Below are 60,659 nucleotides of genomic sequence, written 5' to 3' on the forward strand. Positions count from 1 at the left end.
AAGCCATTAGATGGGTGAGAAGAGTGCCTCCACGTAGAGGAGCTGTACATGGGTGTCAGAGCCTGAACTAGGTGATGAAGGCACTCATGTAAGGACAAGTCCAGCACCATCAGAACCGGAGAGAGGTGGGGAGGGCGTCCTCATGAGATGGGAGATAAGTGATACACAAGGAGTGATCTACAAAAAAATGCATCAAGGGTAGTGAGGCAGGTTTCTCATCAAAGACAAGAGTTGCAGATAGTGAAAGGAAAAACTAAAAAGGAACGCTGTGGTGTTGGATAGGATTCAGAAGTTTTATGTAAACTCACACTTGTCCATATAAACAGATTTATAAATAAATGTAGATGTAAATGTCTGCCAGCTGCAAGGGCCTGGGAGCAGTGACATGCCCACATCAACAGGCATCCCTACACTAGACTCTAGCTTATAAACATGATGCTTTACCAAAAAAGACCTGGGATCCTTGAAGAAACGGCTGATTCTAGGGCTTGGGCAGGAAAAGTACAAACTGAACCTGGAACATTTTGTGCCAAAAAGAAAGGAAGTGCTCAGAGAAGGACAGGAACGTGTTGAAAGGACAGTGAAGCCAGCTTGAAGGGAGTCCTGCTGGCCAAATCAGGGATATAAAAATTTATTTCGAGCATCAAAGTAAGTAATGTAATAAATGGATTATAACTCATTGGATAAAATAGGAAAATTTAAGTACATACAAATATAAATAAGTGAATTAATGGAAAGTTTGAAGGAGAGCAGGACAGGTACATAGTTTCAAAGTATCTCCCCTCACAAAGACCTATTAATTTACAAAGGGTAAAAGAGATGTTTCACAGGGGAGAACGCTGGCAGACACCACCTTAATCAAGAATCAAAGTTAATATCATTGGTATGGGCAAACGGAAATGACATCACACACTGCCAGGTAGGATGCAGGTGAGAATACGGTGTTCTTCTGTGAGTGTAGGGCTTAAGATGCACAACCTGAATTACATTATGAGGAAACGTCAAGTTGAGGGATGATCTATGAAATAAGTGGCGTGTAATTTCAAAAGCATGAAAGTCAAGAGAAGACTAAAAGAGACTAAAGAGATATGACAACATACAAGGGGCAAAAGTTGAACAGGATCTGAGGATTAGATATTAGTAACACGTTGATAGGATTCGGCTATGTGTCTCCACCCGAATCTTACATATTGTGATCCCCATTGTTGGAGGTGGAGCCTGGTGGAAGGTGATTGGATCATATGGGTGGTTTCTAATGTTTAGCACCATCCCCATAGTGCTGTCTTGTGATAGAGTTCTCAAGAGACCTGGTGGTTTAAAAGTGTGTAGCGCGGCCGGGCACGGTGGCTTACGCCTGTAATCCCAGCACTTTCGGAGGCCAAGGTGGCTGGATCACCAGGTCAGAGATCCAGACCATCGTGGCTAACACGGTGAAACCTCGTCTCTACTAAAAGTACAAAAAAATTAGCCGGGCATGGTGGCACGCGCCTGTAGTCCCAGCTACTCGGGAGGCTGAGGCAGGACAATGGCGTGAACCCAGGAGGGGAGGCGGAGCTTGCAGTGAGCGGAGATCGCACCACTGAGCGGAGATCGCGCCACTGGACTCCATCCTGGAGGACAGAGCGAGACTCCGTCTCAAAAAAAAAAAAAAAAAAAAAAAAAAGTGTGTAGCTCTTCCCCCCTCACTCTCTTCCTCCGGCTCCGACCATGTGAAGACCATGCCTGCTTCCCTTCGCCTTCCGCCATGATAAGTTTCGTGAGGCCTCCCCAGCCACACCTCCTGTACAGCCTGTGGAACTGTGAGTCAATTAAACCTCTTTTCTCATAAATTACCCAGTCTCAGGTAGTTCTTTATAGCACTGTGAGAACAGACTAATACACACATCAATCCTAATTTCCTGATTTTGATGGTTGTAATGTAGTTATGCAGGAAAATGTCCTTGTCTGTGGGAAATACACACTAAAGCATTTGGGAGTAACAGGGCATCAGATCAACAACATTCTCAAATAATTTAGGGGGAAAAGTTCTATGTACTTGCAACTTTTCTAAGTTACGATTATGTCACAATAAAAGACACTGCAAAAAAAAAGGAAAAGTCAACAATTAAGAGTCAGACAGGGAAGGCGAGCAAATAAGAACTCTGCTATTTCAGGGACACTATTCACATTCACAAGAATACTAACTATGAGGCCAGGCTACTTGGATTCAAATCTCAGCCCCATCATTTATCAGCTGTGTGACTTGGGGAAAGTTACTCAACCTCTCTGTGCCTCAGTTTCCAAATCAATAAAGTGAAGATCATAATAGTATCTATTTCCTAGGGTTATGAGAATTCCATGGGTTTATATTTGCCAAGTGCTTTTAAAAGTGCCTGGAACACAGTAAGCATCATTTAAGTGTAAATAAAACGAATGACCCATGGAGTTATTCAAAATGGAATAACCTCACACATATGCTCACTGCAGGGAAAGAAGAATGGATGGAAAATTTTTTTTAAAAATGTTTTGTTTTGTTAGGACAGGGTCTCACTATGTTGCCTAGGCTTGTCTCAAATTTCTGGGCTCAAGCAACCCTCCCTCCTCAGCCTCCCCAAATGTTGGGATTACAGGGATAAGCCATTACGTCCAGCCACATTTTTAACTTAAAAGATACAAACCTGCAATTATAGGCAGTAGGAAAGGCAAGTTACCAATGGTGCTGGAAAGTAAAGCAGCTCATAAATGTGGGGCATTGTCTGTTGACTGCAAAAACTTTTCCATGGTGACCTCCTGGATACAAAGTCAACACAACTCACTTCCCTGTTAAACAGACGTTTGCTTTGACCAACAGTGACACCTACAGGTCAACACTGTAAAGACAATTCGATTATATCTGAATGTGGGCCAGATTTCTATAACCCTGGAATTGCCAGGCTGTAAGGATTCTCAACAAGCAAATAGCAGACATTGAGTAGTTGTTGGATCTATATTTCTATTTTCAAACCTAATCTACCTTAGGAAGTAACTGGTCTCTGCAGTAATTTATGCATAAGATGGGGAATCCCATTCACCGTAACAACTGAGCCGGGCACGGTGGCTCACACCTGTAATCCCAGCACTTTGGGAGGCCAAGGCAGGTGGATCACTTGAGGCCAGGAGTTCGAAACCAGCCTGGCCAACATGGCAAAACACCGTCTCTACTAAAAATACAAAAATTAGCCAGGCATGGTGGTGCGCACCTGTAATCCCAGCTACTCGAGAAGCTGAGGTATGAGAATCACTTGAACCCGGGAGGCAGAGGTTGCAGTCAGCTGAGATAGCACCAATGCACTCCAGACTGGGCAACAGAGACTTAAAAAAAAAAAAAAATCCGAGATCATAAAATACATAGGAATAAACGTAAAAGTTGTTAAGACATTGCATGAATTAAACTGCAGAATTTTGCTAGGAACCATAGAAATTTGATCAAAATACGTATCATTGATCTTTTTAAGATCTGAGTATTATATATTAGTTCTTCCTAACTTATAAATTTGAGTCCAATAAAAATCCCAAAGAAATTTCTTTTTTAAAAACCTGGAAAATGTTTCTAAATTTTATTTAGGAAAATAATTAAAATATTAAAAGCTGAAAACGAATGTGGAAAACATCTTAGTAACAGTACCCAACATTTATTGAGCCCTTATCATGAACTTACCAGGCACTGTTAACTTTTATAATTTTACTCTTTAATCCTAATAATTGTATGGGACAGATATTATTAGCATCCTCATAGAGTGGAAATAGATTATTTAAGCTTAGCAGCATCTGTGTTTCTTACCTAGGATAACAACTCTCATTTCTTTTAGGGGAATTATCTGTCCTTGATTTCAGCATTAGGACTATTAATCCAGGTGTTTTGCTCTCCCCTTGCCAAGGGGCAGGTAAATTACCTTAAAGGTAAATGATCCATGCTAGGCGAATTGCTTGGTCCTTTCCTGCAGTTTTAATTTTGAGAAACAAAAAGCCTAAAAACAGTTGAAGTTCACTCATTCTAGCAGTGGCATTTCTACAAGACTGTTGATTTTTACCTGTTACCTAGCTAGGTCCCTAGAGGTAAGGAGACAAACTCAGAAAATAGCAACAGAATTCCATCTCCACTTGCAGACTAAAGAATAAAAAAAAGGAGTCATGTTAGTAGAATCTGCAGAGCCACAGCAGAGGGGCCATCTAACAGGAGATGTAGACACAGAAAAAGGAATAAGCTTTCCAGCGAGATGTCTCTAGAGAAGGATCTCCTTCATGCCTCTCCAGAAGAGAAAACATAAGAAGCTCCTGGTGACAAACCAATTCCTTCTTCATGGATGTGAAATGACCAGGATGCTATCAAGTCACCATGCTCTTTCGCCATGCCCAAAGTTGTGTGTGTTGGCTGTTCCACTGTCCTATCAGCCTACAGAAGGACAAGCAAAGCTTACAGAAGAATGTTCCTTAGGAGGAAGCAGCAACCGTGAATCAGGATGAATGAGAAATCATTCCAATAAACACGCTTTGTGTACATTTTCCTTAAAAAAAAAAAAAAAAGACAGTGACTACCACAGACTGGCAGGGAAGGAGTGGAAAAATTAATACTCTGACATTTTTTTTTCTGCTCTGATTTTCTACCACTGGCCAAACGCAATCAGAAGCCAGAGGATAAAGCAAGCCCAGATGAAGCGGACCGTAGAGATCAGTCCCTAAGGACACACTGCAGGAGAATGTCAGAGAGTGGTTCTGGAGAGGCAAATTGGATCTGGGCTTTCGAAAACAGACCATGTTTGCTAAAGCCATAATTGGTTTCCACAGCTTGCCACAAAGAAACCAAACTGATACAACCCACGTTACAGACAAGAAAATGAAGTTCAAAGACATTAGGTTACTTTTTGCAGGTCACATGGCTAATATATGTAGAACTCTAAAATAATTTAAGTAGAAGAAATTTAAAAGATCATAGAATTAAATGTTATTTTCCCTGGAGTTAGTAACTGCCCTTTTTATTGCTTAATTTGCTTTGTATGTTTTTTTCTCTTATTGTAAAATACAACATAAAACTCACCATTTTAACCATTTTAAAATGAGCAATTGAGTAGCACTTAGTATATTTGTAGAGTTGTGCAATGACCACCACTATCTAACAGAATCCTATAGAGCCACAGCAGAGGGGACACCTGACAGGAGATGTAGTCGCAGAAAAAGGAATAAGCTCGCCCTTCAGTCTGCACATGGAAATGGCATTCTATTTATCTATATACACACACACATATACCAATTACTAAATCAATCAGGATACACAACTAAAAACAGATCCTGTTATATGTAAGAATGCAGTGTACTATAAAAGAGGTATCAGTGTGAAAAGGACAACCCAATTGTCTAACTGGAGTTGAGGAATTATTTTTATTTTTAAAAGGGAAATTAACGTAGACAAATCATAACATGTATTCCAAATCCAAATGGATTAAAGACAAAAATGTCAACAAAACATTTGTGGACCTTTCCAATAGAAAAAAAAAAAAGAGCAAACTAACAGCCTACAACATTTTAAATCTAGAATCCTATATTCAATCAATATGGGGATAAAGTTCTTCCCCTTGGATAGGAGAGGTTTGGTTTGGTTTTCTTTTAATTTCCTCCAAAACAATCATTGGCAGGAAGCTTCTGCAGGATAAGCTCCAGGTGTAAAAAAAAAAAAAAAAAAGTTTGTTGGAGACCATAGGAATTTCATAAAAATATTGAAACTGAAAACACTTAAAAAACATTCCAAATCAGCTTTCCAATCTGCAACCTTTGTTAGAATGAAGGCAACAAGAAAATGGTCTGAAAGTGCCAGGGAAGAGAGGAGGAAGGACACAGAGCCCTCTTGGTCCCTTCAGCATTTTCAGGAGACAGAATGCCAGAGAATTTTCCACAGAGCTGGGCATGGTGGCGCACTCCCGTAATCCCAACAACTCAAGAGGCTGAGGCGGGAGGATCGCTTGAGGCCACAAGTTCAAGACGAGCATGAGCAATGTAGTATGACCCAATCTTTACAAAAAAAAATAATAATAATTAGCTGGGCACAGTGGCATGCACCTGTAGTCCCAGCTACTGGGGAGCATGAGGTGGAAGGATAGACTGAGCCCAGGAGTTGGAGGCTGCAGTGAGCCACTATTGCACCACTGCACTCCAGTGTGGGCAAAACTGAGACACCAAAAAAAAAGAAGTGTTCTGTGGTTGCAGAGCAAGAGAGAGAGGAGGCTTAACAGATTCCCACCCTGAAAGAGAAAGTAGGAAGCAGAGTACATAATAGCACTCAATTTCCTTTGAGAAAACTGCCTTCCCTCCATTGTGAGAAGTCTTCACCTGGAGGGCCTGCCTCCTCACTGCTGCAGCCAGGAGCCAGGTCTTCACCCACTTCCCAGGGAGTCACAAGAGCCTGGCTGCTAGGCTCAGCGAATGGATGCTCTCTCCAAGTACAGCAAGATCCTAAGCAAGTTAGGCTTTAGTGCCGTGGCAGAAGTAAGCATGCTAAACACAATTCCCCACATCCACAATGGAGGCTGGGCATTGCCAGCAGTAGCGGTTGGAACACAGGATTTAGGAGGAGGTAGCAGTTATGAAATGCTCAAGATAACCAGTAATGAGCAGCACAAGACCCCTCGCACCTTCAAATATAAGACCAGTAATAACACTTACAAATGTACATTTTAACTTGGATAGTTAAAAATACTAACAAGTGATTTATATCTGCTAAATCAGCAAAAAAGAACAAAGAGGAACAAATTGAAGGCATATGTTTTAATGAACATTATAACCAAAAAAATTGAGCCCTTGTGCTAGAAGCATGTAGAAGAAAAATTATAAATTTGTTTCAAAGAAAGCTTTCAGAATCAGTTTTACCTAAAATCTATAGCTAAGATTAGCACTCCCACCTACCCTCACCCATGATTTCTTCCTGCCAACCTTCTCTCAATGACTATATCAGTATTTGGCTTGATTCATGTTCAATATTGACAACAGCATGTCTAGTTAAATACTGCTCGCAGCTGGCCATGGGACAGATTATGAATACTTTTGCTTCCCAGATACATTTATAATTGTTTAGTTTTTCATTTGCTTACTTCTCTGGGCCATAATTCAACCCCAAATTATTTGCCCTTTGTCCAAATCTCTCCACATCCTGATGGATCAGGTTGTCTACAAATGTCATGTTGTACAAAGGCCTCTGCTCCAGTCCAACCTGGCAGGAGTAGAGGGGTGCCATGCAGAAGGGGAGCAGAGAGTGCCAGGAAGGCAGAACAGGGGCCTCTGGGCTGAACCAGCCCAAAGGCTCCTGTGCAGCTTCCCAGTGAGAAAAGGTGAGACTATCAGCAAAGAGAAAGTGAACTTTGCCCAGTTCTCTACGACCACATGCTGCCATACACACTGAGGATTGAGAACAGATCCAAGGGCAACCGCAGACGCCTAAAGCTAAAGAAAATGGTCTAAGGTTGTATAAAAAAATCCAGATGCACTTTTTTTTTTTTTTTTTTGGAGACAGGATCTCACTGTTGCCCAGGCAGTGGCACAATCTAGGCTCACTGCAACCTCTGCCTCCTGGGTTCACACAATTCTCCTGCCTCAGCCTCCCTAATAGCTGGGATTACAGGCGCCTGCCATCACACTGGGCTAATTTCTGTATTTTTTGGTAAAGATGGGGTTTCACCATATCAGCCAGGCTGGTCTCAAACTCCTAGCCTCTACTGATCCACCCGCCTCAGCCTCTCAAAGTGCTGGGATTATAGGCGTAAGCCACCTTGCCCAGCCTCCAGATGCATTTTCTATACAACTCTGCACAGGCAATTTTGGCCTCAGAGTCCTCCAGCAGGTGGCAGACTCCAGCACAGTAACAAAATCTGTCTACCCCAGAAATCTCTTCCAAGTTGACACAGCCTTCATAAGCAAGAGCCATAACTGTGATGAATGCCTGTTGTCATTTTAAGCACTGCAAGTTATTCCACATGAATACTGAACTGTGGTCCAAGCATACAGGGGAATGCATCCCCCTTTCAATCACACGACATCCAACACATGCCATAGGTGGGTAATGTCAAGCAATATTCACCCCCCTGCCCCTGAATCCTTCACTTGGTCAGGAGACACCCTGTATCTACTGCAAAGACTTCTGTTTTCTCCTCGGTTCTGTATTTTCCCAAATTCCTACCCTGGTACGTACTATTTTTTTCTAATTACAAAATAATCATTAACTTTTAAAAAGCCATGTACAACTAGTTGACATAATAAAAATCCACCTAACCCATCTTTTAGTAACTATGGCTATGTTGTAACAATTTTATTTTGATTTTTAAAAAAGGAGTCTCTTGATTTAATCAGGGCTTTGGGGTCATAGGGGGATTAGTCACTGTCACAGTCATAATAATGCATTTATTCAGGGAAAACTTTAATTTTCTTTGTCTTCTCCAAAAACAGCTGCCGGAACACCTCAAATTAAGGGATGTTCATCTAAAACACCTTTACTGAAACTTGATTCCTTGGGCCAGAGGAAGGTCTTTACTGTAGTTGATAGTACTAGTGGGAAAAAATAACAGAATTAATGACAGTACATACATAACAGAAGATTTTCATGCCCACTTTTAAAATGTAGCAGATCTGTATATATTAACAAGGCGAGATCTCCAAGTTACAACTTTTTAAGACAAACCTTTAAGATAAAAGACAATGTTAGTATGGATCCCGTTTTATTTAAAAGAAAAAAGACAGAAACATAAAAATCTGGAAAGACATACCGTACATGTTTTTTTTGTTGTTGTTGGTTTTTGTTTGTTTGTTTTGTTTTGAGACAGGGTCTCACTCTGTCACCCAGACTGGAGTGCAACGGCACAATCTCGGCTCACTGCAACCTCTGCCTCCCAGGCTCAAGCGATTCTCCTGCCTCAGCCTCCTGATTAGCTGTGCACCACCACGCCTGGCTAATTTTTGTATTTTTAGTAGAGACGGGGTTTCACCATGTTGGCCAGACTGGTCTTGAACTCCTGACCTCAAATGATCCACCTGCCTCAGCCTCCTGAACTGCTTGGATTACAGGCATGAGCCACTGTAGGCGTGGATCACCTGAGGTCAGGAGTTCAAGACCAGCCTGGCCAACATGGTGAAACCTGGTCTCTACTAAAAATGCAAAAATTAGCCGGGCATGGTGGCGCAGGCCTGTAATCACAGCTACTTGGGAGGCTGAGGCAGGAGAATCGCTGGAATCTGGGAGGCGGAGGCTGAGGCTGCAGTGAGCTGAGATCAGGCCACTGCACTCCAACCTGGGTGACAGAGCAAGACTCCATCTCAAAAAAAAAAAAAGTGTGCCCTCAAAAGTGCAAGAAACAGCCCAGCATGGTGGCTCATGCCTGTAATCCCAGGACTTTGAGAGGCCGAGGCAGGCAGATCACCTGAGGTCAGGAGTTCGACAACAGCCTGGCCAACACGGTGAAACCCCATCTCTACTAAAAATACAAAAATTAGCCGGGTGCTGTGGCTCACGCCTGTAATCTCAGCACTTTGGGAGGCCAAGGCGGGTGGATCACCTCAGGTCGGGAGTTCGAGACCAGCCTGACCAACATGGAGAAACCCCAACTCTACTAAAAATACAGAAACCACGCACGAGACCATTTCATTGTTGGGTGCTGGGCACTAGCTGAAGCTAGAAAAGAAGGCTAGAAAAATAGTACCAAATAGATACTCAGAGGAGACAGCTGTGGAATGCTGGAAAAATCAAATCAAATGACACTGCACAAAGACAGCACAGACAGTAGGAAAGTGTAAAAGCCCATTCCCAAAGGTTTTAAGCCCAAACCTATCTTCCCAAAGCCTTTTCTTACCAAGTAGACCTTCTCATGTACTGTTTCCAGGCATCACTGCCAGACTCCCTGCCACCACCAGTGTGCTTTTCTCCTCCTAGAGAAATAAAAAATAATATCATATCTTCTGAGCAGTTTCCATGTGGGCTCATAGTTGGTATCAATGAAAAGAAGATACCAAAAGGACACCAGAACAACCTGATTATTTACTTTACATTTAGCCCACAATATCTCCCCTGCAAACAAATCAAAGACAGAGACCAAGAGACCAAAACAAACAGAAAAAAGGAATTAAGAAGGAAAATAAAATATAAGGAATTAAGAAGAATTGGAAACAGAAAGAAACGGTAAAAAAAAAAAAAAAAAAAATCCCATTAGCTGGGCGTGGTGGTGCATGCCTGTAACCCCACCGTGCCCAGCCCATACATGTTATTCATAGTTTTTCTTTTGAGCAGGGCACAAGAATATGGGAGCTGTAACTGTCTTCTTTATCTCTCTCAATAACTTGTATTAAATTATCAGGGAAAACACAGATATTCCCATTTGATAGAAATACATTAAGAAAATATAACAATTTTGAAATAAAAGCTTCTCTATTAACTACTCACCTGGTCTTTCTCATGAGAGGGAAAGAATCTCCATTAAATGGGTTCCAGAAAAATCACAGCTGAATGTTTGCCTTTCTAGCTCTCAAATGCACAAGCAAAGTAAAAAGAGACATAACTGACTTCAAAGAATGGGAAGCCAGCAAAAAGCCTGCACACGTTTGAAATAAAACAAACCACAGCTAACAGTGCCTCTGAAATTCCTGGCAGGAACGGAGTCGCAGAGGCTCTAAGGAACCAAGGCTGAGCACCTGCCTGAAGTTCCGGAGCCAGTGACAGCAGTAAATGGGACTGGCATGGTGTCTCTTGGTTCCTCACCCAGTGCTCATTCTACAAGATAACACCCCATGGGTCTTCCCCAACAAACTCTTTTATTGAACTTGAATAAAAGCTATTTCTACCCAAGGTGGGCAGGGAGGGAGTAGGGAGAGAGTGAATAAAAGCAGAAGAAACAAGTGCTAGTCAAAATCTCCCAAGAGACTCCCTATCCAGCTACGCACATGCTGGGTGAATGAACTAATCCACTTTCAAGGACCATGCTCACTATTCTGAGAGCTGGTACCCCACGCCCTCCGCTTGCTAGCCAGGCCTGCAGGGCCCTCCCTGCCTCTGTTTTCTACTGCTTCTTCAGTCTGCAAGGGTACTGGGTGCATCCAAGAAGAAAATGAAAAGAACAGCTTCTTCTACTTTCTCCTACTAGTTGACTCCCATGTGTCCTGCTCCTGGACAGAAACCTCTATCATAATAGAGGGTCAATACATAATGTCTAAAGCTTTCAAGGAGACAGCAGTGAAAGCACACTAGTTAGAAAAACTGACATCAATTCAAAGGTAAATTTGCTTTTTTCTTTTAGTAAAAAGAATCTCGGCCGGGTACGGTGGCTCACACCTGTATTCCCAGCACCTTGGGAGGCCAAGGCAGGTGGATCACAAGGTCAGGAGTTCAAGACCAGCCTGGCCAACGTGGTGAAACCCCATCTCTACTAAAAAAATACAAAAATTAGCCGGGCATGGTGGCGTGCACCTGTAATCCCAGCTACTCAGGAGGCTGAGGCGGGAGAATTTCTTGAACTGGGGAGGTGGATGTTGCGGCGAGCCAAGATTGCACCACTGCACTCCAGCATAGGCAACAGAGCAAGATTCCGTCTCAAAAAAAAAAAAAAAAAGAACCTCAATGTAGCCTCTGGGAAAGGAGGAGGAGAAGAAACGTATGAGCAAAACTACTTTTTCCATTATAAGACTTTTCTAAAACTTTTATTTATTTAGAGACAGGGTCACACTCACTCTGTCACCCAGGCTGAAGTGCAGTGGTGGGATCATGGCTTACTGCAGCCTCAAACTCTTGGGCTTAAGCGAGCCTTGCACCTCAGACTCACGAGTAGCTGGGAATACAAGTGTGTGACACCACAACTGGCTAGTTTTTTTTAATTTTTGTAGAGACAGGGTCCTACCATGTTGCCCAGGTTCATCTCAAACTCCTGGGCTTAAGCAATTACAGGCATGAGCCACCACGCCCAGCCCAAAACTTTTTTTTTTTTTTTGCGGGGGAAGACAGGGTCTCACTCTGTCCCCAGACTTGAGTGCAGTGGCACAGTCTTGGCTCACTGCAACCTCTGCCTCCCAGACTCAAGAGATCCTCCCACCTCAGCCTCCCAAGTAGCTGGGACTACAGGCACACACCATCATGCCTAGCTAATTTTTGTAATTTTTGTGGAGATGAGTTTTTGCCATGTTGCCCAGGCTGGTCTTGAATGCCTGAGCTCAAGCGATCGGCCCACCTCTGCCTCCCAAAGTGCCAGGATTCCAGGCGTAAGCTACTGTGCCTGGGCACCAAAACTTTAAAAATTAATTATAAAAGCTTAAATGAAGAATAGTCAATTGACTGGGTGCAGTGGCTCATGCCTGTAATCCCAACACTCTGGGAAGCCAAGGCAGGTTGGATGGCTTGAGCCCAGGAATTTGAGACCAGCCTGGGCAACATAGTGAGGGCCTGTTTCTAAAAAAAACAAAACAAAACAAAACAAAATTTAATTAGCTGGGTGTCGAGGCACATGCCTGTAATCTCAGCTATTCATGAGGCTAAGGCGAGAGGAATGCTTGAGCCTGGGAGGTGGTGGCTGCAGTGAGCTGTAATCACCACTGCACTCCAGCCTGGGCAACATAGCAAGCCCCCAACTCAAAAAAAAAAACAAAAACAAAACAAAAAAAGGAATAGTCAATTGGAGAGAGCAGGCATGGGTTGGAAACAGGGATTAAATTAGTACAAAAGGAGAAGATAGACACTCATGCATTCAGGCAACCGCACAGTGGAGTGCAGGGGTAAGGGGTGAACTGAAAACAGCAAAGTCCGTGCATCAAATAGTAATTGTAGTATCTGCTCTAAAAATATGAAAGAATGCTACTAATGATATAAACTTTTACAAGTATTAATGCATGTTTGTTTTGCTTCTATATTTAAAAAAACAAGCAATCTGTTTTATTTTACTTTGGACCATTTTTAATAAATAATACTTAATATACAATGGTTAGGGAGAGATTTTTAGGAAAAACTACTACCAAGTTTCAGCATTAATAATGTATGGCTTATTAAGAGGAAACAGGAGCAGGGCCCAGTGAAAAGAAACAACTTTGTATTCCATCTAGTGAAAAAGAGTATGTTGAACATTTATATGCCTACTTTGCAAATAAAAACCAGAATATTTCATATAAAATTTTCTGGCTTTGAAGCAGGGATTCTTAATCTTTTTTGGGTCTGGAAACTTCTCCCCAGAAAACAAATGCCACCATTTCAGGGGTTCACACATTTCAAGTTAAGGGCCTCTGCTCTAACCTGATGCTGCCTCTGAGGAGATGACACAGGACTCTGCGATAACTTTGAATACAGAATGTAAGCTTTTTCAGGCATGTTAGATCACATAAGGTTATTTCAGAATATAAGGAGTGTTTCAGTCTCTTGGTCAGCCTTTTCTAAAAGCTACTACTGGTTTTTCTTTGCTGCCCAACATGGAAAAGGAGAAATGATTCTCTACGTACCAAAGGCACCTCCAATCTCAGCCCCACTTGTTGGAATGTTGACATTTACAATGCCACAGTCTGATCCTTTAGGTCTGTGTAAAAAGGGAGGCATGGTGAGAGAAATGAACAGGAAATTAAAAACAAACAAAAATAAATAAAAAATCTAAACCAAAGCTCAAAGGCTTTCAATACTGAAAAATTGATTTTAGACTACAGCAGTTTTCTTAAGTCCACTCACCACATAAATCAGACTTATATAAATTTTCAAAATAGACAAAGTTGTACCCAAGCCAGCGAAAGATTCTGCCCAGATCTTTGGTAAAGATGCTACTTGAAAGTCCCTGTTTTACTTCATTATTCCATGCAAAGACCTCTTCTTCATCCTAAAAGGGGAGACATTGGAAGCTGTAAGATGTTATAGTGTTCAAGTCAAAGTTCACTGACATTAAACTCATTTCCTGAAGTGTACCAGTATAATTTCAGTGTACAAAAGGAAACCAAAGAGTCAAGTTTACTCACTCTGTTTCTCTTATAATTCAGATCATTGATAATAAGTAAAAATTTTGGGATTTTTCCCCTAATTATCAGAAACAAATATTAACACATTCTTCCTTTCATTCAAGCTACTACATATAATAGCTAATATCTATTGAGCTCTTACGTGTGTAACACACCGATCTAAGCACTTAACATGCATTTAGTTATTTAATCCTCATCCTATAACACAGGTTTCCTACTACCTCCCAATTTACAGATTGGGCAACTGAGGCCTACAGAGACTAATTTGCTCAAGAGCTCACACAGCCTCATAATGTACACAAACACATTACAAAACACAAAATTATATTCTCTAGTCCCCATAAGTGAAACAATGATAGGCAATTTAAAGCAAGAAATAAAGAAGCAATGATGAAATTGCAACAAGATGCAATTCTCACTATTCTTTTACTGTTAATAATGGTACATTCAAATATTGATTCAATCTCTGCAGTCTCAAAATTAATCCTAAATATTTACTGGCGAGGCTAGGGCCCGTCCTCAAGCTAGGGAATGAGATCTTCTAATTTATCCACCTGTGTGGGTTTTTTGGGTTTTATTTATTTGTTTGTTTTAGAGACAGAATCTCTTCCCACCTCAGCCTCCCGAGTAGCTAGGACTATAGGTACATACAACACCTGGCTAATTTTTTAATTTTTTTGTACAGACAAGGTCTCACTGTGTTGGCCAGGCTGGTCTTGAGCACCTGGCCTCAAGTGATCCTCCCAAAGCACTGAGATTACAAGCATGAGCCATTGTGCCCAGCTTCTTCACCTATTAAAACCTTCACAGTTTGAGATCAAGATATAAGATCAGGGAAAACAAAACAAAACTCCGCAGCCTGTCCTCTGCTGGAGTTTATAACTATAGGTCTTTTTTTTTTTGAGACAGAGTCTCACTCTGTTGCCCAGGCTGGAGTGCAATGGTGCGATCTCGGCTCACTGCAACCTCAGCCTCCTGGGTTCAAGTGATTCTCCTGCCTCAGCCTCTCGGGTGGCTGGTATTACAGATTACAGGCACCCAACACCACGCCTGGCTAATTTTTTTATTTTTTAGTAGAGATGGGGTTTCACCATGTTGGCCAGGCTGGTCTCGAACACCTGACCTCAGGTGATCTGCCTGCCTCACCCTCCCAAAGTGCTGGGATTACAGGTGTGAGCCACCGTGCCCGGCCAACTATAGGTCTTTGTATTACCCCCACATGTTCTCATTTTGTCTGCTGACATGTTCACAGCACTCAGGCCATCAAACTATCCAGTACCACGGTTCAGGAGAAGGTGACTCTATGGCCTACACAGCCCAGGATTAAGATGACACAGGAAATGATGACCACACGCTCCATAAACCCCAACACTAGTCCACTACCCAATCTGGTTTCCCTGGCAGCTAGCTTGGCATGCTATAGAGTTTTAAAGTGTTTATCTCGTATTTTATCCTGAACCTTCATATAGCTACTATTCAGATTACTTTCTAAAACCCTCTTAAAGGCTCATCAAGTGAAATTTAATCCACCATCATTTTCCTCTTATCATTTATTTCAACATTAGGCTAGCGAACAGAATGCATTTTTACCTTGAATTTAAAGACATAGAGAATCGGAGCAAAAGTCTCTGTGTGTGCAATGGATGCATCGTGGGCAAGACCTGTCACAATTGTCGGTTCTACGTAATTTCCAGGGCGATCCATAACCTAATACAGAGAAATGAAATAAAAAGAATGAAAGCATTTTGTTTTCTAGGACTTGGGGTCAGAGGATGCAATCTTTGCCTACATTTATAAAGAAAAAAATTAGCATCATTTATAGGTGAATTATTTCTCCAAAATAACTTCCAATCATGAAAGAAAATTCTCTCTTCCTGATATTGGTTCTAACTTAGTTGGTCAGAGAAAAATGGAAATAAGGAGTCAGGCAGGGATGGAGAGCCATGCCATGTGACACAACCAAGTTATGTTGAACAAACACTGCTGCAAGCGGTTATTTTCACTCAGCCTGTAGTGCAATGGCTTGATCTCAGCTCACTGCAACCTCCGTCTCCCGGGTTCAAGCCATCCTCCCACCTCAGCCTCCCAAGTAACTGGGACTACAGGCATGCACCACCATGCCCAGCTAAATTTTTTTTGTATTTTTAGTAGAGACCAGGTTTCACCATTTTGGCCAGGCTGGTCTTGAACTTCTGACCTCAAGTGATCCACCTGCCTCAGCCTCCCAGAGTGCTGGGATTACAGGTGTGAGTCAATATGCCCGGCCACAAACAAATCTTTATATGTGGGGGGTTTTTTGTTTTTGATTTTTTTTTTATTATTATTTGGTTTTTTGTTTTTGATTTGGTCTTGCTTTGTTGTCCAAGCTGCAGTGCAGTGACATCATCATGACTCATTGCAGCCTCGAACTTGTGGGCTCAAGCAATCCTCCCACCTCAGCCTCCCAAGTAGCTAGCACTACATGTGCATGCCACCAAACTCGGCTAATTTTTTTTTTGAGACAGGGTCTCACTATGTTGTCCAGGTGGGTCTTGAATTCCTGGCCTCAAGCAATCCTCCCACCACAGCCTCCCAAAGTGCTGAGATTGCAGGTGTGAGCCACTGCACCTGGCAATATGTGTTAATTTCTTTTTTAATGCTTATGATACGTATTTTTTTATTCCTTGCCTTAACTGACTTTTTAAAATAACCAATAAATAGATTATAATTGCTCTGAATACAAAGTCTCCTACTGTACTTGAAAAGGAATTCTCCTTTCCATACAAATATTAAGGACCCAATTCAAAAGCAACCATGACTCAGTTTCTTCTATGTCCTTCCAGAAATGTCCCATGCATTTTCTGCTGTCTTTTTTTAAAATATGGAATGCTTTTTAAAATACGGATATGAATTTGCATATCATCCTTGTGCATAAGCCATGCTAATCTTCTCTGTATCTTTCCAATTTTAGTATATGTGCTGCCAAGGCAAGCATTGTTGTCATTCTTTAAAACGTGTATTTCTGGCCAGGCACGGTGGCTCACGCCTGTAATCCCAGCACTTTGGGAGGCCAAGGACAGTGGATCACGAAGTCAGAAGTTCCAGACCAGCCCGGCCAACATGGTGAAACCCCTTCTCTACTAAAAATACAAAAATTAGCTGGGCATGGTAATGGGTGCCTGTAATCCCAGCTACTCGGGAGGCTGAGACAGGAGAATCGCTTGAACCTGGGAGGCGAGGTTGCAGTGAGCTGAGATCACGCCACTGCACTCCAGCCTGGGCAACAGAGCAAGACTCAGGAGCCTGAGGTGGGAGGATTGCTTTAGTCCAGGAGGAAGAGGTTGCAGTGAGCTGAGATCGCGCACCACTGCACTCCAGCCTAGGTGGCAGAGCAAGACTCTGTCACAAAAACAAACAAACAGAGCCAAGTGTGGTGGCTCATGCCTGTAATCCCAGCACCTTAGGAGGCCAGGGTGGGTGGATCACTTGAGGCCAGGAGTTAGAGACCAGCCTGGCTAACATGGGAAACCCCATCTCTACCAAAAAATACAAAAATTAGCTGGGTGTGGTGACATGCACCTGTAATCCCAGCTACTCAGGAGGCTGAAGCAGGAGAATCACTTGAACCCGGGAGGCGGAGGTTGCCGTGAGCCAAGATTGCGCCACTGCACTCCATCTTGGGCACAGAGTAAGACTCTGTCTCAAAAACAGACAAACAAACAAAAACATGTGTTTCCTTGTTTTATAATAATATATATAAATAAAGACGGGAGAAGAAGGATGTCAAATGGGGTGGCTTTCCCAATATGCCCAGAGCCCTGCTTGTGTCTCAGGGAAAAGAATGTTAAAAAGCTGTCACAATTGATCTCAGAGCATCCCTTACCTTGCCCCCATAGACCACTGTGCCACCTTCTTTCTTTGCTTCTTCCACTGCTCCAAGAAACATGCTCACTGCCTGCTTGGTATGGAGTGGCCCATAAAGAACATTAGCTGGAAAGAGAAAAGGAAGGCTGGCTCATCATTTTGCCCTTGATGGCATCGTTTTATTATTAGAACAGCTTTCTCAATGAACAGACCAATCCCTTCCTATATGCTCTCAATTGAGAACATAAGTCAACATCCTTTTTCCATAAAGAACCAGATGGTAAATATTTTATGCTTTGGAGGACATACGTGATCTCCATCCCAATACTCAACTCCGTAATTGTAGTGCAAAAGCAGCCACAAATGACATGCAAATGAGTGGGTATGTGCCAAGAAACTTTTTTTTACAGAAACAGGCAGAGCCAAGTCTGTTTGCCAATCTCTAGTTTAAAGGAATGGCTATCAATTACTCAAAGCACTGCGCTCAAAATATAGGGTCAGTTTACTCATTACAGTGTGACCATTCTCTAAGGAAACATCACAGTCTCAGTAGTTGGTGTGTAATTCAAGGGGTAAGAGAATGATGCTGTCCTATGTTATGGCTGCTGGGGACTAGAGCACTGACAGTGACCCAGCAACAAAGAAGAAGGAAGATGTAGGTAGGCCTCTATGAGGAGGAGGCATGTTAGCAGAGCCATCCCCACTCTGGGTGAAGAATGTTTCCAGCAGACAGCACAGTAGGATAGAGCCTGGAATGCCTGGAACACTGAAAGGACATTGGAGAAGGTGGAGCTCTGGGAGCAAGAGGGAAAATAGACACAGAAAGGCTGGTGAGAAGGCAAGCGGGGCAGGAGGCAGAGAGCAGACCAGGAAGGATCGGGAGCCTGCAAAAAAGAAGAAATCAAGAGGACTCTCGGTTTTAATCTAAAAGCAGGCCTGGCGCAATGGCTCACACCTGTAATCTTAGCACTTTGGGAGGCCCAGGCAGGCAGACTGCTTGAGGTCAGGTGTTCGAGACCAGCCTGGCCAACGTGGCAAAACCCTGTCTCTACTAAAAATATGAAAATCAGTCAAGCGTGGTGGAATGCACCTGTAATCCCAGCTATTCAAGAGGCTGAGGCAGGAGAATTGCTTGAACCCAGGAGGCGGAGGCTGCAGTGAGCCGAGATCAAGCCACTACACTCCAGCCTGAGCAACAGAGTGAAACTGTGTCTCAAAAAAAAAAAAAAAAAGAAAAGAAAGGAAAAAAATCTAAAAGCAATGAGAAGTTACTGAGGAGTATTTTAAGCAGGAGAGTGAATTATCTGATTGCATTTTAAAAATCATTCTGTAGCAATGGATGCAGAAAGGTCAGTTAGGGGATTCTTGCAGCCTTGCACAAGAGGGATGGTGTCGGCTTGGACAAGGCTAATAGTAACGAGAGAGAAGCACACTAAATCTCATTCCATCTAAACAACCTCTCCCAGTCTCACCCACTAGCACACATCAAGCACCCAGGGTCGAAACCTAGGAGCAGACACGATACACCAAAGCCTAATAACCTGCTTCACGTGCCTTCACGCCTCTCAGGAAAGGGAAAGAAACTCCAAAACTCAGATCAGAAACACTTGTTAACAACAGCTCTCAAAAAGGGATCGCTTTGAAAACAAGGAGATACTCACGGTCCCATGGGTTCCCAACTCGGATCTGTGCATAGGCCTTTTTAAGTCTGTTTACAACCTCATCATGGATGCTTTCATGTACAAACTAAATGAAAAAAGATATTCAAGGGCATAGTATGATAATGTACACATTTCTAAACAATGAATAATTTCCTTGATAGTTACTGAAATACTGTAATCTCTAAAAATATAAGAAAATCAAAGCATGTTTTTTTAAATTATATAATTTATCATTTTAATATTAACTATATGAAGTTAAAAATTTCCTTTTAGGTAGATAATAGAATAAAATCATAAGCCATGTCTTTTTTTTTTTTTTTTTTGAGACAGAGTCTCACTCTGTCACCCAGGCTGGAGTGCAGTGGCATGATCTCAGCTCACTGCAACCTCCACTTCCCAGGTTCAAGCGATTCTTATACCTCAGCCTCCCAAGCAGCTGGAATTACAGGCACCCACCACCATATCTGGCTAATTTTTTGTATTTTTAGTAGAGACGGGCTTTTGCCATGTTGCCTAGGCTGGTCTTGAACTCCTGACCTCAGGTGATCCACCCACCTCAGTCTCCCAAAGTGCTGGGATTACAGGCATGAGCCACCACACCCGGTCCATAAGCCACATCTTCATCAAGTTTCCAAGGATGTATTTGTTTAAGCTTCACAAACACATTAAAGAAGGCCTCAAGTACATGTGTCCCATACTGTAACCCTAAGTCCCAGTGAACACAGAGCATAGTCATAACTGACCTCTGCTGGGTAACTACAAACACTTAACCCCAGGCCACATAGGTCTCCAGAGGAGGCCTTAATTAGGTGAGGACAACCCTTGCATTCTCTGGGTAGTTGTCAGGTCCATGCTATGCTCCAAGTGGCAGAGCTGAACTTGCCAAACCATCTATGCTCTGGGTTAGTCTCCACATGTGATGAATGAATTGACATTATGAGAACTAGTCATGAAGCAGTCCATAGTAATGGAATTTTTTTAAATATATACTGCTAACTCTAAGGAAATCTATCTGGACCATGACTAATATTACCTATTAATATTTAAAACTAATATAAAAGACATCTATGAATATTTGCTCCAAAACACATGAAAAAAATAAAAATTGGCTGAATAGAGAAATATTTGGCTTTTATGTCATTTCATATTTTACCATGTAATGAAGGGTATAATCATTTGGAGTGCATGGTTTTTTCTTAGCTTTAATGTAATCTTTAATGCAATTTAATGTTTATGGTGAACAAATTTAATAAACTTTAAAGTTACAAATGTAGTATCAGATTATTTGAGAATGTCAGCTATGTAAAAATAAAGATTTATTTTCATTTATGCAAAGCACCTGAAAAAACAAATATGAAAAGTGTGAGAGGCCGGGTGCGGTGGCTCACACCTGTAATCTCAGCACTTTGGGAGGCCAAGGCAGGCAGATCACCTGAGGTCAGGAGTTTGAGACCAGCATGGCCAACATGGCAAAACCCCATCTCTAATAAAAATACAAAAATTAGCCAGGCACAGTGATGGGTGCCTGTAGTGCCAGCTACTCAGGAGGCTGAGGTGGGAGAATCACTTGAACCTGGAGGTGGAGGTTGCGGTGAGCTGAGATCACACCATTGCACTCCAGCCTGGCCAACAGAGAGAGACTCCATCTCAAAAAAAAAAAAAGAAAGAAAGAAAAAAGAAAAGTGTGAGTAAGGTAAAGATAATTTTCATATATCTTTTAGCTTATTCTAATTAATTTAGATTATGTCAGTCTTATAAAGAATCTGTTCACACTTAACATGAATGAGAGCAAAAACCCAAAGCCAATTCCTTAATAATTCAACTGAAGGCTTTTTTCATTACAAAAGGAAAACTCAACAATAATAAAAAAGGCTCAAGTCCAACAGAGCTTAAAAAGAATTTTTTTAAAATGGCAAACGCAGCCAAATTTTGTACCTAACTAAAACTTCCTCAGGGCTGGGCATGATGGCTCCCACCTGTAATCCCAGCACTTTGCAAGGCCGAGGTAGGTCTTGAGGTCAGGAGTTCAAGACCAGCCTGGCCAACATGGTGAAACATCATCTCTACTAAAAATACAAAAATTAGCCAGGCAGGGTGGCACGTGCCTGTAGTCCCAGCTACTTAGGAGGGTGAGGCAGGGGAATCGCTTGAATCCAGGAGGTGGAGGTTGCAGTGAGCAAGATCGCGCCACTACACTCCAACCTGGGCAACAGAGCGAGACTCCAATTCAAAAAAAAAAAACACAAAAACAAAACAAAAAAAACTTGCTCAGTTATAGTATAGTCTTTTAGTACCATAAAGTCATGAAAATCAAAGTTGTAACACATACTAAACTGAAGACCAGCTCAATCTAAGTGTAGAGATTAAACTTCCCAAATCCCACATTGAAGCTAAACCACATCTCCTTATATACACTTAATATTAATCTGTCCTCTCGATATATATATGCATGCAGGCTATATATGTATATAGAGAGGTCACACATATACATAGCCATTTGCTTTTCAATGAATCATGTCATTTCAAGTCAAATCTAATTCTAGACTTGAGGCTAAAAATAAAAGTGTTTATTGATTGATTGGTTGAGACAGGGTCTTGCCCTGTCGCCCAGGCTGGAGTACAGTGGTGCAATCATGGCTCATTGCAGCCTCATTGAGCCCTTTCCTGGGCTCAATCAATCCTCCAAGTAGCTGGGACTACAAGCATGAGCCATCATGCCTTGCTGATTTTTTTTAACTTTTTATAAAGACAGGGAATCACTTTGTTGCCCAGGCTGGTCTCGAACTACTGGGCTCAAGGAATACTCCTGCCTCAGCCTCCCAAAGGGTTAGAATTGTATGTTTGAGCCACCATGCCCAGCCTAAAATGTTTAAAATGTTTTACTACTTAAAATATTTTTATAAAAGAGCAAGACTCTATTTTTAGCTATGGTTTAATAATTCTTTTTATTTTTATCTTGTTTTATTCTCTAAATGACACTGGACTTCGTCCATATTGTTCTAGGAGTAGGACTGAAAATCAGTCTCATCTCCTAGTCCAACTCCAATCAATTGGTAGTGGAACCCCTATTACCTCGGGGTGGGAAAAAGGCAAAGTCCCTGATTGATTAACAACATCTGCCATGAGCACAGAAAGAGAACTGGATCACATATTTGCCAGCCACATCTAGAGAGCATGTTGTTCTAGCAGTATTGCTGACACCTCCCTAACAGCAGAACTCATTAAAAAGTAGTCTTTTAAGAGCAAGACAATCTCACGGGTCTATGCAGATATACTCACCAGTCGCCTCGCAGTGGTACACCTCTGGCCAGCTGTTCCCACGGCAGCGAAGAGAGCTGATGGAACAACTAAGCTGAGGTCTGCATCTTCAAAGGCTTAGGAAAGCACAAACACTTCCATCAGTGAACCAAAACAGGTAGACAAGGCATTTGCTAGCTGGTATAAAACAATGTTGTTTTTGGTTTTTGGTTTTGGTTTTTTTTTTTTTTTTTTTTTGAGACAGAGTTTTGTTCTTGTCACCCAGGCTGGAGTGCAATGGCACGATCTCGGCTCACTGCAACCTTTGCCTCCCGGGTTCAAGAGATTCTGCCTCAGCCTCCCGAGCAGTTAGGATTACAAGCATGTGCCACCACGCTTGGCTAATTTTTGTATTTTTAGTAGCAACGGGGTTTCACCATGTTGGTCAGGCCAGTTTCAAACTCCTGACCTCAAGTGATGCACCCACCTTGGCCTCCCAAAGTGCTGGGATTACAGGCGTGAGCCACCATGCCCGGCAAACGTTTTTACAAAGTGCAGTAAAAGAACATCAAAACTATTGTTGTAAAGTAAGCATATTAACGTTACGAAGACACATATACACATGAGGGGGAAAGGCACACTCTTCTTCCAAGGAAGATTATGAGCTCTATGATCTTTACCCAGATATACAAGGGTAAATTGAGGCTCTCACTCCTCTGGCCTCTTCATCTTTTATTTCTCAGGGGGTTTTTTGTTTGTTTTTTTTTTTTGAGACGGAGTCTCACTCTGTCACCCAGGCTGGAGTGTAGTGGCACTACAGCCTTGACCTCCTGGGCTCAAGCAATCCTCCCACCTCAGCCTCCCAGTGGGGACTGTTGTAGGGATTAAATGAAATAATGCATACAAAACAGCTGAACACAGTACCTGGCAGACACTAGTGCTCATTAAATGCGAACTATATTTTTTACTGAAGTCTCTCTTTAAAAGTTCATCCAGAGGCCAGGCGTGATGGCTCATGCCTGTAATCCCAGCACTTTGGGAGGCCAAGGCAGGCGGATCACCTGAAGTCAGGAGTTCAAGACCAGCCTGCCAACATGGTGAAACCCCATCTGTACTAAAAATACAAAAAGTAGCTGGGCATGGTGGCACGCGCCTGTAATTCCAGCTACTCAGGAGGCTGAGGCAGGAGAACAGCTTGAACCTGGGAGGTGGAGGTTGCAGTGAGCTGAGATCGCACCATTGCACTCCAGCCTGGGCGACAGAGTAAGACTCCCGTCTCAAAAAAAAAAGTTCTTCCAGAACAAACACTTCACCATATACTTCTTATATCTTACACATACTTATGTGTGTCAACTACAAATATCTAAGCATTTTTGTGACAAACTCAAACAGTTAAAAAAGAGCATAAGTAATCTCTAAGCCTATAGGTAAGTGATTTTTTTTAATGCCTTAAGGACATGTTCCTTCCCAATATAAAAGCACTCAATATTCCACTAAAGACAAAATAATGTTTTTGAAATCTAAAGAAATGATCAAGTCACATAAGAGTTACTTAAGTTATTCTAGAGAAATGTGGCCAGTTTTCAGCAAACAGAAGAAGAAAAAACAAGAAATAATGCCATACTACAATGGCAATGGAAGTCTCATTCACAGGTTCTAGATCATCCCAGGTAACATGTTCTAAACATGAATACCTTTCCTTCCTAGTTACCTCTGCCTTCAAAACAAGCTTGTGTCCTGTCTCCCAAGTAAAATTCTTAAACACAGGAACTAGGTCTCAGGCATATGCAACATGGAAGAAATGAGATCCCAAACAAGTTCCATATATTCAGGATGTCAATTGTGGAAACTGAACAGAAAACAAACAAAAACAAAGAGGCAGCCTTACCAATAATGGCATTGTTTCCTCCAAGTTCCAACAGACTTCTCCCTTAAAATAAAAAAATTATATATATAAATTAATGCCTAGTTCCATATTTACTGCACACTGCTATATAGCCTAATCCCAATTATTAAATTACATAGCCTGTCCAATTATTTTTTATATAGCCTATCCCAGTCATATAGCCTATCCTGATTACACCCTATCCCAATTATTTTTCAACTTATTTTCTAATTTATAAAGTAGCATTACTGTTGTATCAATATCAAATGTCCTGATTTTAGTAACTACTGTGGTTATACAAGAAAATGTCCACATTCTTAGGAAACACACCAAAATATTTAGTAATAAAGGGGACACATCTTTGACTTACTCCAAACAGTTCAGCAATAATATGCACCCACAGAGTGTGTGTGTGTGTGTGTGCACGTGTGCGTGCACGCGCACATAGATGTTGCTGGAGAAAGAGAAAATGATAAATCAAATGGGGCAAAATGTAAGCAATTAGTGACTCTGATTAAAGGGTTTACAGGAATTCCTTATGTTGGTCATATAATTTTGGTTTGAAATTAACAGGAAAGTCTACAGCCAAACCAAACCACCCTGAGTGTGCCCAGTCTTGTCTGACATTATTCAAGAAAAATAAAGTAAAATGGGACAGCCACTGTAGAAAACAGTATGGCAATTGCCCCAAAAAATTAAACAACAGAGCCTGGGCAACATGGCAAGACCCTGTCTCTACAAAAATTAAAACAAACTAGCTGGGCATGATAGTGTCTGCCTGTGGTCCCAGCTACTCGTGAAGCCCAGGAATTTGAGACAACAGTGAGCCGTGATCACACCACTGCACTCCAGACTGGCCAACAGAATGAGACTGTCACAAGTAAGTAAGTAAATAAATAAAAAAGAGAATTACCACATGACCGAGCAATTCCACTTCTGAGTATATAACCAAACATAGTAAGGCAGGGACTCTATAGATATTTGTACACCAATATTCATAGTAGCATAATTCACAATAGCCAAAAGGTGGCAGCAACCCAAATGTGCATCATCTGATGAATTAGTAAATGTGGTATATCAATACAGTGAAATATCATGCAGCCTTTTTTTATTTTTATTAATTTTTTTTTTTTTTTTTGAGACAGGGTCTGACTCTGTTGCCCAGGCTGGGGTGTACTAGCATGATCATGGCTTACTGCAGCCTCAACCTCCTGGGCTCAAGCAATTCCCCCACCTCAGCCTCCCAAGTAGCTGGGACAACAGGCATGCACCACCATGCCCAGCTCATTTTTGTACTTTTTTTTTTTGGCAAAGACAGGGTCTTGGCATGTTGCCCAGGCCAGTCTCGGACTCCTGGGCTCAAGAGATCCTCCCGCCTTGGCCTCCCAAAGTGCTAGGATTACAGGCATGAGCCACCACACCCGGCTTATTATAGAGCCTTAAAAAGGAAATCCTACTACATGCTACACAATGGTTGTACATTGGGCCGGGCATGGTGGCTCATGCCTGTAATCCCAGCACTTTAGGAGGCCGAGGTGGGCAGATCAAAAGGTCAAGAGATCAAGACCATCCTGGCCAACATGGTGAAACCCTGTCTCTACTAAAAACACAAAAATTAGTTGGGCATGGTGGCGGATGCCTGTAATCCCAGCTACTCAGGAGGCTGAGGCAGGAGAATTGCTTGAACCCAGGAGGCAGAGGTTACAGTGAGCTGAGATCGCACCACTGCACTCCAGTCTGGCAACAGAGCGAGACTCCATGGTTGTACCTTGTAGACATTATGTTAAGTGAAATAAGGTAGTCACTAAAGGACAAATACTTATAACCCCACTCAAATGAAAGTAGTCCAAATCAATGAAACAGAAAGAAGTAGAAGGGTGGCTACCAAGCGCTGGGTGTAGTGGGAAGGAGGGATTAGTGTTTATAGGGTATGGAGTTTCAGTTTTACAAGACGAAAAAGTTCTAAAGATAGGCTCTATGATCATGTGAATGTACTTGACACTACTCAACTGTGTACCATCTTAACCATTTTTAAGTAAATTTTATGTTGTGTGGACTTTCCCCCACAATTAAAAAGAAAGAAAGAAACCTATGGCCCATAAGTCCACCACAAAAATCTCTCCTTACAATTTGATAGTGTCTTCCAATCTTTCCTCTGTGCATTTATATCTAGTTGAGATTATATTATTTCATTTTACTTTATTTTCTGATGTCTTACACCTTTCCCCTAAGTTATTAAAAGTCAAGAAAAGAAAAATCACTCCATAGCATTCCATCATGATGACATACCAAATTTTATTTAGCTGTTTCTCCAGTGTTGAATATATTTGTTGATTATTTACTTAGGTTAGGACTCTTGACAGACATTGCCAACCTATATTCTAGAAAAGTTATATAGCAGGCCATGAATGCCATTCTTTTTTTTCAGTCAGAGTCTTGCTCTGTTGCCCAGGCTGGAGTGCAGTGGCGTGATCTCGGCTCACTGCAAATCTCCGCCTCCTGGGTTCAAGTGATTCTCCTGTCTCAGCTTCCCAAGTAGCTGGGACTACAGGCATGCGCCATCACGCCCAGCTCATTTTTGTATTTTTAGTAGGGACGGGGTTTTGCCATATTGGCCAGGCTGGTCTTGAACTCCTGACCTCAGGTGATCCGCCCGCCTCAGCCTCCCAAAGTGCTGGGATTACAGGCTTGAGCCATCGCAACCGGCCCACCATTTTTTTTTCTTTCTTTCTTTTTTCAAGAGTCACCCAGGCTGGAATATAGTGGTGCTATCATAGCTCACTGCAGCCTCAATTTCTGGGTTCAAGCAAACTTCCATCCTCAGCCTCCCAAGTAGCTCATACAACAAGCCCGTGTCACAACACCTGGCTTGTTTTGTTTTGTTTTAAGAGACAGGTTTTCACAATGTTGCGCAGGCTCTGGTCTCATTCCTAGCTTCCAGCGATCCACCCACCTTGACCTCCCAAAGTGCTGGGATTACAGATATGAGCCACTACACCTGGCCTATAAATGCCATTCTTACCTTACTCCTCCCAGCATAAAGATCTGAGAGATGTGTTTGCCTCAATTTTAGACATATGTTTATTTATTTTTGAGACAGAGTCTCACTCTGTCGCCAGGCTGGAATGCAGTAGTGCAATCTCAGCTCACTGCAACCTCTGCCTCTGTGTTCAAGCAATTCTCTTGCCTCAGCCTCCCAAGTAGCTGGGCATGCCGCCACACCTAGCTAATTTTTTTGTATTTTAGTAGGGATGGGAGTTTCACCATGTAGCCCAGGCTGGTCTTGAACTCTTGAGCTCAGGCAATTCACCCACCTCAGCCTCCCAAAGTGCTAGGATTACAGACGTGAGCCACTGTGCCCAGCCTTAGACATACATTTATTACTGATCTTTTGATCATCAATTTCCTTAAGTGCACTTTAAAATCAGCTTCCATGTGAATAACTTTTATTCATTTGTGATATCAGGAGCATATGTGACAACAGCAGAGTATCTTCTCATTTCCATTGCTCTGAAACAGGTAAGCATCAAGTGAATATTAATTATGAAGACATGGCTGTTACTACCAAAAGCCACCAAATGCTACACCAACTCTAGTCTCTGCTGCAATCATTGAATTAATGACAGCTTGCTGGCTATAGCATAGCACTATGCTAGGTGTTAAGAAGAGAAGGAAGGAAACGGAAGCTTTTACGCCTGACATTAGCTTCTCCTGCCTGGCTGCAAGTGACGTTTGGCAGAAGAGGAGGGATCTATACTTTCTACATCCTTCCAGTTCTCTATCAGGTGCTCTCTGACTATACTCCTAACCACCAACTCCTCCAAGAAAAGCACCTATAATTAAGACAGGCAGATACATTTTAAAAATTATAATTCTACTACTACTACTATTACTACTTAGCCAAGAACAACAAACTACCGCCTTGAGTAAGGAAAAGGGGCGAAAGCTGAGAAGATGAAATCTGCTAGTGGAACTAATGATGTTGAGAATCTTTTCATGTGCTAATCGGCCATTTAAGATGTCTATTCTAGGCCTGGTGCGGTGGCTTATGCCTGTAATCCCAGCACTTTGGGAGGCCAAGGCGGGCGGATCACAAGGTCTGGAGTTCGAGACCAGCCTGGCCAATATGGTGAAACCCTGTCTCTACTAAAAATACAAAAATTAGTCGGACATGGTGGCTCATGCCTGTAATCCCAGCTACTTGGGAGGCTGAGGCAGAAGAATCACTTGAACCTGGGAGGCAGAGGTTGCAGTGAGCCGGGATCTCCCCACTGCACTCCAGCCTGGGCGACAGAGCGTGAGATTCCATCTCAAAAAAAAAAAAAAAAAGACGTCTATTCAAATCCAATGCCCATTTTTAATTGGGTTGTCTTTTATATTCTTACATTTTAAGAGTTCTTTATATATTCTACATACAAGTTCCTTATCAAATGACTTACAAACATTTTCTGCCATTCGGTAGGTTGTTCTTTTCACTTTTTCCTGATGTCCTTTGAAGCACAAAATGCTTTAATTTTGATAAAAACTAATTTGTCTTTTAATTGTTGTTCCTTGTGCTTTAGTTGTCATTTCTAAGAAACCATCGCCTAATCCAAGGTCATGAAAACTTATTCCTATGTTTTCTTCTAAGAGTTTTATAGGTCTTTTATATATTTTGAGTTTGTCTTTGCATAGGAGATGTAGTAGGGGCCTGACTTCACACTCGTGTATAGATAGCTAATTGTGTCAGTACCATTTGTTAAAAAGACTATCCTTTCCCCATTGAAATGTCTTGTCACCCTTGACACAACTGACCATAAATGCAAGGGTTTATGTCTGGACTTCCAATTCTATTCCATTGATTTTTATGTCTACCCTTACGCTGGTGCCACATAGTCTTGATTATCATAGTTTTGCCGTAAATTTTTTGACTGAGAAGTGAGAGTCCTTCAATTATCTTCTTTTTCAAGATTGTTTTGGCCTTTTAGGGTCCTTTGCATTGTCATGTGAATTTTAGAATTAACTTGTCAGTTGTTACAAAACAGAAAACTGGGATGTTTACAGGAATTGCATTGAATCTATAGATCATGTGGACCATATTGAAACCTTAACAATATTAAATCTTCCAAAAAATGAAAAGGGGATATCTACTCATTTATTTAGGTCATCTTTAATTTATTTTGATGATGATTTGTAGTGCTCCGTGCAACAGACTTACACTTCTTTTGTTAAATGTATTCCTAAGTATTTTATTCTTTTTGACGCTACTACAAATTGAATTGTTTTCTGGATTTCATTTTTGGATTGTTCATTGTTAATGCATAGAAACATAATTGATTTTTGTATCTCAATCTTGAGTCCTGCAACCTTGCTGACCTTTTTCATTAGCTGTTTTTTAATAAATTCCTTTTTAAAAGCAATGCCTACATATTAAACAGTTGACAGATTAGTCAAATGTTGTCTTATGCTGGGGTTAAAGTCTAAAATTCAGCCTGACAGCCAAAAATTGATAGCCAATATTATCCTCAAAAACCTTGGAAATCATCCATAAAGCACAGTACAGTATACAAAGCTATGTCTATACAACCCTTTTCAACATGTATCCAGGATCCATATCCATGATCCATATGCATATGGATACATATGGATCCATATCCATGATCCATATACATGAGAGAAGAGCAGATTTAAGCCTTCTATTCCACACTCACTGTAAGTTCTGTACTCAGTGCTCCTGTTTAAATGATGACATTTTTCTCACCACTATACTAATGAGAAATGATGACATTTTTCTTCTTTAATTTGCCAAATAGGACTAGTACAATTTGATAAGTGTAAAAAGTAAAGTAGAGCTTCCTCTTCAAAGACTTTCCTCCCCATCTAATTAAAAATAAATAATAACTTCTCTTAAAAGCAAAATTTATTCAAAGACTTGTGCTCCTAAATATTTGCCCTGGCATGCTTATACTGGTCCAAGCACACATTAGGTTATAGCCTGTTCCTCTTCCTTATTTAAGTGTTTTTACCTTTCTCAGCATTCCACAAGTTACTTTCTCCTTCCTTTGTTCTCCTCTACCTTTGCCTCTTTTAAAAAGTTCTAAGTTGCTAGCCAATTGGGACAAATACAAAATGTGAGGTCCCATTCCAGCCAATGGAAACTGGACACAGCAGTAGAGTGGAGGCATCAGGTCATAAATGACCCTGTCTCATTTGTTCAGTGTACTCTCGTGGCAAAACTGCTGGCGACTGTACCCTTTCTACAGGAAGTAAAAATGGCCTTACTAAATAAATTTATGTTCAAGTACTATCTCTTTACAGCACCCAAAAACAAACATTTCAAACATAAATATTCTACGTGATTCAATTATACCCATTTAGAGAGAAAATGACTTCCTTTCATAACTTTTTTTTTTTTTTTTAGATGGAGTCTCACTCTGTCACCCAGGCTGGAGTGCAGTGACGCGATCTCGGCTCACTGCAAGCTCCGCCTCCCGGGTTCACGCCATTCTCCTGCCTCAGCCTCCACAGTAGCTGGGATTACAGGCACATGCCACCACGCCCGGCTAATTTTTTGTATTTTTAGCAGAGACGGGGTTTCACCATCTTGCCCAGGCTGGTCTTGAGCTCCTGACCTCGTGATCCACCCACCTCGGCCTCCCAAAGTGCTGGGATTACAGGCGTGAGCCACCGTGCCTGGCTTGAATTTTTTTTTTTTTTCTTTTTTTTTTTTTTTTGAGACGGAGTCTCGCTCTGCTGCCCAGGCTGGAGTGCAATGGCGCCATCTCGGCTCACTGCAAGCTCCACCTCCTGGGTTCACACCATTCTCCTGCCTCAGCCTCCCGAGTAGCTGGGACTACAGGCGCCCGCCACCACGCCCGGCTAATTTTTTGTATTTTTAGTAGAGATGGGGTTTCACCGTGTTAGCCAGGATGGTCTGGATCTCCTGACCTTGTGATCCGCCTGCCTTGGCCTCCCAAAGTGCTGGGATTTTCATAAATTTTGGTATTTAAATTTAGGACTTCCCTAATATTCTACTGCTAATAACTGTACCCTTTTCTTTTACTTAGACATTCAAATAAACATGACCACTGCCTCCATGGAAAAGGTTGAGGGGAAAACAAAAACTCAACTTTTAGATTTCACCTCCATATTTGAGAGAATTAAAATCCTCATTAGAAAGCCAACACTTACCAAACCTCTCCTGCACCATCAGGCCCACCTGTTTTCCCACCTGAGTGCTCCCAGTGAAGGACAGCAGGTTCACTCGTTCATCTTTGGCCATTGCTGTGCTGCAAGGGAACAGACACGGTCGGCCACCCAAGCAGAGAAACCCAGCAATGACAACATCTAATGGTACCCAGCACTGAAGTGCCCTTGAAAAAGCAGTCCCTTGAAGCTACAAGAAAGTCTGTCCCAGGGGAGCAAGGGAAGGTCTTCATGAGAAGGAAAAAAGTTTTTCACAGGTAGAACCATTAGGCAGAAGAGGCTAACCTGCTGTGAGCATTTGAATAGAAATCACCTAGAGGAAGTTGTTAGGGAAGAAAGTCTTTCCTATACTGAGTGAGTGACTGGACAATATGATCTTAGCATTTCCTTGCTGAGCATTCCAGTTTTACAAACTTTTAACTGCTGTGTAATTCCTTTAAGGATTAAAACTTGGGCAGGACCAGCCTAAGCAACACGATGAAACCCCATCTCTATAAAAAATACTAAAATTAGCCAGGTGTGGAGGCATGTGCCTGTAGTCCCAGCTACTTGGGAGGCTGAGGTGGGAGGATCGCTTGAAACTGGGAGGCGGAGGTTGCAGTGAGCTGAGGTCGAGCCACTGCACTCCAGCCTAGGTGACAGAGTGAGACCCTGTCTCAAAAAGATAAAAATAAAATAAATAAAAAATAAAAGAATTCAAACTTAAAAGCCTGTAGGGAAATATCCTAAAGCAGGTGTCCCCAAGCCCCAGGATGCTGACCAGTACCAGTCTGTGGCCTATTAGGAGCCAGGCTGCACAGCAGGAGGTAGGCAGCAGGCAACCCAGCGAGCATTACTGCCTGAGTGCCACCTCCTGTCAGATCAGCAGCAGCATTAGATTTTCATAGGAGTGTGAACCCTATTGTGAGCTGTGCATGCAAGGGATCTAGATTGCATGTTCCTTATGAAAATCTAACTAATGCCTTATGATCTGAGGTGGAACAATTTCAGCCTAAAACCATCCCCCTGCCGTGGTCCATGGAAAAATTGTCTTCCACTAAACCAGTCCCAGTCCCTGGTGCCAGAAAGGTTGGGGACCGCTATCCTAAAGTATTCCTCATGGAAGCCGACTTATAAAGGCTATGCTAGGATTTCCAGTTGCTTCTAAGGAATGCAAATCAGACACTACTGATTTGAACCTCTTTCTTCCTAGTTCAGTGCTACAAAGGGTCCAGTGTGAGCCAAGCAGGGCAGCCACAGCATCAGTCTAACGTAGGGCTGGACGGCTTGGCTCAATTGCCTAGGTCAGTCTTCCAAGGTTCAACCCAGCAAGCATGAGCACTAATACTCAAAGTGGCTGCTGCTTAACATGCTCCTGTATATACTACCATAATTATCTGAGCTATTCCAAGGCCAGCACAAGGACTAAATACCTAGAATGCAAGAATACAGTCAAAGGCCAACTCATGTTTTAAATGACACTTAGATAATATTTCACTCTGCATTGTACATGTGGGAGATGTATTTTCTAAAATTTTCTCATTAATATGAAAAACAGAGTAATGAAAAACAGAGTAACTTATTGCTCCTTTTTGAGATTGCCCAGTAAGTACAATAGTATTTAAAAGTGTTGGAAGGCGAGGAAACTAACACTTTAGCCACACCAGTATGGGTTGTAAGACTTGACTCCTGAAAAACTCACCTAATCAAAGTCTAAGCTGGTAAGAACCTCAGCTTTCATCCCAGTTCAGCACAAGTATAGTCCATGTCATCTTAATATCATGCCAAGTAAAAGCAGCAAGACACAAAAGGCCACATATTATATGATTACATTTATACAAAATGTCTCAAATAGGCAAATCCATAGAGACAGAAAATTCTTTAGTGGCTGTCAGGGCATGAGGGCAGGGGGAATGGGCAGGGACTGCCAATGGGTATGGGATTAATTTCTGGGCTGATCAAAATGTTCTGGAATAAGATAGTGGTGATAGTTATACAATACTCTGAATATTTTAAAAACCACTATATTGTACACTTTAAAAGAGAGCATTTTATGATTTTATGGTACACGAATTGTGAATTATATGGCAATTAAAAAAAAAAAAACAATTTTACTAAAAAGAGGCTGTGTTCCCAGGGTTCCCTTTTTCAGTCAGCTGAGAAACTCAGACAATAGGCTAGGTTCTTGGCAGGCAGTGAGACCCCAGACTACAATTTCATAGCTTTCTTTGTAAGTAAACACCTTGATAAACCAAGTGTCAGGAAGTCACAGGCTGCCCCCCATTACAGCAGTTTGTTATTTCAGGATATAAACACCTTAACAAATAGTACCTCTGGGCAATTAAAAAGACAATTCTTATTCATCCTCCAATAGAGGTTAGGCATTAATAAAATAAGAACCCAACAAAGTCCATAATAATAATGATTTCAAAAACCATTCTCAACTCCTTAGTTATAAGTGAGTTCATTATTCTAGTAACGATGATTCTAGTTGGTCAACCTGGGGTCCTTCAACAGAGGATGCTCTCAGCCTAGTAACCTACCCAATATCTGCTCCACCACAAGTCAAGGAACAAATTGCACCAGGCAGCTTGTTGTCCTCCAGAACCTTGGCTATTATCCTAGAAAGGAAAAAGCAATTACTGAGGCAATAATTTAAGGCATTTTTTTAAAAACAAGGAATAAATTCCAACCACTTGACTCTCCTTTTTTCAACTTTCTCTCCCATCCCTCAAATATACTACTGTCTTGCTTTTTCAGCCCACTTTTCAATTTCTAAGTCACTGTTCCTAAATGGACTTCTAACATTAAGAACCCTCTTATACCAGACTCTGTCCTCAAACATTCAGACCTGGATTTCTCCTCACATATTGAAAATGCCGTTTTCAAAAAACTATTAGCAGATTTTTTTTTTTTTTTTTTTTGCCCTAAAAGAATCTTGAGGCCAGGTGTGGTGGCTCATGCCTGTAATCCCAGCACTTTGGGAGGCCGAAGCAGGTGGATCACTTGAGGTCAGGAGTTCAACACCAGCCTGGCCAACATGGCGAAACCCCATCTCTACTAAAAATATAAAAATTAGCCGAGAGTGATGGTGGGAGCCTGTAATCCCACCTACTCAGGAGTATGAGGCAGGAGAATCGCTTGAACCTGGAAGACAGAGGTTGCAGTGAGCTGAGATCATGCCACTCACTCCAGCCTGGGAGACAGGGAGACTGTATCTCAAAAAAAAAAAAAAATCTTGAGAAGAAGAAAAAAACATAGAACATAAATAGAAGACACAAAGCATTGTTTAGGTAGCTCAAACTGTCATTGTTTTCAAGTATTTTCTCCCAAACTATGAGGACACATCTGGTTCAAGACAGCAGACTTATCACTGGGCCTTTTATTTATTTATTTATTTATTGGTCTTACACAAATCTATTAAAATGATGATTAAAAAGGAATAAGACCTAGAACGATGAAGGAAATTAGAGGTAGTCACCACCAGCAAATAAGAGATTTAAACACATCTCTGCAAAGCAGAGTTAGAGAAGTTGTAAAGCACAAATTGGGGAAGGGGAAGGGATCCCCAAAACCTAAAGTAAATGCCACAGACACAAAAGAAGGAGCTGGGGCCACCCTGCAGAACCCTGAAAGAGCTTGGGGCTAGTTCCCACCAAACCATGTCGGTCAGAAAATATCAGTGTCCTGCAGGCTAAAGAATTGCGGACAAGCAGAGTTTTTTCTCTTGTTAAAATGAGAAATACATTTAAATACTACTTAAATCTGATTTTGAGTCATAAAAAAATGGCTAAAATAATTCTGGTTTCTCTGAAAAAGGATTCCATTCATTTTGAGTTTCCAGAGGACCAAAGAGCAAAGGTTATTTTCATCAATCATCTCAACTTACTGGCTACTTTCCAATTTGTTTAAATTTCAAAAACTCTCAAATCCCATGCTCACTTTCATAGAAAAGGTATCATTATCACACCTAAGTTCCCCTAAAATACCCTTTATAGCTGTTTTCTTTCTTCCTTCCAATACAGGATCCAATCAAGGATCATGAACTCCAGCTCTCATGTCCAAGACCAGGTTTCAGGATGTACAATTCTTCCCAGGGACTCTGGGTGTCTATATTGTCTGCACAAGTAGACTGTACTCTCTTTAAGGGCAAGGCTTTTGTTTTGTGCCTATGGGTAAAGGTTAACAAACCCCTGCCCCTAAGGCATGAGAATCTAACTTTAAGTTGAACTCTAGCACTGTTCTCCATGTTACCTGATAAGTGTCAGAGTGTCATCAATGTTTCTTAGACAACCCGGCTTATGGTAAAAATGATCCCTGCCTGGTCACTTCCATCTGAACTGAATATCTATGAGCTATTAATGGGAATGCCATGCTTTTTGGCCTTTCCTGAGTGCAGTGACACTTGTAACTGCATGTCCCTGTGGCCCCTGAAAGCTACAATTGTTACAAGAGATTTTGGTTTCTGTGGGGCATTAGGCTTTAAGCCAAGGTAACCCCACACCTCTCCAATGGGGCTCTCACTTTCTTGTACCTGTATGATTGTGACAAGAACACTGATTAAAGAGGAATACCTGAAGCCATCCTCCTGACAAGCTATGCTGCTGTCCTATATCCTTCTGAATACACAGAAGAACCATATGTGGCCTGGGGTCATCTTAGGAATCTGAAAATTTAGTTGAATTTACGAAGACCTCTTTGTAGCCCTGCATCACCCTTAGTTAATTCCAGCAAAATTTAGCATCATTTTACTTATCTTCTATTACAAAAGCAAATAACATTTTCAGTGCTTTGAAGACCATCAACCAGCATATAAACTCTTACATGAACATTTCAAATTCTTCAACCATTTAAAGCAAAAAAAAAAAAAAAAAGCTTAAAGCAAAACCAGTATCAAAATGAACAATATTTTAACCAGCTACTTCGTAACAATTAAGTCAGTTCGCTACTTCCACATTAATTATTCTGCTGGGTTTTGTTTTGTTTTGTTTGTTTGTTTTTTAGGTTTATTTTTAGGCCAGGGGCAGTGGCTCATGCCTGTAATCCTAGCACTTTGGGAGGCCGAGGCAGGCAGATGACTTGAGGCCAGGAATTCAAGACCAGCCTGGACAACATGGTGAAACCCCATGTCTACTAAAAATATAAAAATTAGCTAGCTGGGCATGGTGGCTCACACCTGTAATCCCAGCACTTTGGGAGGCTGAGGCGGGCAGATCACGAGGTCAGGAGATCGAGACCATCCTGGCCAACATGGTGAAACCCCATCTCTACTAAAATACAAAAAATCAGCCAGGCGTGGTGGCGCACACCTGTAGTCCCAGCCACTCGGGAGGCTGAAGCAGGGGAATCGCTTGAACCCGGGAGGCAGAGGTTTCAGTGAGCCGAGATCGCACCACTGCACTCTAGCCTGGCGACAGAGCAAGACTCAGTCTCAAAAAAAAACAAAAAAGAAAAAATTAGCCAAGCATGGTGGCATGCACCTGTAATCCCAGCTACTCGGGAGATTGAGGCAGGACAATCGCTTGAACCTGGGAGGCAGAGGTTGGAGTGAGCCAAGATTGTGCCACTGCCCTCCAGCCTGGGCGACAGAGCAAGACTCTGTCTTTAAAAAAAAAAAAATTAGCCCAGCGTGGTGTCCCACACCTATAATCCCAGCTACTCGGGAGGCTGAGACATGAGAATCTCTTGAACCCAGGAAGCAGAAACTACAGTGAGCTGAGATGGCCCCACTGCAATCCAGCCTGGGCAACAAAGACTGTCTCAAAAAAAAAAAAAAAAAAAAAAATTAAAACATATTACCCTTGCTCTTTTCCAGCCCACCACTTTCCAATTCCTAAACCACTATTCTAAATAATCTTCTAGGCTGGGCACAGTGGCTCATGCCCATCCCAGCACTTTGGGAGGCCAAAGCAGGCGGATCACAAGGTCAAGACATCGAGACCATCCTGGCCAACATGGTGAAACCCCATCTCTACTAAAAATACAAAAAATTAGCCAGGCGTGGTGGCACATGCCTGTAATCCCAGTTACTTGGGAGGCTGAGGCAGGAGAATCACTTGAACCAGGGAGTTGGAGGTTGCCGTGAGCCAAGATTGCGCCACTGCACTCCAGCCTGGCGACAGAGCGAGACTCCATCTCAAAAATAATAATAATAGCCGGGCGCGGTGGCTCATGCCTGTAATCCCAGCACTTTGGGAGGCTGAGGCAGGTGGATCACGAGGTCAGGAGATCAAGACCATCCTGGCTAACACGGTGAAACCCCATCTCTACTAAAAACACAAAAAATTAGCTGGGTGTGGTGGTGTGCACCTGTACTCCCAGCTACTCGGGAGACTGAGGCAGGAGAATGGCGTGAACCCGGGAGGTGGAGCTTGCAGTGAGCCAAGATCGCACCACTGGACTCCAGCCTGAGTGACAGAGCAAGATTCCATCTCAAAAATAATAATAATAATAATAATAATAATATTCTAATATGAAGAACCCTCTTGCCCACAGTCTCCACCCCAATTTCTCTACTAATAATTCTGAAATCAGAATGCAGACCATGCAAGCAATGGAACATCAAAGGTACATCCTAATCCTACATGGGAAGGCACCCTAACTCTATACATCCCCCAAATTCCAGAATGACAAATAAGTCACATTGCTTTTATGATTTAACCAGAGCTGCCAAATTCTCAAATATAAGTAAAGCATTAGTAATTTTTTAACCAAAAGATGCGATACATTTTAGTGTTAGATGAATCAGCAGATTAGTGTAAATCAGTTTTGTTAACACTCTATTAAGCAAAAGCAACAAAAGTATTAGCTAGATAGAAATCTATTCTCAAAACCACTAACTTGTTGAATAGTGAGAAAATATAGATCCTAAATTGCAAAAATTTCCTTTCCACTGAAGATGCTTTTATTTTCCAAGTGACAAAATAATGTCTGCAAGAGTTCAATCAATATGTCAATATCTGGCATGTTTCCAAAGAGTTAAATTAAATGACATGGCAATGAAAGCACTCTGTATATAAAAATAATATTACAAGCAAAGGAGAAAGAGGTTATCCAAATTCCATGCTATGTGACTCTCTGACATCAGATTAAAAAGTCAGGGCCTATCAATAACCCTTTCAATATTATTCCATACCCAGGAAAAAGAAAGCCACATGTACTTACTTTGTGACAGCCACACTAATGAGGGAAGTGGTTGGAGCTCCTTTCCTTAAGAAGGTTAAAACAAAAAAAGAAAAAGAAAAACTTATTTGACGGAAACCATAAATACCTTTTATTATCAAACAGAAGCAAAAGTGTGAGAAAAAGCTCTGTCCAATTAGACAACTAACAAGTGAGTCTAGTAACTGAAACAGAAATCTGTCCTTCAGCTGGGTGTCTTTGAGACCTAAGGAACAACAAAACTTTCATGAACATAAAAATGGCACCAAGCAATTCTGAATCAGCTTGCTGCACTGATCGCAGGAATCACTACATTAACCTCAGCCAGTTATAGGAACTGAGTGAAGGAGAAATCTACCAACGTGCTGCATTAAGTAAACTTCCTTGGAAAACTCAGAGAGCTGAGGAAAACTACACAATGAACCTTTTTAGATTAGAATGTTGGAAAACATGAGTTCCTTTCACAACATGGGGCAGAACCCTGAAAGAGCTCGGGGCTAGTTCCCACCAAACCATGTCGGTCAGAAAATATCATTGCCCTGCAGGCTAAAGAATTGTGGACAGGCAGGGCGCGGTGGCTCACGCCTGTAATCCCAGCACTTTGGGGGGCCAAGACGGGCGGATCACGAGGTCATGAGATTGAGACCATCCTGGCTAACACGGTGAAACCCCTTCTCTACTAAAAATACAAAAAAAAATTAGCCGGGCATGGTGGCAGACGCCTGTAGTCCCAGCTACTCGGGAGGCTGAGGCAGGAGAATGGCGTGAACCTGGGAGGCGGAGCTTGCAGAGAGCCGAGACCGCGCCCCTGCACTCCAGCCTGGGCGACAGAGCGAGACTCTGTCACACACACACAAAAAAAAAGAATTGTGGACAAGCAGAGGTTTTTCTCTTGTTAAAGTAAGAAATACAGTTATTAGTCCTCCCAAATATGTCCTATTTTACAGTTAGTTTTTGAATACATTCAACTGAGTACCACACATTTAAAACAAATTAATAACTAGTGGAACAGATGCAAGCAAAATGAGCTAAAGACAATTGTCCTGATTTTCCTTATTTAATTTCTTCCACTGAACATAAAAGTAAAAAACAAGTAACTGTTTGCCATCTAAAATATAACATTTTTACTATCAGATATTTTGCAGAGTTGAAAAATTTAAGACCTAAATGGAAACACTGACCAACTGCCTCAGAATTACTTGGGAGTTCACTACCAAAGTTTTATTGGCCAGGTGCAATGGCTAATACCTGTAATGCCAACATTTTGGGAGGCCAAGGCAGGTGGATCACCTGAGGTCAGGAGTTCAAAACCAGCCTGGCCAACATCGTGAAACCCCATCTCTACTAAAAATACAAAAAATTAGCCGGGCATGGTTGCGCATGCCTGTAAGCCCAGCCGCTTGGGAGGCTGAGGCAGGAGAATTGCTTGAACCTGGGAGGCGGAGGTTGCAGTGAGCTGAGTTCGCACCATTACACTCCAGCCAAGGCAACAAGAGTGAAACTCCATCTCAAAAAAATAAAATAAAAAAGTTTTATTGAAGAAGCCAGGTGTGGTGATGCACACTTATAATCCCAGTTACTGAAGAGGCTGAGGTAGTAGTATCTAGAAATGGCTATTTTTATCACTCACTACTAAATAGGAAAGTGAGCAGGTCTTACCAGAGGCAGACATTTCCACAGATCATGGCGATGGCGTTGTTCCAACCATACACTGCCACAGGGAAATTGAATGCTGTGATGATTCCAACCAGGCCTACGGGATTCCACTGCTCAATCAGTGCATGGCCAGATCCTGAGGACAGAAAAAGGATGGAACATGCAGAAGCATGTTAATTTAATGCCCATCAAGTTAATAAGAACAAACGTACAGCAGACTGGAGAAGATTCCAGATGCCTTATAGTGGGAAATTGCTACACAGCCATGGGATATCGGTACATTAACTAATGTAAAACAAAAGTAGTTATTACTACACTACCTTGTAAATCATAATGATATTCATTATGCCTCTGATCTTCATAGGAACTCTGCATAGATCAGAGCAGTATCAGTGCACCTGGGAGACAAGGACACTTTCTAGAGTTGATGGGTGCCCTAGGTGGTATGATCACAAAGGGCAGAACATGACCAGGGCACAGGGGCTTAGGCCCATGTTCTTTGTTTTGTTTGGTTTTGAGTCAGTCTCACTCTGTCACCCAGGCTGGAGTGGAGTGGCGCAATCTCAGCTCACTGCAACTGCACCTCCCGAGTTCAAGCAATCCTCGAGCCCCACCCTCCTGAGTAGCTGGGATTACAGGCACGCGCCACCATGCCCAGCTAATTTTTTATTTTTAGTAGAGAAGGAGTTTCACCACGTTGCCCAGGCTGGTCTCAAACTCCTGACCTGAAGTGATCCATCCACCTTGGCCTCCCAAAGTGCTGGGATTACAGGAGTGAGCCACCACGCCTGGCCTCCCATATTCTTTATGTTACCTGACGAATCCCTGGGCCAACTTCTCTGAATTCAAGACAAGGTGGCTCATTTATTGGTGGAAGATGGGAAGGGGGAGTTCTAATAATTATATATATGTTGAATAAATGAATTACGCAGGCCGGGCGTGGTGGCTCACTCCTGTAATCCCAGCACTTTGGGAGGCCAAGGCAGGTGGACTCCCGACTTGAGGTCGGGAGTTCAAGATCAGCCTGGCCAACATGGTGAAACCCTGTCTCTACTGAAAAAACAAAAATTAGCCAGGCGTGGTGGCGGGTGCCTGTAATCCCAGCTATTCAGGAGGCTGAGGCAGGAGAATCACTTGACCCCAGGAGGCAGAGGTTGCAGTGAGCCGAGATCCTGCCATTACACTCCAGCCTGGGCAACAGAGGGAGACTCCGCCTCAAAAAATAAATAAATAAATAAAATGAATTACGCAAATCTTTACATTCACTATAAGAAAACTAAAAATACAAATTAGCTAGGAGCAGTGGCTCATGCCTACAATGTCCAGCACTTTGGGATGCTGGGACGGGAGAATCACTTGAGCTCAGTTTGAGGCTTGGATCAACATGGCAAGACCCCTGACTCTACAAAAAAAATTAAAAATTAGTTAGGTATGATCGGTTATATGCCTGTAGTCCCAGCTACTTGGGAGGCTGAGGTGGGAGAACTGCTTGAGCCCAGGGCATTGAGGCTGAAGTGACCTGGGATTGCACCACTGCACTCCAGCCTGGACAACAGAGTAAGACCCTGTATCAAAAAAAAAAAAAAAAAAGAAAGAAAAGAAAAAACAAACAAAAATATTGTATTTTAAATACAAACTTACAAACTTTAAAGTCAGCCATAATCCTACAAGGTGTTTATTTTAATTAAAGGCAGCTGGACAGTATAGAACCATACCACAGGAATACGATGGTTCACAAATCCCAGTTAAAACCACAGACCAACTGGAAAGGCGGCTGTCCCAGCCATCAGTCTTTCTAGCCACACTCACACTGCTAGCTAGGATGGGGGACCATACCAGACGCAGCACCTCACTCCTGGGCTCTCCTTAATCTGGGCACCTTAATCCCTAGAGATGAAGTGCTGGCACAGCCTCTTCCTGGCAGGGCCTGCCTCCTCCTCTCCTGCCCTCCCATCTCTGCCCTGATGTCACCCCCTTGCTTATAACCCTCTGGATTCTGGATACCTACTGTAGCTATTCTCAGAATAAAGTCCAATCTCCTTGTCAGACAAAATCTCTTCCCGAGGTTCTCTTTCCACTCTACCTGCCCTACCACTGCACCCTCCAGCTGTGCTGAAGCAATGCAATCCTCCCAAATAAGCCAGACCCTCTCAGCCTTCACACAGGCTTCTTCCTTCTTTAAAACAACTTCCAGCACTCCACTCCTTCTCCTCTTTGTCCCATTTGGGACCTTACCTTGGCTAACCTTCTCTTGGAGGCCTTCCTGGACTGCACTCATGATGCTGGGTTAGGGGCTCCCAGCTATGTGCCCACCATCCTACTGTTTACTCCCTCATATTACTTACCATGCTGGATTATGCTGGATATAATTACCTGTTTGTTTATCTCCCACTCTAAGGTATAATTTATTAGCTTATAAATCCCTTGAGGACAGGGACTATGCCTTATAGCTCGAGTATCACCTAGTAGACTACCCAGCACCTGATAGATGCTCCATAAGCATTTATTGAATTAATAAAGCCAAAGTTACCCCAAAGTCTCTACATAAATGAGTAAACTGCTTTAAAAAAAAAAAAATAGAAGTGTAAGCTAGGTGTGGTGGCTCATGCCTACAATCCCAACACTTTGAGTGGCCAAGGCAGGAGGATTATTTGAGTCAAGGAGTTCTAGACCAGCCTAGGCCACATAGTGCAACCTCGTCTCTACAAGAAAAATTTTTAAATTAGCTGGGCTTGGTGGCATGTGCCTGTAATCCCAGCTACTCAGGAGGCTGAGGTGGAAAGACTGCTTGAGTCCAAGAGGTCCAAGCTGCAAGGGGCTATAATCACACCACTGCACTCCAGCCTGGGTGACAGATCCTATCTCAAATAAACAAACAAAAATGTGCAAGCAATTGAGAAAAATTTTAATTGTGAGGCAGGCATCATAGTAGGTATAAATCAAATGGTTACCTGCTTGCACATGTACATATCCCCAAACTGGAGGTTTATTAACTTTATTGTTGTTATTGCTGTTGTTGTTGAGACGGAGTTTTCTTCTGTTGCCCAGGTTGGAGAACAATGGCGTGATCTCGGCTCACTGCAACCTCCACTTCCCAGGTTCAAGTGATTCTCCTGCCTCAGCCTCCCGAGTAGCTGGGATTACAGGAATGTGCCACCATGCCCAGCTAATCCGTATTTTTATTAGAGATGGGGTTTTTCCATGTTGGTCAGGCTGGTCTTAAACTCCCGACCTTAAGTGATCCGCCCACCTCTGCCTCCCAAAGTGCTGGGATTACAGGCGTGAGCCACCACGGTGGGCCTATTAACTTTTCTTAGCTAGAAAAAAACTCTTGAAAGTGTTCAATGACATAAAATTAATATTGGATAATGGGAATCATTGCTAGATATCTAATTAAGGACATTAAGTGTCCTTAATTAGACTTAAAAAGACTCCCCCAACTCTTTCTACAAGTAGGGAATTTACTCAATATTCCAAGAAAAAGAGAAAAATATGATTTTTTAAAAAATATTTATTTCCTTATTATAAATGTAACCTAATAACCATCATGGAAATTTAGAAAATGCAGAAAAATAGAAGAAAATCCACTAGTAATTCTGCCACAGAGATAACCACTGCTACCACTTTAGCATACACTTCTATCCCACCATTGCCAATGCAGACATACAGTCACCTGTTTTGCTCTATCCACATAGCAAACATCACAAATCACTTACACTCTTAACCTCATTTTTTTTTTTTTTTTTTTGAGATGGAGTTTCACTCTTGTTGTCCAGGCTGCAGTGCAATGGCACGATCTCGGCTCACCACAACCTCCGCCTCCCGGGTTCAAGCGATTCTCCTGCCTCAGCCTCCCGAGTAGCTGGGATTACAGGCATGCACCACCATGCCTCACTAACTTTGTATTTTTAGTAGAAATGGGGTTTCTCCATGTTGGCCAGGATGGTCTCTAACTCCCGACCTCAGGTGATCTGCCCACCTTGGCCTCCCGAAGTGCTGGGATTACGGGTGTGAGCCACCTTGTCCAGCTTTTTTTGTTTCTTACTCTTGCTGTCATCTTAGTATCTTCATTGTTAAAACCTCAGAGTATAAGACTGGTTCTTACAGAACAGCTTGTAATAGCAAAACACTGAAAACAGCCCTACATATACATCATTTGGAAGCTGACTAAATAAACTATAGTCTCTTTATAACAAAATAGACAGCTGCAAACACAGATGAAGGAAGCCCCTTAATAGAATAACACGAAAACAATTTCCAGCCTGACACAGTGGCTCACGCCTGCAATCCTAACACTTTGGGAGGTTGAGACAGGCAGATCACCTGAGCCCTGGAGTTCGAGACCAGCCTGGGCAACACTGCAAAACCCCACCTCTACAAAAAAAAAAAAAAAAAAATAGCCAGGTATGGTGGCATGCACCTACAGTCCTAGCTGAGGTAGGAGGATCACCTGATTCCGAGGATGTTGAGGCTGCAGTGAACTGTGATCATGCCACTACATTCTGGCCTGGGCAAGACAGTAAAATCCTGTCTCAAAAAAAGAAAACAAAAAAACAATTTCCAAAATATATTATTGAATATAAAAGTATAAAACAGAACATACAGTTTGCGGCCGGGCACAGTGGCTCACGCCTGTAATCCCAGCACTCTGGGAGGCCAAGGTGGGTGGATCATGAGGTGAGGAGTTCAAGAGCAGCCTGGCCAGGATGGTGAAACCCCATCTCTACCAAAAATACAAAAATTAGCTGGGTGTGATGGTGCACACCTGTAATCCCAGCTACTCAGGAGTCTGAGGCAGAAGAATCGCTTGAACCCGGGAGGTGGAAGTTGCAGTGAGCCAAGATCGCGCCACTGCACTCCAGCCTGGGCAACAGAGTGAGACTCCATCTCAAAAAAAAAAAAATGTATAGTTTGCTACATATTTGGCTGTACGTGCTCTAAAAAGATACACAAGGGCCTAGGAAGGTGGCTCATGCCTATAATCCCAGCTACTCGGGAGGCTGAAGGGGAGGATCACTTGAGGACAGAAGTTTGAGACCAGCCTGAACAACACAGCAAGATCCTACAAAATATAAAAAAGACGCACAAGAAATTGAAAGCATTCACTACTTTCATGGGGTACTATGGCTTAGTCATGGGGGTAGGAGGGAAACTTTTAATCCTTCAACCTTCTATTGCTTTCTTATTTTCTGATATGAATCTATCGTTTCTTCAAAAAAAATTAACATTAGTATAATTTAAAAATAAGTAAATAAAATCCTCCCGTAAAAGTGTGGGTTAGGGGAAGACAACCTTCACAAACATTATTTTTAGTACATGCTAATAGTCTACCAAAATTGGCTTAGATTTTTTCCCCTTATGATTCGACGTTTAGGTCATTTCTAATGTTTTTTATTGATGCCACAATGAACTTCTTTAAACATAACTTCTGTCTTATTTCAGATTATTTACTTAGATTCTTAAAACTGGGCTCTTTAAAGTTAGAGCTCTTTGGGTATATTTCCAAATCATTTTACAGATGAGTTAAAAGTGTCTTGCCCGTGGACTTGCCAACATTAAGTTTTATCTTTAAAACAAAAAGGTTCTTGATCTAACATTTTCATCTGTTTTAATTTGCATTTCTTTGAAAGATTGAGGATATTTTCACATATTTATGCCACTTGAAATTTCTCTTTTGCACAGTCTATAGCCAGAGTATTTTATTTTTTTTGGAGCTCTGTATATCAGAGTACAAAACTCAGCTTAACTAATTTCATTGCTTACTTTCAGAAGGCAAGATAGGTCCTCCAATCATCCTTGATAAACCAACAGCATAGTCACAGATATCCACATACTCCTGAACTTCACCCACACCTTCCACTAAGATTTTCCCCATCTCCAAAGACACCTAGAAATATAAAACGACAAGCAGAATTTTTCCAACAGAATTCACATTATAAACATTAAATTAAAGAAAGGGGGAAGCAAAACATGTTTTGTAAATGTAAAAAACTGAAGAAAGTCTGTTTTATTTTCCAAGGAATTTTAAAACACAAGAATTGCCTTCACTTTTTCCTGTCTACCTTGTTAATCTTTCCTCTAAGGAAAGAATTTTTAAAATATATAAAGTACAACCAGGCACAGTGGCTCATGCCTATAATCCCAGCACTTTGGGAGGCCAAGGCGGGTGGATCATCTGAGGTCAGGAGTTCAAGACCAGCCTGGCCAACATGGTGAAACCTTGTCTTTACTAAAAATACAAAAATTAGCCGGGCATGGTGGCGCACACCTGTAATCCCAGCTACTCAGGAGGCTGAGGCAGGAGAATCGCTTGAACCCAGGATGGGGAGGTTGCAGTGAGCCAAGATCCTGCCATTGCACTCCAGCCTGGGCAATAAGAGCAAGACTCCATCTCAAAAATAAATAAATAAATAAATAATATAATATAAACTACTTTTCTTAAAAACTCTTCTAGCCAAGTGTGGTGGCCCATGCCTATAATCCCAGCACTTTGAGAAGCCGAGGCAGGCAGGATCACCTGAGGTGAGGAGTTCAAGAGCAGCCTGGCCAACATGATGAAACCCCATCTCTACTTTAAAAATACAAAAAATTAGCCAGCCGTGGTGGCACAAGCCTGTAATCCCAGCTACTGGGGAGGCTCAGGCAGGGGAATTGCTGGAACATGGGAGGCAGAGGCTGCAGTGAGCCAAGATTTTACCACTGCACTCCAGCCTGGGTGACAGCGAGACTCCATCTCAAAAAAAAAAAACCTCACAATTTTATATATAGAAAAGCATGACAGCCTTATTCTCCACTCAAAGAATTGTGTATATACTACAAAAATACTTTACCAAGCTTCCTAGTACTTGGATCTTCTCCCGCAAGGCATCGCCAATCTGTCTTACTATTTCTCCTCGTTTTGGAGCAGGAATCTAAGAAAAGAATGCAATTTTTGTGTCTGATTCAAAGCACAAATTCATGTTTATAACACAGTATTGGATGTGTGCTGTAAAAGAACAAAGTACAATCATATCAAAGAAGACTTTTGATCACATCAAGACTGTGATATGGCCAGGCACTGGAGCTAAAATAAGAAGCAAGGCATTCATGGAGCAAATATCTACAGGAAGGCACAGAGGAGAAGAAAAGGCAACAAATAGTTACAAATTGCCAACAAATAATTACAAATTGCCATCAGGGTTTTAAAGACAAAGGAAATAAAAAGGAAGCTGAGACAGAGAAAAACAGCAAGATTGGAGGGGAAATGGGTAAGTTACTTTACCTAAAAGGTTGGCAGGAGGCCGGGCATGGTGGCTCACACCTGTAATCCCAACACTTTGGGAGGCTGAGGCGGGCAGATCACGAGGTCAGGAGTTCGAGACCAGCCTGGCCAACATGGTGAAACCCCGTCTCTACTAAAAATACAAAAATTAGCTGGGCATGGTGGTGTGTGCCTGTAATCCCAGCTTCTCAGGAGGCTGAGGCAGGAGAATCGCTTGAACCCGGGAGGCAGAGGTTGCAGTGAGCTGAGATCACGCCATTGCATTCCAGCCTGGGCAACAGAGTGACACTCCATCTCAAAAAAAAAAAAAAGGTTGGCAGGAAAAATCTCTAAGGAGGTAATATTGAAGCTGAAACCTCAAGAATGGGAAAAGTAAGCCATAGGAATATTCTTCCCAGGGATAAGGAAAAAACATGTAAGAGGGATCCATGGAAAATAAAAGGGGCTGACTGGGAAGGCCAGTATGTCTAAAGCTAGAAGCTTGTAAGGTGTTGGAATCTTACTCCAGGTGCAATGTGAAGTCTTGAATGTCTTTTAAGGTGCAGAATAAGAGGATTTGCTTTATCTTTTAATATCGCTATGTGATAGGTAGAGGATACGTTGAAGGGGAAAAGAGTAGAAGCAGGGAGATCAATTAAGAATGTATTATAGGCCAGGCGCAGTGGCACATGCCTGTAATCCCAGGACTTCGGGAGGCCGAGGTGGGTGGATCACCTGAGGTCAGCAGATCAAGACCAGCCTGGCCAAGACGGGGAAACCTCGTCTCTACTAAAAATACAAAAATTAGCAGGACATTGTGGTGGGCCCCTGTAATCCCAGCTACTTGAGAGGCTAAGGCAGGAGAATCACTGGAACCCGGGAGGCGGAGGTTGCAGTGAAATGAGATCATGCCACTGCACTCCAGCCTGTGCAACAAGAGCAAGACTCTGTCTCAAAAAAAAAAAAAGATTATAGTGACTTAGTCTTAAGATTGCAGTGGTGGCCAGGCACAGTGGCTCACGCCTGTAATCCCAGCACTTTGGGAAGCTGAGGCGGGCAGATCACAAGGTCAGGAGATCGAGACCATCCTGGCTAACACGGTGAAACCCCATCTCTACTAAAAATACAAAAAATTAGCAGGGCATGGTGGCAGGCGCCTGTAGTCCCAGCTACTCGGGAGGCTGAGGCAGGTGAATGGCATGAACCCGGGAGGCGGAGTTTGCAATGAGCCGAGATTGCGCCACTGCACTCCAGCCTGGGCGTCAGAGCGAGACTCCATCTCAAAAAAAAAAAAAAACAAAGATTGCAGTGGTAACAAGGGAAACAGCAAGTGGATTCACGGTCTATTTTGGGAGTAGAATTGACAGGACACACAGATGCAGGAAATGAAGAGAATAAAAGAACTCAGGATAACTTCCAGCTCTCTGGCTTAAATAGGTAGGTAGATAAAGTATAATTACTGGGATGAAGAAGACTTGAAGGGAAACATCAGGTTTTGGGGGTAAAGAGCACAGCTTATGTCATATAAAGTTTGAGATGTGATTCATGAATGAGACACAATTTCTCCAACTGTGACCATCACTCCCTCTCTCCCATCAAGTTCTTCCCAATTCTGCCTCTCCTTCAAAGTACAGCTAAGGCTGGGTGCGGTGGCTCACGTCTATAATCCCAGCACTTGAGAAGCTGAGGCAGGTGGATCACTTGAGGTCAGGAGTTCAAGACGAGCCTGGCCAACATGGTGAAACCCCATCTTTACTAAAAATACAAAAATTAGCCGGGCATGGTGGCAGGCGCCTGTAATCCCAGCTACTTGGCAGGCTGAAGCAGCAGAATCACTTGAACCCGGGAGTGGGAGGTTGCAGGGAGCTGAGATCCCACCATTGCACTCCGGCCTGGATGACAAGAGTGAAATTCTGTCTCAAAAAAAATAATAAAGTACAGGTAAAAGGAACATTCCGCTCCATGAAACCTTCCCCCAGGCAGAAGCCAATCACACCCTCCCCCTAACTCCCACTGCTCCTAATCACAGCACTGCTCACACTTGCCTCACAGAGCTTGGCTGTGAGCTCAAGGTTCTTCCTTGCTCCCTCTTCTCCCCAAGTGTATCACCGTGTCTTAGTACAGCTTTTCTGGATGGTCACTTTGCAATCTATTAACATTTAAAACATTCCTACCCTTTGTTTTATCTGTTTATTTTTTGAGACGGGGTCTCGCTCTGTCACGCCCAGGCTTGAGTGCAGTGGCGCGATCTCGGCTCAGTGCAACCTCTGCCTCCTGGGTTCAAGTGATTCTCCTGCCTCAGCCTCCCAAGTAGGTGGCATTACAGGCGCCTGCCACCACGCCCGGCTAATTTTCTGTATTTTTAGCAGAGATGGGGTTTCACCATGTTGGTCAGGCTGGTCTCAAACTCCTGATCCCAGGTAATCCGCCTGCCTCGGCCTCCCAAAGTGCTGGGATTACAGGCATGACATTCCTACCCTTTAAGCAGCTCTGCTTACAGAAACTGAGCTTATATACGTAAGTATGCAAAAGTATAGGAACAATGATATTCTTTGCAGTGCTGCTTCTAGTAAAGAAAAAAAGAAACCAACTGTCCATCAGCACATGATTGGTTAATTATGGAACAGTGATAAAATAAGGTAGATTTTTATGGGAAAACATTGAAAAGCTATAATAGAATAATACAAAACAAGAAAACACTTATGGTAAGTAAACTTTTGCTTAAATTTGGAGCAACATATACCAAGCTGTTCACAATGGTTTTTTGTGGGGTGTGAAATTATAACAGATTTTCATCCACAATTTATATGTTTGCAATGTCTGTCATTTTCACAACATATGCACACTTTTGGAAACAGGAAACAAAAACCTGTAGCATTATATCAATCAGCACATAACCTATACATTTCCTAGCACATGGTGTGGGTTTAATGATGTTTCAATTGAATTTAGTCAGCACATTTATAAGTTTAGTTAAGTTGGTTAATTTCAACTCAGAATGGCCAGTATACATGGCCTTTTACCTCCCATTGTGGACACATTTTATTCAGTCAGTCTTTCAACAAATAATTATTGCATATGTTCTATGTGCCAGATACTGTGCTAATCCCTGGATATTCTACTGCAAATGAGGCAGTTACAATTCCTGCCCTCTATAGAGCTGACGGTCCATGGGGGTGATAAAGGCAAGAAACAGGCAATTACAATCTAATGTGGCAAATGCCATGAAAGGGGAGCTAGATTTCACAACTGGAGCAACCTGAAGTAGGCTTTTTACAAGTTTAGAAGTTTAGGGCTAAGACCTAAAGCATGCCAGGTGTTGTGAAGAGGTAGGCAAAGTGGAGGAAAAGCATGGGGTTAGAGGGGTACAGAGCATATGCAAAGGCTGAAAAGCAAGAGAAAGTGGTTTTGGAAAATTATGGCCGGGGGCTGTGGTTCACGCCTGTATTCCCAGCACTTTGGGAGGCCGAGGCAGGTGTATCATTTGAGATCAGGAGTTCAAGACCAGCTTGGCCAACATGGTGAGACCCTGTCTCTACTAAAAATACAAAAATTAGCCACGCTTGGTACCTGTAATCCCAGCTACTCAAGAGATTGAGGCAGGAGAATCACTTGAACCCAGGAGGCAGAGGTTGCAGTGTGCCAAGATCGCACCACTGCACTCCAGCCTGGGTGACAGAGTAAGACTCTGTCTCAAAAAAAAGAAAAAAGAATGAAAAAAAAAAACAGTTCCCTGTCTTCAAGGACAGAGAGACTCCTACTCTTTCTCACCAGAGATGGGAGGGAAAATGAGGACACATGGGGATGCAGACGGCAGAAATGGGCTGCATTCTGTGCTGAAACTGGCTCATGGAAGAAAGCAGCAAGTCTATTCCTTAGAAAGAAATCAATTTCTGTAAACTACCTTTCCATATGTTTCACTTTGTTTCCATTTCCCTTAAAGAAAAATGTTCCCTTTGAAAAAGTCTAGAATTGGCCGGTCGCAGTGGCTCATGCCTGTAATCCTAGCACTTTGGGAGGCTAAGACGGGTGGATCGCTTGCGGTCAGGAATTCAAAACCAGCCTGGCCAACATGGTGAAACCCCATCTCTGCTAAAAATATTTAAAAAATTGGTGGCGGGCACCTGTAATCCCAGCTACTTGGTAGGCTGAGGTAGGAGAATCGCTTGAACCGGGGAGGCGGGGCTTGCAGTGAGCCGAGATGGCACCATTGCACTCCAGCCTGGGCAACAAGAGCAAAACTCTGTCTCAAAAAAAAAAGAAAAAGAAAAATTCTAGAATTAACTCAAATGAACTACATGAAACAGTGGTTTGTCCTAACACAGTCAAGGCCAGCCAAATGGATGAGGGCCAAGCAGAGAAGCCTCACGTGAGGGAGGATCGAGATGGGAAAGCTTCTGTGACGAGAAGGGGGTCAAGCTTTGGTCTGTTCTTACCGAGCCTCTCTAAGTCCCTGCCCCAGGGAGGAGCCCCAGAGCACAATTAGGAAAAACTCTGCCTCTTCCCTAAACCTTGAACTCAATTGCTTAACTCAAAATCAAACAAGTAGGATCCCCAACTGACCCTCATATTACCCAGGAAAGCAACCTGTTCCCACGTAGCACCCCCATTCTATTTGTTGGGAGGTCTAAAAAGCACCAGAAGTATGAGAAAGGATGTTAGGTGCAGAGGCTGGCATGGTGGGTAAGAGGTGACTGCCAAATGAGATCCTGAATGTGAAAATAGCAACAAAAAAAGTACAGCCCAATATTTAAGAAAGATCATAATGTCAGCTGGCACTCCCTAGGGCAAAGATAGATTTAAAAACCAGTTCATTCCAGGTGTGGTGGCTCATGCCTGTACTTTGGGAGGCAGAGGTGGGCAGATCACTTGAGGTCAGGAGTTCAAGACCAACCTGGCCAACATGGTGAAACCCTGTTCTCTACTAAAAAATACAAAAAAAACATTAGCCGGGCATGGTGGCTCATGCCTGTAGTCCCGGCTACTCAGGAAGATGAGGCAGGAGAATCACTTGAATCTAGGAGGCGGAGGTTGCAGTGAGCCAAGACCATGCCACTGCACTCCAGCCTGGGCAACAGAGCAAGACTCAGTCTCAGAAAAAAAACCAGTTCAGGAAAAGACAAGACCCTGAATTCACATAAATTCTTTTTTTTTCAAATGTTTGTATTTACCCTAGATAAATAGACACATACAATAGACGTTTCTAGTCAAAAGACAACATGTTAAGTTGCACTAGCATTCAAAACAGGATATGCAAAGAGTGAACCCTCATGTAAATTGTGTACTTTAGTTTATAATAACACATCAACATTGGCTCATCAGTTGTAACAAAATATGACATACTAATGCAAAATGTTAATAACAGGGGAAATGGCCTATTACAGGCATGGCGGCTCATGCCTGTAATCCCAGCACTTTGGGAGGCTGAGGTGGGTAAATTGCTTGAGCCCAGGAGTCTGAGACCAGCCTAGGCAACAGAGCAAAACCTCATCTCTACAAAAAATACAAAAATTAGCCAGGTGTGGAGGAACATGCCTGTAGTCCTAGTTACCAACGAGGCTGAGATGGGAGGATTGCTTGAGCCCAGGAGGTCAAAGCTGCAGTGAGCCGTGAGCTGTGAGCATGCCACTGAACACTAGCCTGGGCGACTCTGTCTTAAAAAAAAAAAGAAGAAAGGGAAACTTGGGAAGAGGAATGAGGGAGTAATGGGAATTCTGTACTTTCTACTCGTTTTTCTGTAAACTTAAAACTGCTCTAAAAAATAAAAGTCTATTAATTTCTTTTTTCCTTTGAGATGCAGTTTTGCCCTTGTTGCCCAGGCTGGGGTGCAATGGCTCAATCTCCGCTCACTGCAAGGTCGGCCTCCCAGGTTCAAGTGATTCTTCTGCCTCAGCCTCCGAAGTAGCTGGGGTTACAGGCACGCACCACCATGCCTAGCTAATTTTGTATTTTTAGTAGAGACGGGGTTTCTCCATGTTGGTCAGGCTGGTCTCGAACTCCCAATCTCAGGTGATCCACCCACTTGGCCTCCCAAAGTGCTGGGATTACAGGCGTGAGCCATCGTGCCTGGTCTATTTTTTTGTTTTTGTTTTTTTTAAGTATATATGTATAGGAAGGCCAGGTGAAGTGGCTAACGCCTGTAATCCAAACACTTTGGGAGGCCAAGGTGGGTGGATCACGAGTTCAGGAGTTCGAGACCAACCTGGCCAGTATGGTGAAACCCTGTCTCTACTAAAAATACAAAAATTAGCCAGGCCTGCCACCCCGTCTGGGAAGTGAGGAGTGCCCTGCCCAGCCACCACCCCATCTGGGATGTAAGGAGTGCCACTGCCCAGCCACCCCACCGTCTGGGAAGTGAGGAGTGCCTCTGCCCAGCCACCCAACTGACTGGGAAGTGAGGAGCGCCTCTGCTCAGCTGCCCACCATCTGGGAAGTGAGGAGGACCTCTGCCCAGCCGCCGCCCCATCTGGGAAGTGAGAAGCACCTCTGCCCAGCTGCCGCCCCATCTGGGGTGTGAGGAGCGCCTCTGCCCGGCCGCCCCACTGTCTGGGAAGTGTGGAGCGCCTCTGCCCAGCTGCTGCCCCATCTGGGAAGTGAAAAGCGCCTCTGCCCAGCTGCCCACTGTCTGGGAAGTGAGGAGCGCCTCTGCCCAGCTGCCCACTGTCTGGGAAGCGAGGAGTGCCTCTGCCCAGCTGCTGCCCCGTCTGGAAAGTGAGGAGCACCTCTGCCCAGCTGCCCACTGTCTGGGAAGTGAGGAGTGCCTCTGCCCAGCTGCCGCCCCGTCTGGAAAGTGAAGAGCGCCTCTGCCCGGCCACCGCCCTGTCTGGGAAGTGAAGAGCGCCTCTGCCCAGCCGCCGCCCTGTCTGGGAAGTGAGGAGCGCCTCTGCCCGGCCGCTGCCCTGTCTGGGAAGTGAGGAGCCCCTCTGCCTGGCCGCTGTGCAACCTTCCAAGTGTGAAGTGACAGCCTTGTGTGTGATCTTTTCTGTCTTCTCCAAGTTTGCATTTTTGATGTTAAAGTTTACTTTTTAATTAAAAGTTTTAAATTGGAGAATATATTTTTTAAAAAAATTAGCCAGGCCTGGTGGCGCACACCTGTAGTTTCAGCTACTTGGGAGACTGAGGCAGGAGAATCACTTAAACCTGAAAGGCAGAGGTCGCAGTGAGCTGAGATCACACCACTGCAGAGTGACAGAGTGAGACTCCGTCTCAAAAGAAAAAAGTATATATGTATAGGAAAACAACAATTTAAAAAAAATCATGCAGCTGGGCCTGGTGGTTCACGCCTGTAATCCCAGCACTTTGGGAGGCCAAAGAGGGCAGATCGTTTGAACTTAGGAGTTCGAGACCGCCCTGGGCAATATGATGAAACCCCACCTCTACAAAAAATACAAAAAAATTAGCCAGGCATGGTGGTGTGTACGTGTAATCCCAGCCACTTGGGAGGCTGAGATGGGAGGATCCCAAGCCCAGAAGGCAGAGGTTACAGTGAGCCAAGACTGGGCCACTGCACTCCAGCCTGGGTGACAGAGCCAGACCCTGTCTTAAAAAAAAAGAAAAAAAAGCAATAACTTTAGGATGGTATGCAATGCAATCATCACAGGTCACAAAATTTTATACACACCATGTATATATGGATGTACAATAATCACAACTATGAAATAAATACATGAAAGACTGGAAGGAAATGCACCAAAACCTAAACCTAATAATCATTTTGCATTGCAGAGGTTGGGGTAAGGGGACTAAATTTGTTTATCTTATTTACAGCATCAATCTTTTCTTAAAAAAAGAATATTTATTACTTTTATGATCAGAAATAAATACAAGTAAGTTTTTAAAACAATGAAGGACACTGTTTTGGACAGTATTCTCTATCCAGGTAGGGTGAACTTTACCTAGCACACTGTTTACTTGTGGAGGTGGTATTTTTCTGCCCAAGGATACTTTTGATTGTGTATAATGGAACCCTAGGCCATACTTCTATCCATAATTAAAGTAGAGGAAAGATGTGCTTCATGCTTTACACAAAGACGTATCTTGGCTGATAAAAAAAAAAAGCTTCATCCAACCCAGGGCTCTCTTGGACAGGCTGCTACTCTGCAATCCACCCCAACCCCACCCAACCCCCCTTGCAATCACTGACTCAGAGAAAATACTGCAGCTCAGCAGTCCCTCAGCAGTCCCACACTCAACAGCACAGGGTTTAACTCAAATGTATTGAAGCTTTTCCTGTGCCAGGCTCTCCAGTAAGCACTTTAAATGATTAACTCATTTAACCCTCCCAGGAGGCAGGCACCCCCAGTCTTTTCTTTTTACAAGACAAAGCACACTGAGGATGGGGGTAGTGGAAAGGTTGGGAAATCAGGCTATCCTAGTTCGCCTTTACTCTCCCCTTCTCAGGAGCCTAGCTCCCACCTAGTGACAAGTCAGTGTAGCCAGCCCAGCACCAGTCACAGTTCCCACATTTGCTCATTTAACCAATGGTGGAGACTCGGAGACCAAGGAGGCTGACTCTGCCTCACAGCCTGATTAGACAGTCAAGGAACATGAGCCTCTGGCCCTGAGAAAGGGATGCTGCCACTGCTCTTTTTTTTTTTTTTTTTTTGAGATGGAGTCTCACTCTGTCGCCCAGGCTGGATGGAGTGCAGTGGTGCTATCTTGGCTCACTGCAGCCTCTGCCTCCCAAGCTCAAGCAATTCTCCTGCCTCAGCCTCCTGAGTAGGCTGGATTACACGCGCCACCACATTTGGCTAATTTTTGTATTTTTACTAGAGACAGGGTTTCACCATGTTGGCCAGGCTGGTCTCAAACTCCTGACCTCAGATGATCCACCCGCCTCAGCCTCCTGAAGTGGTGGGATCACAAGCATGAGCCACCAGGTGCGATCTGCTGTTGTTCTTTAAACCAGGAATGCTGACCTATTGCTGAGATACTCCCAGACAAATCTGGCAGGGGGATAGAGGAGGAGCAAACAAATATTTCTGGCATAGACGTTCTATTCATTTTCTATTTAATTATAAATTCAAGTAATTTCAGTGAAGAGTAGTGTTCACAGCTCAAGTTTATACTATACCAGCACAAAGTTTTAATTCATTTAAATTTATCCATTCAATGAATGGCAAGTACAAAAAAGGCACTACCCTAGAAATATGGCAGAGGTGTTTCCAAAACAGCAGGAGCCCTAGTACAGTATCACAGCCCCCAAGGAGCTCACATTTTAACAAGGCGGCACTGACCTGCTTATCAGATGTTTATGTATCTCATTGGTTACAATAGGCAAAGTGATCTTTTCTGAATTCTAGAAACAAAGGCCATACTTACATCTGCCCAGATTTTCCATGCTTCTCTTGCTTTCTTTACAGTTTCTTCATAGTCTGCCACACTGGCCTAAATTAAGAATTAGGGGGACAGAAAGGGGGAAATAAAGAGAAATGATGATGATCTTCTAGAACACAAAAATATTTTCAGAAAAGAATTGGGAAATCTCTAGGGTTCCCTAACATTTATGGCTGAGAATGATTCCCACAGTCTATACTTCCAAAAACTAGCTAGAACCCGGTAAAACAGGTTGGTATCCAACTATGCTTTAAAACCTTGCTTTTCAAAGCAAAATCTGTCACCTTCATCTGGGAACAACATGTGAGGCATATTAGAAATGCAGAACCTTGAGCTCCAACCCAGACTTCAGAAATCAGAAGCTTCATTCTAACAAAATCCTCAGGTACTTCAGAAGCACTGCCTTAAATGGCCCCCTGCCTAATCTTTCTATGCTTCACCTTTTCTATGGTTCTTTCCTTTTCACGCCCCCACCCAAGAGAGGACAGTCTCCCCCAGACAGTCCTAAATGACAAATGAAAAATAAACACATTATTCTCTTCATTTGTGATTTTATATTATTCTTGACCTGCCTAACTGGCTTCTGCCTCTAAAGAAAGCCTGCACAAACTCCTTGTGTATAATTTGAATTAAACACACACACACACACACACACACACACACACACTCTTACCTGTCGGACTCTTGCTATTGGCTCGTTGTTAGCAGGGCAATAGGTCGTAATAACCTTAAAACAAAAGGATGATGATCATGTATAGAAAATGTAATCCCTTCTGAAGTAAGGGAATAGGCCAAACAGGGAAGAAAAACAAGCGAGGAAAAAATGATATAATACCCAAACTCAAAAAGCTTAGGTTAACTTCTGTTACATATAAACCACTCTACAGAGGTTATCTTTCATTTCTGACTTAAACATTAGAAACTACCTTTCTGCAAAACTCGCCCCTGACATCTCAATATTAGGCATATAAACAAAAGGCTTAACATAACCAGTTATTTTGCCTCTTTTTCCATTAATAACAGACCAAACTGACTAGTTTTAGTTATTTCTTCTCTTCCTTACTCTGCCCACCCTCTGCTCAGAGATGAAATGGCCAAGGCAGGAAAACCGTTGGAAAGTCCTGTGTCCACACCAACTGGAGAGGTCTCAGGTCAACAATGAAAGGGAAAATCAAGGCACAGCTAAAAAGGCCTTCAAGAGCCTAATGATCAGATACCACACGGAAATCAGGATGAAACACCGAGGTTTGAGGAGCAATTAAAATTATCTGTATCTCCTACAGCCACTGATTACCAAAAGACGTGTTCCCTCTACCAAGGCAGGTTCATTATATAATATACAACGTCCAGCAAAGTTTGTTAACTGTTACATAACATCCTCCTATAAAAAACTTTCTTTTAAAAAAAAATCTGGGCGATAATAACCTTACCTTTCCATGGTATTCTATAAAGCATTGTTTTGAGCAGTAATGGGTATCAGGCGCGGTGTTAAGCCCTGGGCAATGGAGAAATGCTGAAAATCCAGTCCTCAAAGGAGTTCACAGCCCAACGTACAACATGGCAAGATTTCGGCAAGTCCAAGCTTGCAAACTCCCAAAGAATTCAGGAAGGAAGATAACTTAAAACTACACTGAAGAACGTTACCTGCGGTGCACATCACAGCTGAAGAGCCAGAGTTAAGCTCTAAATTAAGATCAGTTGCACCGCTCAGTGTGCCACATTTCTCACAAGACCATAGATCCCAAGACCATAAGGCTTTAATTTTTTTTTTTTGAGACGGAATTTCGCTCTTGTTGCTCAGGCTGGAGTGCAATGGCACGATCTCGGCTCACTACAACCTCCACCTCCCGGGTTCAAGCGATTCTCCTGCCTCAGCCTCCCTAGTAGCTGGGATTACAGGCATGCGCCATCACTCCCGGCTATTTTGTATTTTTTTTAGTAGAGACGAGGTTTCTCCATGTCGGTCAGGCTGGTCTTGAACTCTCTACCTCAGGTGATCCGCCCGCCTAGGCCTCCCAAAGTGCTGGGATTACAGGCGTGAGCCACTGCGCCCGGTCGACCACAAGGTTTTAAATATGCGCGGGAAGTTTAGCCCCTACAGCTCCAAAATGACGTCGATTCTGCATAGCACACAAGGACCTAAAATCTAAGTTTTTGTTTTAAAGGCACCCTACACGAGAAAACTTCTACTGTGGAGCTTCAAAATCTCCCATGCTACTACTGCCTCCAGCGCCAGCGGGGAGTCGGTAGGTCAGTGCCCTCCCGGCCTCCTCGAGCGAGCCCCGACGGCTGCAGAGATTTCTTGAGCGCCCGCGTACCTCTCCCCGGCCTCCCCAGCTTCCATTATACACGCCCTCGTTTTCCTCGCGGAGCCCCAGCTCTTTCAGCCACGCATACTGGGGCTGATTGATGAGGAGAGTGGACATGAAGGCGGCAGGCCTGCTCCAAGGTCCAGGGAGCTTGCTGGTCTTTGCAGCGTGCACACACAGCGCGCGAGGCAGGCGCCACATACTGAGCCCGGGACTCGGGATGAGCCCAAGGCCCTGAGAGCTGCTGAAATAGAGCCCCGCCCCCCACCCGAGAGAACCCATTGGGCAGACCCGACCCCTCCCACTGGGCACGACCCCGCCACCGCCCCGTCGGCCCCTGGTCTTCCGGAGGAGCCTGCGGCTGAATCCTGCCTGGAACAATGGGAGTGCTACAGGGAGGAGTGGGCTGCTGCCATCTGGTGAAAGACTCCGGGAGCCACAGTTCCAGCTGGGAATTCTTTTCAGCAAAATATTGGCGCTGAAGTACAGTAGGCTATAGCAGGGTTTCTGAAACTGTAAAATGCGTGTAATGACCTGGTCGTCGTGGTAAATGCACATTCTGATTCAGTAAGTCTGGGCTAGGGTCGGAGAGCCACATTCCTAACCAGCTCCTTAGCGATGGTGACGCCTCTTGTCCCTGGAGTAGCCAACGGAGGGTTTGTATTGGGGGGCGGGGGAAGGGTTGTTTGTTTTCACTGTTTTGGTAGATTACAAATTAAAGTTTTCTAATTAATGATAAATATTAGATTGCTGCATTTCCTCTATAAATATCCTGCCTGGGTATATTCTTACTTTTTTTTTTTTTTTTTTTTTTTTGGAAACGGAGTTTCGCTCTTCTTGCCCAAGCTAGAGTGCAACGGCGCGATCTCGGCTCACTGCAACCTCTGCCTACCGGGTTCAAGCGGATTCTGCTGCCTCAGCCTCCTGAGTAGCTGGGATTACAGGTGTGCACCACCACACCCGGCTAATTTTTTGTATTTTTAGGACAAACGGGGTTTCACCATGTTAGTCAGGCTGGCCTGGAACTCCTGACCTGAGATGATCTGCCCGCCTCAGCCTCCGAAAGTGCTGGGATTACAGACATGAGCCACTGCGCCCGGCCTCTTACTTTTTTTTTTTAAGATGGAGTCTCGCCCTATCGCCCAGGCTGGAGTGCAATGGCACGATCTCCACACACTGCAACTTCAACCTCCCAGGTTCAAGTGATT

The 60,659-nt window shown here is 43.0% G+C and overlaps 1 protein-coding gene and 1 pseudogene across 1 annotated transcript; both read right to left on the reverse strand.

Annotated features, from left to right (window-relative positions):
• Positions 1 to 6,759: 6,759 nt before the first annotated feature.
• Positions 6,760 to 59,827, reverse strand: ALDH7A1 (aldehyde dehydrogenase 7 family member A1). The gene is made up of 18 exons (XM_031011229.3): positions 59,461 to 59,827; positions 57,816 to 57,869; positions 57,128 to 57,193; positions 47,397 to 47,477; positions 46,330 to 46,453; positions 40,570 to 40,702; positions 38,914 to 38,958; positions 34,293 to 34,370; positions 31,756 to 31,853; positions 24,589 to 24,630; positions 22,743 to 22,837; positions 19,464 to 19,548; positions 17,822 to 17,928; positions 15,550 to 15,666; positions 13,726 to 13,823; positions 13,459 to 13,532; positions 9,843 to 9,918; positions 6,760 to 8,544 (listed from the first exon to the last, which is right to left on the reverse strand). Exons 1-18 carry the CDS (start codon positions 59,731 to 59,733, stop codon positions 8,490 to 8,492), a joined length of 1,701 nt encoding a protein of 566 aa, XP_030867089.2. The 5' UTR covers positions 59,734 to 59,827; the 3' UTR covers positions 6,760 to 8,489.
• LOC115934758 (uncharacterized) lies at positions 16,833 to 16,933 on the reverse strand (annotated as a pseudogene).
• Positions 59,828 to 60,659: the final 832 nt, after the last annotated feature.

This window comes from Gorilla gorilla, chromosome 4, assembly GCF_029281585.2.
Source record: "Gorilla gorilla gorilla isolate KB3781 chromosome 4, NHGRI_mGorGor1-v2.1_pri, whole genome shotgun sequence".
NCBI lineage: Eukaryota > Metazoa > Chordata > Mammalia > Primates > Hominidae > Gorilla > Gorilla gorilla.

Bases quoted from the DNA above. Each gene is read 5' to 3' on its own strand.
- ALDH7A1 (XM_031011229.3), bottom strand. From the start codon at position 59,733: ATGGGTTCTCTCGGGTGGGGGGCGGGGCTCTATTTCAGCAGCTCTCAG. The intron at 47,478-57,127 runs GTAAGTATGGCC...TTCTTTTCTTAG, and splicing joins CATGGAAAATCTGGGCAGAT to ATTCCTGCTCCAAAACGAGG. The intron at 46,454-47,396 runs GTAAAGTATTTT...TTATATTTCTAG, and splicing joins TCCAAGTACTAGGAAGCTTG to GTGTCTTTGGAGATGGGGAA.